The sequence below is a fragment of the Carya illinoinensis genome, chromosome 11 (assembly GCF_018687715.1).
Source record: "Carya illinoinensis cultivar Pawnee chromosome 11, C.illinoinensisPawnee_v1, whole genome shotgun sequence".
In the NCBI taxonomy this organism is placed as follows: Eukaryota; Viridiplantae; Streptophyta; class Magnoliopsida; order Fagales; family Juglandaceae; genus Carya; species Carya illinoinensis.
The window spans coordinates 514,316-586,404 of NC_056762.1; the positions used below are offsets into that span (position 1 = coordinate 514,316).

At 35.4% G+C, this 72,089-nt stretch overlaps 4 protein-coding genes across 17 annotated transcripts; 2 read left to right on the top strand and 2 right to left on the bottom strand.

Annotated features, from left to right (window-relative positions):
• Positions 1–1,282: 1,282 nt before the first annotated feature.
• Positions 1,283–7,283, top strand: LOC122280713 (sialyltransferase-like protein 2). 4 transcript variants are annotated; one of them, XM_043091710.1, is made up of 14 exons: positions 1,329–1,506; positions 1,873–2,297; positions 2,392–2,465; positions 2,805–2,894; positions 3,238–3,315; positions 3,633–3,733; positions 4,374–4,566; positions 4,655–4,745; positions 4,826–4,890; positions 5,330–5,484; positions 5,583–5,664; positions 6,122–6,231; positions 6,299–6,335; positions 6,651–6,813. In XM_043091710.1, the coding sequence occupies exons 2-13, from the start codon at positions 2,210–2,212 to the stop codon at positions 6,306–6,308; spliced, it is 1,137 nt and encodes a 378-aa protein (XP_042947644.1). In that variant the 5' UTR covers positions 1,329–1,506; positions 1,873–2,209; the 3' UTR covers positions 6,309–6,335; positions 6,651–6,813. The 4 variants fall into 4 exon arrangements, with proteins under 4 accessions (XP_042947642.1, XP_042947644.1, XP_042947641.1 ...); XM_043091708.1 differs by lacking the exon at positions 6,299–6,335 and having other exon boundaries at positions 1,283–1,439; positions 6,651–7,283; XM_043091707.1 differs by lacking the exon at positions 6,299–6,335 and having other exon boundaries at positions 6,651–7,283.
• A 205-nt stretch (positions 7,284–7,488) lies between these two features.
• Positions 7,489–9,190, top strand: LOC122280714. The gene has a single exon (XM_043091711.1). It carries the CDS (start codon positions 8,019–8,021, stop codon positions 8,976–8,978), a length of 960 nt encoding a protein of 319 aa, XP_042947645.1. The 5' UTR covers positions 7,489–8,018; the 3' UTR covers positions 8,979–9,190.
• Positions 9,191–10,937: 1,747 nt separating this feature from the next.
• Positions 10,938–20,275, bottom strand: LOC122280712 (long chain base biosynthesis protein 2a). Of its 9 annotated transcripts, XM_043091700.1 has the most exons (16): positions 19,883–20,099; positions 19,282–19,352; positions 18,482–18,555; positions 17,164–17,271; positions 16,898–17,070; positions 16,725–16,790; positions 15,921–16,009; positions 15,514–15,659; positions 15,315–15,439; positions 15,140–15,233; positions 14,869–15,032; positions 13,984–14,145; positions 13,028–13,154; positions 12,746–12,912; positions 12,478–12,585; positions 10,938–11,264 (listed from the first exon to the last, which is right to left on the bottom strand). In XM_043091700.1, exons 5-16 carry the CDS (start codon positions 17,021–17,023, stop codon positions 11,169–11,171), a joined length of 1,470 nt encoding a protein of 489 aa, XP_042947634.1. In that variant the 5' UTR covers positions 17,024–17,070; positions 17,164–17,271; positions 18,482–18,555; positions 19,282–19,352; positions 19,883–20,099; the 3' UTR covers positions 10,938–11,168. The 9 variants fall into 9 exon arrangements, with proteins under 9 accessions (XP_042947634.1, XP_042947637.1, XP_042947630.1 ...); XM_043091703.1 differs by lacking the exon at positions 19,282–19,352; XM_043091696.1 differs by lacking the exon at positions 17,164–17,271 and having other exon boundaries at positions 19,883–20,098.
• Positions 20,276–24,201: 3,926 nt separating this feature from the next.
• On the bottom strand, positions 24,202–30,794 carry LOC122280711 (long chain base biosynthesis protein 2a-like). Of its 3 annotated transcripts, none has more exons than XM_043091694.1 (12): positions 30,396–30,794; positions 30,225–30,290; positions 29,420–29,508; positions 29,013–29,158; positions 28,814–28,938; positions 28,641–28,734; positions 28,357–28,520; positions 27,236–27,397; positions 26,330–26,456; positions 26,048–26,214; positions 25,782–25,889; positions 24,202–24,573 (listed from the first exon to the last, which is right to left on the bottom strand). In XM_043091694.1, the coding sequence occupies exons 1-12, from the start codon at positions 30,519–30,521 to the stop codon at positions 24,478–24,480; spliced, it is 1,470 nt and encodes a 489-aa protein (XP_042947628.1). In that variant the 5' UTR covers positions 30,522–30,794; the 3' UTR covers positions 24,202–24,477. The 3 variants fall into 3 exon arrangements, with proteins under 3 accessions (XP_042947628.1, XP_042947627.1, XP_042947626.1); XM_043091693.1 differs by having other exon boundaries at positions 26,330–26,435; positions 29,420–29,541; XM_043091692.1 differs by having other exon boundaries at positions 29,420–29,541.
• Positions 30,795–72,089: the final 41,295 nt, after the last annotated feature.

Genomic DNA, 72,089 nt, shown 5'->3' on the forward strand with positions numbered 1-72,089 from the left:
CATCTTACATTAGTTATTTTGGTTACTTTGAAGATCAATCCATTCAAAAAATCTATATTATGTTTTTTTTATAGTTTGGACAATTGTAAAATCTTCTACCAAGACTATTGGCTTTTCTAGAAATTCGTAATTTTGCTTGAATTCTAAAATAGCAAAATTGTCTCTCCATTAGTACTTTATCTTCCCCTCTTGTAGTCCAAGAACTTGAACCGGAATGCGAACCCAAACTTCTCATTTTCTGTCATAATGTGAAAAAAAGTAAGAACTAACATTAAATGTAATTGTTGCAAGATTTCATATAATTTCAAGTTTCATACAAACTAGCCATACAAATAGAGATGACTTAGCACTAGTGGCTATCTAAATTATTATCTTCTACCTCTAAAATTTTTATGTGAAAATCTCTGTAAAGTTGAATAGAAAGAATTATGTGTTTTGAGACATATCTGCTTAAGTCTTTTTGAAGAGTAAGGTACTCATTGAACCTAATATCAGTTTTAGTTTTATTCTAGCAAGTATACCCTATGAGGTAACTGTCTGGTGTAACCTAACATTTTTATACTCTCATCTCTATATTGAATAAAAGTATTGTAGCATTTACTAAAGAATTTGCAAATGACATGGTTTTGTCATTAATATTCAATAAGTTAGAAAGCCATTTATACATTCATGCACAAGAAACTAGTTACATATTTGAAAAACAAAATGAAGAGACAGGAATAGTTATGGTCATAGCATAGCATCGTAGGAGAGACCAATACCAAACCAACAACTAATAATCAACAAATATGCAAAGTACAGACGAAAAGAGAAGAAAAAGATGAGAGAAATAAAAGAGATTACTTACTATAGCTAGGGTTTATGAATTTGAAATTGTAGCCAATCGAGATCTAAATAGAAGAAAAAACTAACAGCTGATAATCAACAGATATGTAAAGTGTAAACGAAAATGGAAGAAGAAGATGAAAGAAATTACTTAATGTGGCTAGTTCCTTTCTATTATGTTACGAGACTGAAATCTCTAAAGGGTGTTGGGGGTCACAGCGCCCAAAGGGGGGCAAGAGAGAGTCAATTTTGTTCGTGGGTTAAGTTACACAAAAAGTGGGTTGAGAGGGTGTCGAGAGCTCACAGGCTTTCATCATATGCATCGCGGTCACACAACTAAGAATGGGTGTAAAGCGTACACGGCATTACACTATTAGTGGACTGTTTTTAAGTGGTTATAAGGCCTACCGGCTCTAAGGTATTCACAAACAAAAAAGTTGCTACCCATTTGCCCAAATCTCAGCCCAGCCCAATGTACCCAACCAAACCCAAGTTGTGACCAGTGATCAGAATCACACTTCCAGTCCCCTATCCTCGGTCAGTCAGATCTCCCTCTTTCGATCTGAGTTGAACTCTCTGTGAATAGCAACAATAGTCTTTGGACTTGACCTCCGGTGGAGTTTCTGGATTCCTTTTTCTTTTTATATGGCCTTTTGAGTTGCTTAGATCACGTCCTGTGTGGTAAATTTTGGTTTTTTCCTGCCTTGCGCGGATTCCTGATTGCTTGTTTCGTCTTTGAGCTCGCTTTTAAGTTCTTTTTGTTTATATACACCTTTCGTCTGAGTTTTAAGTCTGATTAGTAATATATAACTGAGTTAATGTCCTGTTCTTTCGAAACTCTGTTCGAAGTCCTGAATCTTTTTCTGTTTCTGATACTTTCAGTTTTGATTGATTTGTGTTTTTAAATCTGAAATTGAAAACAAATTTCTAAGTTCAACTCGAAGTTTGTATGGTAATTTATTGTTTGTGACTTCGGCTGAAGCTTACATATTTTGATTCTGATTCGTATGTTTGATTCGATTGTTTTTTTCCTTTATTGATTTGTAGCTTGTATGAAAATGTGAGTTTGCGGAATAATAAGCTCGCCAGGCCCGGCCCAAATCCGATACACCGACCCGACATCCACTCTGTCTTGGTGGAGTTGGAGCGGAACGGATTTACAGACTCGGAGGCGAAGAAGGATTTGGTTTCGTGCCCTCCTGATTAAGTTGGAGTCGCTGCACACCCTACAAAGTGTAAACCATTGTTATTTTAAACCTGCGAAGTGCTGGATTTCTTCCTTCTTCGTCTTCAATTCAGAAAACTGTAATTAGGGTTTCTACGTCTTCGTCGAATAGATTCATTTTCATTGATTTTTAAAACTAGCCAGTGAATTCATCATTTGATGAGGCTCTTGCAGTTTGGCTTGTTGGTATCTTTAGCTTCTGGACTCGCTGCAATTCTCGTCTACATCACCGGCGTCACTCATCTCTGTATGCTGTATATTATGTCTATTTATACGCAATCGATCCTTACACACCTGCATGCTAGTTTCGTGTGCTTAGTTAATGAATGTGCTATCTACAGATGATAATTATCAGCCCTCGAATGAAGACTTGAAAGCCTTGCATTCTTTGCAGCGCAACTTCCAGAAGTGTGTGGTGAGAAATTGTCTTTTGGCAATTTTTTATACATATTGCACATTTTTTTTTAATTATGATGCTCTGTGGCATAGCTTTCTATTATGGTTACCTTGTCTTTAAATTGTGCTTGGATTAATTAGCGTATTTAATTATGGAAGCTCATACATATGTGAGTAATTATGGTAGCTTGAAGCATATAATCTATCAGATATTGTATGAAATTTGAGTTAAGTGGCTATACTCTTCATTGACTTGTGTTCGTGGATGTGATAACCACGTGAGATACATGATTTGAGTGTAGGAAAGTTATTTGTGTGATTTTTGTCACGTAGTTGCTGAATAATTTTTTTGGTGCAGAGAGCAAATGGATTAGGTTTACAAGCCGTGAGTGGTAAAGATTATTGCCAAGTATCGATTTACTTCCCTAGTGACACTGTCCCCAAATGGGTAAGTCTTCTCTAAGATTTGCACATATTTTCTACTTTATGTTCAGGCGATGCTTGCGAGTATATAAATTATGATAGGATAATATGTATAATTCAATAATGAGAATATAGATTATGATATAACATACTTTGTTTTCTTCTTTGGTTTGGATTTCAACAGCCACATACTTTGACATGCTTTTGAGTTATAAAAAAGTAATTGAATTATGGTATGCACAAGCGAGTAATGTTTGCAATCTTTATTTTGTAGATGATTTCCATGGTATTTGGTGTTTCTTTACATTTATTAACTATAAGATGTTCTTTTCTGACTTAGTTCCTTGGAAATCTTTGAATGTCAACAGAAGGATCCTAAAACTGGTGAACTAGAGGGTTTGTCATTTGATTTTAATCTGTGTGAAGCAGTGGCTACATGGGAACAGGTGAGCTTATTATTCTGATTTCCAAAATAGGTGATCCTATCGTTCAGACGTAAAAAATAAGAAGAGCCTATAAAAGAAAAATTGTATGCACCATTTTTGAGTGAAACGAGATGTGCCTAATATACTTGGTGAAATATTTTTGTAATTTCTATTTCACATGTTAACTGACACCTTTCTGTAATAAAGTTAAAAGATGTTCCCATTTTTCTTGCCCTTGATTATGGGCAAGTTTGTTGTGATTTTTTATATTTATGTGTTTGTTTAGATTTCCATCTATGCTTTTCATTTGATTTGCATATAGTGAGTTGATTGCTCAGGTGCGCAATAGTACCACAATACTCACCAGGGAGTTCATCGATGCTTTGCGAAATGGATGGGAGGAATATGCCTGGCGCAGGATCAATAAGGGAATACTTCTGTAAGTAGTTGTACAACTGACTGGGACTAGAATTAGTTATTTTATTTAATTTAGTGAATAATAAATGAGAAGGAATTGAAAGGAATTATCTATTCCTTTTTGACAAGTAAAAGGATTTTTTTTAATTGGTATATAATAATTTTATTGATGATAAAAAAGTAGGCATAGCCCAAGTACATAGGACATCTACAAGAGAAACACCTATTCGTAATTGACTGGGAGTAAAGGAAACTATCTACTCATTTTGTGAAGCACGTAACAATGACAGTTCATCTATTTTTGTTTAAGCTAGCCACAAGTATTTGAACGATGATGAAAGCATTACCATTCCCATGGGCCACACATTTGGCATGGATTTTTTATTTCTAGTAAAGCTATGATGTGACATAATTTTGGACTTGTTTTTTTGATTCGCATGAGACTTTTAGATGCATTATGAGAATATCTCATTCTTCATTTGTACATAAAAGAATCTTAGTTTGCCTGTAAATTCTAAGTTAAAAAAACTATATGAATGCAGAACTTTGCTGTAACTTTGTTTCAATGTCCTGTTTTTAGTCTAATGTAAATCTGGTTCTTAAAGTTGCCGAGAAATTTCATATCCACATGCAAGCTGATCTAGTTCATCTCTCTATTGCAGTAATCGCTGCAAGAATAAGACTCTATGTGTGGAGAAACTTTCACTGGTACTTCCTGATACTCCACCATATCTTCCTCGGCAATTTGGCCGATGTGCTGTTATTGGTAACTCGGGGGATCTTCTTAAAACAAGGTTTGGGAATGAGATAGATGCTTATGATGCTGTCATTAGAGAAAATGGTGCTCCAATTCAGGTTAAGCTGCTTCTTTATTGATGTTAGAATTCTGGTGCTTACTTCACTTAATAAATGTTCTGCCTGTTCTGTTATTTGTTTTATTCAGAACTACTCAGACTATGTCGGCAAGAAGAGTACATTTCGTCTACTTAATAGGGGATCTGCCAAAGCTCTTGATAAAGTTGTGGAGTTAGATGGTATGAACACCATACTTTCTTGTAACATGTTAAGCCTATCACATTTTACTAGAAGCACACTAAAGATGGGGTTTCTGCAGAAACAAGGAAAGAGGTCCTGATCATTAAGACAACAATTCATGACATTATGAGAAAAATGATACAGGTTAGTATGTTTTTCCTTAAGAGTCTTGCTTGCTCCACTAGAAAACAAAAGCTGGTCTCCTTCATTTTCTGTGTAGCTGTGATCTTATTCTCTAACATTTCTTGCTGTAAATCATCTGCTCAAATATTATTAATCAATTTTTTTGTGACGTAAAAACAATACTTATTTGTTCTTCATTCCCTGAAAGTCATACATGGATTCTAAATAAAAGGAGCCTGCTCTTGCTAAATTTGGCCCAACGAGGAAAATGAAGAAAGAAAATTTGATTGCTGAAAGGAAACCGATTCTTGAAAAAACTGCCTTGTCTACTTGTGGAAACTTTTTTTGTTATCCTCTCTTGAATATCACTTCAGATTCTGCTTGATAACTTTTCTTCCTTGCTTTTGGGGACAATCATATTACTGAAAGCTTATATTTCCTTTTTTGGGCCTTTATACAGGATGTTCCGATAAAAAATCCTGTATATCTCATGCTAGGTGCTTCCTTTGGTTCGGCAGCTAAAGGAACTGGGCTCAAGGCTCTTGAATTTGCTCTCTCTATTTGTGAATCAGTGGATATGTATGGATTCACTGTGGATCCCGGTTATAAAGAATGGTATAAAATTTCTTTAAGCAGTCAGTGTTTATAAATAAAATACTTTTATATACTTGATTGGGTTTATCTGATCAGGAAGCATTGTAATACTCTTTCAGGACTAGATATTTCTCCGAATCTCGACAAGGTCATACTCCTTTGCATGGTAGGGCTTACTATCAAATGATGGAGTGTTTGGGAGTAAGTCAACAGTTTTTGTTTCTATATTTGCTGATGTGTGTAATAGTTGTGTTGATCTTAACCTTATGAAGTTGTATCCAAATATGTTTTTCTTCTTTTGGAAAAAACAAAAACTACCAGTGCTCAATTCATTTTATGGGTCTTGAAGTTGCAAGCTCTACTGACTAGGTCGTGTAGTGCTGGTTAAGGTTTGTTTGTTCCAGTTATGTGGTGCAAAGAGACTGTGACCTACAATAATGGAGCAAAAAGATTGATGTTGATTATTGTGTGGTAATGTTGATGATTGCAAAATATTGAGATTTGAATTATAATGCCATTTTTGCAAATAGAAAATTTCCCCATTTCAACTTGTATAAGTGCTTAATCACTCTTCCCTCTTGATTTGTGTGAAATCTTCTCATTGTGTATGTATTTTATCATTAACTTCAGTTTTTTTCTTTTTCTTCTGCTTGTTAAGCTTATCAAAATCCACTCTCCCATGCGAGCTGATCCAAACCGTGTTGTAAAATGGGTACCAAGCCTTGACACAATTAGAGCTGCTAGAATCGCATCAGATAAATTATTGAGGTGAGTGAACTTTCTTTACGTTTCTAAATTTGAGAATATAGAATATAATAGTGGTCAAATGCGGCAGGCTGGGCTGAGCTGAGCTGTAGACTTGGAAATCTCAGGTTCGATTCTGCACTAGGAGTTCCTTTGGATTACATGATACATGGTTCTGGCATATAGGGACGTGTATTCAGGGTTTACTCCACAAGGGTGGGTGCCAAGGGCCTGCCCTTGGTGAGGTTTCACATCATAAACCAAAAAAAAATGAGAACATATAAGTTGAGAAGGCTGCTATAATGGATTGACTTGATGTTTAGTCATGAGCAAGCTGTGCAACTTCTATTTTCTCTGAAAATTTTATAAACCTTTGCAATTGGCATGTTCTTTTAAGATTGTGTAGGAGGGTAACTTATAAAAAAAAAAAAAATCATGTGTAGGAGGGTTCGACCTGGGTCTGCTGATCCATTAGCCGCATGTTCAATTATTGGAAAGCAAGCTCAGAGAAAGTCTATAGCATTGTCAAACATCAGAAAGGCTGCTGCTGACCACAAAAAATTTGTGAAGGGCGTAACCATGTACCCTTTGGAGCACAGTCTAGGAGATGGGGTACTATGCACAGTGCCAGATAACAGAATCCTGCAGAGCTGACTGATATGTAGTTTATATTTGTTTACCAATTAGCAATTGGATGAAGAAATTGCCGCAAGCAGGTGCATGAATGCAAGCAGCATTTATCTGGTAGCAGCAAGTATCTGGCAACCCATGTTAAAGAGTTTGGTTAGGGCGTGAATATTGATTTTTAAAGGCTCGGCTTTTTCCCAGAAGTGAAGTTTTGATAGCCCCCATAAGCAGATGATAATTGGAGGTGGAGAAGATATTTTGCATTTTTTCTAATTCCGGTAGCGACCATTTCCTTATTTGGAAGAGTCCTATTCATTATTATTATTTTTCAATGGTATTAGGTTATATTTGATTTGAAATTTAATTTGTCAACAATGTATAGGGGGAAACAATGCTCTGCTGTTTGCTAAATACTACAAATTTGGATGAACCCAAATGGTGTTTGTGAATATACCCTCCAATGATATATTTAAGTGGCATTGGTGGTGGGGTAGGCTGTTAACAAATCGGGGTTGATGGTTGTAGTTGAGACAAGTGTGGAAACCGAGTGGAGGTAAAATAAGCAAAATCACACATTGTTAAAACTGGTAATGTGAGTTGCACATGGGAAGCCAGCCGCAAAGCTGAGCCAGACATAAGAAATGGATAAGAAGAGTGGTAGTTGTTTTCACCTACAATGCTACAAGCATTCCGGAAGCAATCAATCGTGCGCCAGCTCCTCTCCTCTCCACTGCACAAACTGAAGGCACAACGTAATAAAAAGAAGAAAGAAATACTGAAAGAGAGCCACTCACTTAGGACGTGGGACGTGGCCCAGAGGCAGAGGGAGAGGATCAGAATCGCCCCGGCTCACTCTCTCATTTCCTGCCTGGGGGCACAAAGGACACACGCGTCAAACTCCCAACACGCACACAGTCCCAGTCACTCTCCTCCATCCTTTCCTTCCTTTATATTCATTCATTTATTGTCTTCTTTTTCTCTGAAAATTTGCTTCCTGCTTCCCCCCCCCCCCTCTCTCTCTCTCTGCATTTTCATACATAACATACCCTTTAATAACTATACAAACCCTAGAGCGGGATTAGAAATTATTCGTTTGTTAGAGAGAGAGAGAGAGAGACAAACACGAGTTTGCTTGGTGGGTGGGACCCGATCTTTCTATCCCTATCTCTGTGTATCTACAAATAATGCCCGAGATACTTTCTTCAGCAGAGAATCAGCTCAACGGCGTCGGTGGTGGACCCCTTTTGGTTGCTTCTACCGAGACCGTCGGATCCAAGCGCCAGCGCCGACCCAGCGTCCGATTGGGCGACATCGGAGGCGACCAACCCTACGATTCTCACGTGCGGAGGAGCCCCCACCCCCACCCCCTCCACCTCCACCTCCACAACAACGGTAACAAGCACTGGAAGCTCGCGATGAAGGACTCCAACAACCACTCTAGTGCCTCAGGTAAAACCTCCAAGACTCGAACTTTATTTCATCTGAGTTCTTCCGAAACCCTAGACGGCGAGGACAAGGAAGGAAACATCGATGGCCTTGCTCTTTCGAGTTGGAAGGTCAAGGATTCTAAAAAGCGAGCCTTCACGGCTAAAAGGGTCCGATCCAATTGGGTTTCTAAGGTTGTCGATGAGGGTGATGGCGGTGTTGGTGCTGGTGCTGAAGGGGATGACAAATATGGTGGCGGTGAAGGTGAAAATATCGATAACGGGTATCGAGATTTCGATGTTGAAAACTCGGAAAGTCCGTTGAAAGAGCAAAGCCCGGTTCATTCCCTTGAAAATCTTGGTTTGGACGGGCATGGAAATGAGAGAGATTTGATTTATAGGAGACCCATTAGGGCTAGGGGGGTTGTTTCGGAGGGCCCCCATGATGGAGTGGAATTATCAGGGCCGTCCGATACAGATTGGAAGTGCGGGACGAGTGGTGATAGGAATGGGAATAACGGAGGAGAAGATGGGGTGAGGATCTGGCTCAATGGGTTAGGGTTAGGTCGGTATGCGCCGGTGTTTGAAATTCACGAGGTTGACGACGAGGTTTTGCCCATGTTGACTTTAGATGATCTCAAGGATATGGGGATCAATGCGGTCGGGTCCAGAAGAAAAATGTATTGCGCAATTCAAAAGCTTGGAAAGGGGTTTTCATGAGTTTCTTTTTTTTACTTGTGTGTGTGTGTGTGGATTAATGTAGGGAAACTCACAGCCATGGCAGTGTAAGCTTGCTTCCGAACCTTTTTGATACTTTTAGTGTATTTCCTCTATGACTCTTGAGAGATATGATTAGGCTGCTTTGTTAGTTTGTTTCTTGTTGCACTATCTGCCTTTTAATTGGTAAATATTGGATCTGATTTTGTAGGGTTTCTCCTGGTTTTTACTGATTAGTGTGAGACAGAATGTGGAAATATTCTGTGCGAATTGGTTTTCAGAAAGAATGAAAGCAAGAAAATGTCTAAATTATCAAGTCAATTTTGAACGTTTTCAGTTAATAACCCTTGATTTTATGCAATTACTTATCATTTTAGAGCCCTTTTGGTTCACTGATGTTGATCATTTTGAACTTGAAAAGATAGCTTAAGAGTCTTGGATCTGAAGTCGTCCATATTCCTCAAATTTCTTGCTTCCTTATCTTTCTTTGGAAGGTCCGTCTTTCATCTTAATTTTTTACTATACACTCGAAGTACTTGTTAAAAAAGAAAAAGAAAAACTGTCCATATGTGAAATCGGTTAACTGCAACTACTATTTTTATTCCGTAATTTGCCGCTCATTCTGATTTAATTTATATTCGTTTGCATGCCAATGAACTCGGGTTTTATCTTAGTCTTGTAGGGTAATGGTCATTGAGATTATATTCTAATATTTAGAGGTAGTCTGAATCATTGGAATGGGGTAAAGTTTCAGATAGAGGTTTGTTTTGTACATCATCTTTTTTGATGTTTGGGAATGCATGAATTATTGTTTCTTTGCACCGGATAAGATTTCAAGTATGGTTAACTTTTTACGACTTATCGAGATGGAGGGGCAGTTGGTGTACTTCTAGAAATAGGGGATATGAATTAATTATTTGTTGGCAGAGGCTGTAGGTTTGCATTAACTTCATAGTTTGTTAAAATAATGTAGCTCTGCTCCACACAAAAACTCTCCCATTGGAATACAAGCCCACTGGATACTCCACCATATGAAGGGAGAGGAGCTTCCACTCACTCCTACACTAAAAATCCTACCATTTCCACTTGACTGCTCTTGAGAGATATGTATTTTTTTTCCCCTTCATATCTTTCGCAACCTTGAAGTTAGATCCATGGCTCTGTATCCATCAAAATACCACGCCCCTTACCATTCGAAATGTCCCCTTCGCTCCGAAGCCTACACTGGGCGTGGCTGCCCGCATAGCTTCTGGACCTCCTTCTGTCGAATTGTTTCGTTTTAGGCGGCCCCTGCTGGGTAGCGTATGGCTCATTTTAAAATTCTCTTTTTATTTTTCCTTCATTCTGCCCAAAGGTTAAAAATCTCGATTTACCATTGTTTTCCCGGGCAGCTGCCGCATGCCCCTCTGGTCTTTTGCCTCCCGCACAACAATCCCCTGACACCATCGGATTAGAAGACCAAAGCATAGAGTGTGGGGTTCACCTGCATCCCTTCTAGCACTAGATGGTCGATCTCACTTCCTCTCTTCCTCTTAAGGGATAGATCTATGTTCCGCCTTTACCAAGGATATGGAGATAGCATCAAAAGTTCTATTGAAGTTCTCTAAGTGACCAAGTTTAATGCATCATCATTACCTATTGCAGTTTCTATGTAAAGAATTTGTTATTATAGGATATTGGTCAGACACTTTTCATCCGCTACTTTTGTATCTCTTTTTTAGATTAATGAAATATGTGCACGTAAGAAAACTAACTTGTTAAAAGTTATTAGATTAACAAGTATAATAATCGTAAGATGAGTGACATGGATCTTGGTGGATATTTTCCCAAAGATGAAGAAGAGGATATCATCCGAATGGCATCAGCCACACAAGATAAAAGACGTGGTGAGGGCACCTTAAGGGTGTAACCTTCTAACCACAGCACTACTAATCAAATTTAATTTACAATTACGAGAAATAATTTACGAATTGTTGTCCCAATCTCCATTATAATTATAGATAATTTTTAACCCAATCGATGAAAGATGGCATAATCAAATAAAAAATAATTACAGCAGTGCCTATACATTATTAAATTACCAAAAAAATCCATTTAAGAACACGAGAAGACACCCCATTTCTCCGGCATGAACACTAGCACAACCATTAGTTTGATCCTCGTTCAAACACTAAACAAACAACTTGGAAGTATTCAATCCATCTTGATCATCTCCTTCAGCTGCTCCTGCTTCTCGGGCTCCGCGGGGAAGTACTTAATCCCCACCAAATCACCGACTTGACTTATAACCTGCCCCCTCCAAAGAAAGAGAACGCTTCAATCCAAAGAGTCATTGAACAGCTTAGCTTTGATAATAATTACAATGCTAATAACGACCAGCCTCTCAAGTAAAGAGAGGTTCACACGGTATGCTCGGGTGATCCTAAAATTTTCCCTTTCATGTGCATTGGGGTTCTGCATCATGATGCCCGTTTAATTATTATATTCTACCTTTAGATATATCTGAAGGTTTAACAACGACATTCATTACTCATGGTCAAAACACGATACTGCTGCTCAAAGAATAAAAATAAAGCCTCAATTCAGCCCTAGGTGGGCCGGGCAGGCTACGGCTACACAACTTTTTACCATATTTTACTAACTCTATTTTACCAAATTCGACCAAAAGTTAATAACACTCCGCTTTCCCTTCCCCTTTGGTTATATTAAATATATAGAGATTTAACATGCGTCTAATAACACACTAATACTTTGCGTGCTGCAAAGACTTTTAGGTATATCAATGCCAACTATCCAATTCTATAACAAGATAGAGAAATATTTTAGCCAAATAAAGATCCCACAAATATAAACCACAAATTAATATCTAGAAATTGTACGCTAAATTGTAAAACTAATTTTTTTTGTAAAGTAGATTTAAAGTATCATATAAAAAGATAAGTGAGTTTGTAGGTTTTATTTTTATAGGATCTCTTTGTGGTCGTAACATTTCTTAATTAATTATAAAGTTCATATCAATAAAATGTTAGACAATTCGGAATTGAAACACATTGTCCTTTTTCCTCTATAAGCCTCTATAACTATTTTATTGTTTTTATCCTCTTAATACAAATATCTTTGTTAGGTTAAACTTACAAATAAAAAAAAATGATTTTATATAAAAACAAACACAATAATGTTCAAAATATGGAATTTTGCTCATATAAAAACCCCCTCAACCGTCCCATATAACTAATCAAGTTAAATTTATAAAATAAAAAAGAAAAGTTTGTAAGGTTTCAAGATTGAGTTGCTCAATCAAAAGTTTATGAAATACTAACATTTTAACTTTTTTAAAGGTTCTATTTATTGTATAGTGACTCAAGGCATGCTAACCTAATTACATATGGTATTTTTCACACAGGTTTAGAACTAGTTAACTTAAAAGTTGATTTCACAGATGTAGCTAGGGAGTATTTTAAAAATGAGAAAATTCATTTCAGACAAAGAGATAGAAATTTACCTCCAAGGCTTTGACAAGGTCTTCCTTGGTATGCGCGGCTGATATGCAAATACGTGCCCTGGCCAACAATAAAGGGGTAGCTGGAAAAGCAACCGTCACAACAGCAACCTGTGATGTTTAATGTTGATTAGCCGTCGTAAGCATAATTAAATAGAAACCCACATAAGCACCAAGGGAAAAGAATAGCAATATATAGAAAATCCGCGGTTACACTATTGCAGAACAAATCTGAAAATGTAAGTCATGCAAATATTTGCGACAAACTCACCTTCTGCATGAGACATTCCCGAGAAAAGGCAGGGATTTTTGCTGGATTGTAAAGCATTATAGGCATTACGGGAGAATCATTGTCTCCAAGAACCTCAAAGCCCATCTTCTGCAGCTCTGATCTGAAAAAGTTGCTGTTTTCACGTATTTGTGCCAGTTTCTCAGCTCCTACGTCACATAAATTCAAGTCATTAGTAATTGAATGCAAAGTGTACACTTGCAGTCCAGCAATGAAAAGACAAAAACAATCAAGTGCAGAGTAAGCGTAAGAATCCTTTAAAACCTCTGCTTGTACCATCCTCTCCAAGAATAACCTTTATGGCAGATATGATTTGTTGTGCAGCTGGAGGTGATATGGATGTTGCATAAAGATGAGCTGGGCAAGAGTACTTAAGATATTGTATAAGCTCCTGAAATTGGTATCCCCCCCAATAAAAACAACCCCCCCCCCCCCCCCCCCCCAAAAAAAAAAAAACCATCATTAATATGACCGAGCAATTCCCGTAAGTCGCTTGATCCACCCGGTACAAGTCTTATAGATGTCAACACAAAATGAAAAAAAAAAAACAGAGAAGTGATACTCCAACATATTGTTATGCATGGCAAAGAGCATAATCCCGTAATTTCTTACCCTTCTGGGAGAATAACCTATCAATTCAGTCATGTCTAGCACTTCAAAGAACTATCAGCTGGTGGGGCATGCACAAGATTGTATAACTTGCAATTTATTTTGGCAGATAAAGGAAAAAGATGAGATGAGATGTTTTTGAATGAAAGATAAAACTTGAATAAAATATTTTTTAATATTATTATTGTTTTGGAATTTAAAAAAGTTGAATGGGGATTTGAAAAAGTTGAATTGTTTATTATATTTTGTGTGGAAATTACTTATCAAAAAAAATTGTGTTGGAAAATGGAAAAATTGTAATGATGAGATGAGATGAAACACTTTTGAGTCCAAACCGGGCCTTAAACAGTCACCCTTACATCTGTACTTAAATTTCTAAGTAAATTCACATGGTAAAAAAGGATTCCTACCATTAGCGGTAATAATTTCATTTTCATTTGAAATCCTGACCAAATATAATAACGAATTTGGCATAAAAAAGGGTGGCACGCCAGAGGACTCCTGACATTACCCTATCCACTTACCATGACAAATAAGAAAAATAACAAGCATGGCATTATATTTTATTAATCAAGGTTGTCAACAAAACCAAGGAAAGGTGAGTACCAAACCTTGGATCCAGCAATATAACCACCACATGACCCAAAAGATTTTGTAAATGTTCCCATCATGATATCTACATCAGCAGTGTCCACTCCCAAGAGCTCACAAACACCTCTCCCTGATTTTCCAACTGCTCCAATGCTATGAGCCTCATCCAAGTAGACATAAGCCTGTAACAAATACAACGAAAAAGTCAAACATAACTTCTACTTATGATAACAATGGCCTGGACAAAATTGCACAAAAAAGTGACTGCAAATAAAACAAGGAAAAATAATATATGTTTTGAAAAAGGAAAAACATGACATAAATATCTACTGTTTTCGCAAGTACACCTCATCATGTTATTCAAGGAGAAAATTCCCCAGTCTGATGGCCTCTAGAGATTGTTTGCACCCAAGGGAATTTGAACCTTAGACATGAGGGGAGCATACTCCCCAGCCCAAGGCCTTTGCACCTAAGAGGATTAAAACCTTAGGCCTGGAAGGAGCATACCACCAAGACTAAGGCCTTCACAACTTGAGCCAACCCCTAGGGATTAAAAAAAGTAGAACATATCTCTAAAAGAGTTTGATAAAATTCAGTAAACTGCTAATCATGGTCCTCAATTGCTAACCCACAAAGCAAATTGCATCATTAAACCATTACAAGAATAAGAAAGAAACCACACAAAAATCCAGGTAACTACTTATAGCTTAATGGTTAAGTATAGCAATTCATGATATCCTAAAAGTAATAATTAAAGTTTCATTCATCACAAATATGTCAAGCATTGAATACTAATTGGCATGTGGTTTTTAAAGGTTATAAGTATAACATTTACACTGTTGAATACTAATTGGCAAGTGGTTTTCAAAGTTTACAAGTATAACATTTACACTGTAAAATACCACCTTGTATTTTTTGCATATAGCAACAATTTCTGGAAGTTTGCAGAGCTCCCCCTCCATACTGTATATCCCTTCCACAATAACAATAATCTTCTTCCAAGGTCTATGGGTCCTGGGTTGTCCCTCAGCAATTTGCTCTCTTAAAACTTTCTCCAAGTGCAATGGAGCTACAATAAATAAATAAAAAAGAAGGAAAGACAGTCACTGAGATGAAAAAAATCGCATATTTATTTCGGAAGATGAGCTCATGGAAAAACCGGTGCCATATACTTACTATTATGTTGGAAAACTCGAACTGTAGCTCCTGAACCCCGAGCACCATTCACAATTGAGTTGTGGTTTAGGGAATCACTAATTATCAATCCTCCCTGTTGGATGAAAGCAGTTAACAAAAACGATTCCTATTTCAACCTTATATACAGGGTATCCTTAAATGTTAATTTGGAAACCTTTCCAATCAGGACTGGAAGAATGGCAGAGTTTGTCACATAGCCCATGCCAAAGACAATGGCAGAAGGCTTTTGAACGAAGTTTGCAACACGCTCCTCCAGTTCAGTATGCAATGTTGTAGTTCCTGATGGAAAAAAATGCATCAGTTCTTGCTTATCTACGTTACAGGGTACATACTGCAAAAAGGTACTTGCATACCTCCATCCACACGAGCACTACAGGTACTTGGGGAGAACCTTTTCAAAGACTTGATCACACGTGGTGTGCAATATTCATCCGATGCAGCAAAACCTAGATAATTGTATGATCCCAAATTGAGACACCGACTTATGTTCGTGGTTCGCCTGCATGTGATGCCATCAGTAGACAATTCCCAAAACACTTGAAACTTAGCAAAAAGATCTCAAAAAAATTACTGAGCGCTTCATTCATTATATGATATTGAAATGTATTAGATGCTAATGCCCAAAAAGTAAGAAAGCACACACACATGCATGTGTAACAAAGGGCTCGTGCATAACATGAGAGCATGTAAGTTTACATCTAATAAAAATATGATTTAAACAAGAACCTACAAGCTTCCAAGCACATAAAAAAGGACTCACTTTAATGTCTTATTGTTGTCATTGGAATAACGTTCAACCACATCAAACCAAGCATCAGGAGCACTTGCTATTGGTCTTCCAAAACAGTCCTGTGAACGGTAGAATAAGCTTCTTATATAAGACCTACATAACAATGAAAAATACCCCAAACAAAGACATTTTGTGGAGCTAGTACCGGAGGCCAAAGCTGAGCAGCGGTTAAGACCTTGTTTATTTTTGCAGATGAGATGAAATGAGTTGAAATAAAAGTTGAAAGTTGAATAAAATATTATTAGAATATATTTTTTTAATATTATTCTTATTTTGGAATTTGAAAAAGTGGAATTTTTATTTTATTTTGTGTGGGAATTTGGGAATGTTGTAATGATTAGATGAGATGAGAATGGTTGTGAAAACAAACAAGGCCTAAGTTGTTGAACCTTAGAACAATGCTATGGAAGATACTTAACCTTTTATGAACACTGTAACATCAGAAAGGAAAACCAAAAATCATCTAGATCTCATAACTACCACTTTAGAATAGTGCTATCAGCTGAAACACATAGTTTCCCAAACCATCGCTTCAATATTTCCCTAACTGGACATAAATTGGTTAACCTTTAGGTACTTTATTCATTTTTTATGCACACTTGCAATACAATTCCAGTAACTCGTAGAAATAACTTACAGGAAAATTTCAACATCGTCTCATGGTTAGTCCAAATATAATCAATTTTTTTCGAATGACAGAAAACTGGCATATAAAGAAGCTTAAGATTTTGATAATTTATTGAAAAACGAAAATAATTTAATCCAAATGCCTACCTGGATACGAAGATACAATCGACGAGTGTAGAAATCTTCAAGTCCTAAACAGATGGGCGCATATCCCTAGAATGGATAGAAATCAATTACATACGAATCAAAATTCAAATCTGGGCCAGACGTTCAATCTCATATGTCAAAAAAAAATAGAAATCTAAAAAATTAATGGGGACCTGAAGATTGTTAGCGCGCCACCAATCAAAGATTTTCCTAAAAAAGTCACGGAATTGTCCGAAGGCAAAAAGCAAGCCGTAGCTGAAGTAGGTGGTCAAGGCAGTCAAATACGGGATTGTTATCATTTTGGACGCCTTGCCTGCAAATCCAAAGCTCTAGCACAACGGTGGATCTGCAAAAGGACAATGTGAGGGAGAATTTTGCAAATTTAAAAAAACAAATCGGAGAAATTCAAAGATTAAATGAGAGATAGAATTGAACTGACTGGCCAATCCAATCCCCTCTTTGCGGGTTTTAATTTCCAAACTGATTTTTCTTGTGGCACCCTCCCACGTGTGATTTGGCCGGAGTCGCGAAGCCAAGGTGTTGGCCGCTTGGATCACACACCCCAAACGCATTGTGAAAACAAGTGTGTGCAAGCATGGAATATATAAGTGTACAATTATAAACGCAGCGGAAAATAAAAAGGCATTCTGATGGCTAATGGTACCAAAAATTTAAATTACAATCCCAACAAAAATAATGCATAACTTATTACAGTCATCTAACTAGATAATAAAGAAAATAAACATCACATCAACTACATAAGGGGAAGAAAGTCCCCAGGTCTTCACTCCTCTAGTGGAAACGATCCTCCAAGGTTATATTCGTCCTCTACACCAAAGTTTACGGTTCCATGGGTGGGGACACCACAGTGTTATTTTGCAATCTTAGCAAGTAAAGCCACAGATTGACAACCAAAAAATACAAACAGAGAAAAATATGAATAATCCACAGCAAAGAGTAAAACTAGAGATTTTCCAACAACACCGAGATTTTTCCAAAAACAAATTCCTTTACAAAAATTTACAAAAAATCCACACACATAAAAAATCACATTTCCATTTGAAGACATCCATTTTATTAAGGCATGCAACATGGCCTCCCCTAGGGACCCCAATACGCTTTTGCTCCCTTCCACAACGGGTAACGATAAAGCGTGTGACTTCATAACGAACAATGTCCAGCTCCACACTAGCAACATACGTGACTAGGCATTCTCTAGCTTATGCTAGCATAGAGGCCACGGAGTCAGTCCGATAGCGTTATTGTCTCGGCCGAGCTTGTGACAACCCAGGGGGCATCACTTAGTTTTATACACTCCCAAGTGACCAAAAGTGCTCCATCAAGATAATGTCTCATCTCGGCTAGAGATTGTGATACACCCCCACAAAAATTACGTTTGAACATTTTTACACAAAAACCGCAATTTTTCACTGTTTATAGCACAAGCACAATGCAAAGTACACTTAATAAATTAACAACAGATAATAAATAAAATGCAGTTACGCAACATGTAATTATGGATGGCGCGGCACAAGTGTAACACAAAGTTTCATTGTTTCACATTTTTCACAACTACACGCAATTCCCAACGTTTCCCCTAGCCCTCGAACGACAATCCATCACCAGTCACAATTTGTTATCCCAACACTCCACAAGGCCCCAGACCACTTATCCATTCACAACCATACTGCAGCAAAACACAGTTTAAGCATTTTCCAACGTCAATATTCCAAGGGTCAGTCTAGGGTTTTACTTACAACGTGGGATGGCAAATTTCTGGACAATCAAGTGCGCTGCCTAAGGTATCCCATGAGTGTGTGCGCGGACGTCACTGCCAGGTGGAAAATCAGTTAGTTAAATCTGACGATTTTATACAAACAGAGTGACACACAGTTTACTGTGGTGGGGACTCGAGGGGCGGGGTACGGCAGCGGCAGTGGCAAGGCACAGTGGTCAGCGGCGGATTTTTGGGCGTAACAAGAGACTCAACGTGGGGAAATTTGGGGGTGGCGGATCTGATGAACTCAAAGGATGGGGAAGGATGAGGGTGGTGCTCACGATGGCACAAGAACAAAAGTGAAGACAGGGTAGAGGCCGAGATGAAATATTGTGAGAGTTGTATTTTAGGACGGCGAGGAGCGGTGCTCGACACAAGGGTGCCTGGTTATGGCGTAGTGAGGTGGCGGAGAGAGAGAGATAGGGAGAGAGAGCGAGAACTACTGAAGGATGCAGGGGCGACGGATCAGGGAAAAGAGATCGACGGCAAAGTGGCGTGGGCGAGGAGGACGCCGTGCGACGACAGATCTGAGTGGCGGGCCGTGATTCATGGCAGATCTAAGTGCTCAGCTGTCGTGGGTCCAAAACCGCTACTTCTTAGGCTTGGTGGAGGAAATCGAGAGGAGAAATAACAAATCTGAGTGGCTCGGCGTGGTGTTCCTCCGAGGTGATCGACGGCGGTTATAGGAAGGGCAGCAACACAGAGAGAAGATAGTGCGAGAGGGGGAGAGAAATCGGAGGGGGGAGAGCGAGATCGATAGATGGGGGAGAGAGGGCTTACCGATGACGGGAGGTGGCGAGACGTGGACGGTGGCTAAACTATTCGAAGAACCATTCTGTCACAGCCACCACCTCATAGAATGAACAAAATTCAAATTTAGACTTCTTTCTAAACAGCCCCTGATCGGTTTAGCAGTTAGCTGAAAATTTTAAATTTTAAGATGAAATATTATTATTATTTTTAAATTTAAAGGAGTTAAAAAAAATTAAATTATTTATTATATTTTTATATAAAAATTTTATAACGATAGGATGATAATTTTGATATTGACATTCAGAATTTTTTGGTGTCAAACAGAATCTAAACCGACGAAAAGTATTTTTAATAGGCCCAAATCAATCTCATTACCCAAAACTTGAAATATACGTGAATTTTGTTTGGGTTCTATTACTGGTTTAGTCAAATGGTCAATAGCTAAAAATCGGAATAAAGAATCAACCCAAAATTCATAAATCACAAGCTAAAAATCGAAGAAGGGAGAGTTAAACGATCGGGGATGGATGTGGGCTACGGCGACGATCCAGGTATGGCGAACAATTCAACAAGGATCCTTTGGCGATACCTGATCTAGAAAGAAAGCGCAAGGTTAAATAGGACTTACCAAACTTTGGAGAGAAGGAAAAGGGAATATGGATCTTCAGTGGCAGGGGAGACAGGCAATAACAAGGACTTATCGAGGCAATCGAGTTTCAATACACTTGATCTGAACATAAGAGCCAAGAAGAACGATGAAAATGAGGACAAACAAGGGGAGCATAGCCTCGTTTTGAGCGATTTAACTCACGAAACCCTAAATAAAACTAGGAATCCCAAATACAAGCGCATGTGAAAAGAAACATGCCTCAGCAAATCGAGTTGATCTTGGAGCTACGGCCAAAGAGAGAGAGTGAGAGACCCATGGCGCCGTCTGTATAAGAGAGAGAGCGAGAGAGACAGAGGCTTAGGACTTTTTTTGGAGAAATCTTTTGGGGTTACGGTTTCGCCCATTGAAAACAACATCGGAGATTCGCACCAACCCACATAAGCGCATATCATTTCAACCCGACTTTATCGGGTGGGTGGATCGGATATTTCTAACAGATCGGTCCAACAAATACTTTTGCACAGGCCTAGTGACTTATACCTAAGCAAGCTCACAATAAAACAAAAATTAGGCTTGGTTTAGGGCTAGGCTTTACTTCACAGCATGGGCTCTTATCTGGGTTGGGCTTGCTACACTCACATACATATTAAAAAAACAATATCCACTTATAACTTCAAACTTAGCACTTCATGGGTTTTGAGTTTTGTTTGGTTAAGAATAAGAATAATTCATAAGAGAAATGAAAATGATGTTGTATTATAGGTGGCTAATTAAAGCGGGTTAGGTCTCGAGAGAGAACCCACTTGAAGAACAAAAAACCCAGAGATAGAGTGGAATAATATTCATACTTGAGTCATAGTTTGGTATTGGGGGGCCCATAGAGCCTACCATTGCCAATCCCAATCATCAGCAGCCACCTTATTCCATCAATTTATTATTCTTAAGTTTTTTTTTTCCTTGTGAGAAGAAATGATACAAGAATAGATCATTACAAGAATTGAATCCAAAGCCTACGTACGTATGCAAAATGTAATTTTGTATATCATATTTATGAGTGTAAAAAAAATCAGTGAACTAGTAAACCAACCAAACCAGTGGAATCGATCAGGTCCCGATTTTGGTTCGGTTCGATATCAATTTTATTTTTTTAAAAACCAGTCAAAATCGATTCGGTTTTGATTTTTTTTTTCTAAGACCGACCGAACCGATTCATATATATTTTTTTAATTTTTTCTATTGTATATAATTTTTATATATAATAAATAATTATATATAAAATATTTTTGTATTATATGATAAATTACTAATTAATATAATATTAAATTTTAAAATCTTATATCATTTTGTTTATTATATTAATAGTTATATTAATATTATATAGTACATATTAATAGTTATACTAATACTATACCACTATATATTATAATATACTCTATATATTATAATATATCATTATAGTCTATAATACAATTATAATATATATTATAATATAGTATCTCTATGGTATTAAACTTATAAATCAGACTAGACTGAAAATCGATAATAACAGTTTAAGAGGGTAACCGGTACATAATCGATTTCGAAAAATGTCAAACTGGTGCATATTGATTCGATCCTAAATTTTGTTCAAAATCAGACCAGACCAGACCAAACCGGTTACACCCTTAATCATAGTCTTTGAGTTTTAAGAAAACCAGTTGAATGAACAATCACATAAATACAATACCTGAAAGGATAAGAAATTTGATTAGCATAACATAAGGGAAAGAAATTTGCCTAGTATAAAATTAACTTGTAACTATACAAGCTGGCCAAAATAAGTCATGGTTTATGTATAGGTAAAGAAAGCATAAATATTACCCCAAAAATATTGTTACTTAAAATTGACAAAATTTTCAAACAAAAGGATTTTTTTTCTTTTTTTTTTTTTAAGGAATCAATATGTACAAAAAACATATAATCTATTAAGGAAAGAAATTAAAATTTAAAAACAAACAGTAGGCACCACAGGGAATAAAACAGACCTAAATCGGAATCAAATGCAAAGAACAAACCTTGGTTCTTGACGTCAATGACGAAGTGATAGAACGATGAAGATGATGGCCACGTGGCCACTGAGCTTCAATCGGCAGAGGAAAAGGAAGAGTGATAGGAGGTTAGGGTTTCGGCATGAGAGAGAGATAGAGAGAGAGAGAGTTGAGAGATCAGGGCACGGGGGAGATTTTAACCCTCAACATAAAATGACACCATTTTTAGTTAATCAAAATGGCGTTGTTTTTATTCTAAACTGATGAGTTTTTAAATAAAATCCCAACCAGACCTATTAGCACCGGTTCAACATAAAATATAATAAATAATTTTATTTTTTCATTGCTTTCAAACGCACTAAATGTACCACATGCAAGGTCAAACTTTCAAAGCTAGCTAGCCAACCTAACCTTTTACCATCCATATTATTATGACTTTGATCTCGACCAAAATTTCTTCCACCCACTTTCTTCTAAAAACTAAAATCAAGAGGTAGAATGGACGTACAAATATATAAAGATCAGGAAAAATATATTCAAAAAACCAAGTCCTGAGACTTGAGAGGTAGATCAATATATGGTATATTTAAGAACAATCAATATTAGTTGCCTCCTAGCTTTGTAGATCAAGGGTAAGTAAAATCGATCAATGACTTTGAAATATAGAATATTCCATAATTGTATGCCATCATATAAATATATATATATATATATATAATATAGCCATGATACATGTTGAAAAATCATGGGCTAACATCTAATTTTGATAAATGAATCATAGTTATATAGTAATATTTCCTTTTAAAGTACTTCAAACTATAATTAAAAGATCTTGATCGATAGCTTTGAATTCAGTGTCCAAATTATAACAAGGCGGTCGATTATTTGGTTGATCTAAGTAATCTAGATCTATAACTCTACAAAAAGTAAGATTTCAGAAGAATGCATGCATTGATCAGGCTTCCAAATAATTTATTCAATTAGTAAGTAGCAGTACATTGATTAAGTCATGTAAATTCACTAAAAAAAAAAAAGAGCATTTCTGACAAATTATTTACGATGAAAATAGATTCATTTTGACAGGAAATAATTATTTTGTAGGAAATAGTTAGCCATAAATAAGTAATTTTTTTTATAGTGAAATCACATTTCTCCTATATTGAGAAGTAGAAATTCGGGCATCAATAAGTGGAGGTTTAATTTTGTAATTTGCTGTGTTGAAAATGACAAACCCAGGGTGGGGGTTGCGGTTACAATTGTTTGTAAGTTGTCACATAATTTTTTTAAAATTTGATTAGTAATGTTGTGGTTAAAAAGTTACACCCTTAAGGTGCCCTCACCACGTCTTTGATCTTATGTAGCTGCTACCTTCGATTTCCTAACAAGATTCAGATGAGATCCTTTGTCTTGGGGAAATATCCACCACCAATTCATAAGCCATTTATTATTGCTATTGCCAGCCAACTTGATCCATAAAACATGAGAGATGTCATGCACGAATCTTACTTACGATCATTCACATATTTTATTAATCTAAAAGAGAGATACAAAAGAAGTGGATGGAAAGTGTCGAAAAATATCCCGTTACAACAAATTTAGTACATAAAAAGACAAAAGTAAATAAGGAAAAAGAGAAGCAATAATATCATCAATAATATAGCTCAAGGTCGGCTGAAAATTGTAATGGGTAATAATGCATTAAACTTGGTATTAACGTCCAAAACTCGCACAAGTCGGAAATCAAGAAAGAGTCATTCTTTGTGCACTGTAACTATTTGAGCCTTGATCAATATGATTTAAAGCCTTTGGTGACAGTTCAGTACGCACATCTATAGTAGTGAATGACACATAAATGGAGGAAAAATACAAGAGAGATGAAGACTCACAAATTTACACAGTTAAGCATAATGCCTACATTGTAAAATAAAATTCTCGAAGTAACCAAGTTTAATGCATCATCATTACCTATTGCAGTTTTTATGTACAGAATTTGTTATTATAGGATATTTGTCGACACTTTTCATCCACTACGTTGGTATTTCTCTTTTTCAGATTAATGAAATATGTGCACGTAAGAAAACTAATTTGTTAAAAGTAATTAGATTAACAAGTATAATAATCGTAAGATTAGTGACATGGATCTTAGTGGATATTCTCCCAAAGATGAAGAAGAGGATATCATCCGAATCTTGTTAGGAAATCGAAGGCAGCAGCTACACAAAATAAAAGACGTGGTGAGGGCACCTTAAGGGTGTAACCTTCTAACCACAGCATTAGTAATCAAATTTAATTGACAATTACGAGAAATAATTTACGAATTGTTGTCCGAATCTCCACTATAATTAGAGAAATAATTTATAACCCAGGCTATTACCCGAGCACTGGATGTAAATCGATGAAAGATGGCATAATGAAATAAAAAATAATTACAGCACTGCCTATACATTATTAAATTACCAAAAAAATCCATTTAAGGACAAGAGAAGAGTAGGACGCCGAGAAGACATCCCTTATCTCCGGCATGAACACTAGCATAACCATTTGTTTGATCCTCCTTCAAACGGTAAACAAACAACTTGGAAGTATTCAATCCATCTTGATCATCTCCTTCAGCTGCTCCTGCTTCTCGGGCTCCGCAGGGAAGTACTTAACCCCCACCAAATCACCGACTTGACTTATAACCTGCGCCCTCCAAAGAAAGAGAACGCTTCAATCCAAAGAGTCATTGAACAGCATAGCTTTGATAATAATTACAATGCTTATAACGACCAGCCTCTCAAGTAAACAGAGGTTCACACAGTAATGCTCGGGTGATCCTAAAATTTTCCCTTCGTGTGCATTGGGTGTCTGCATCATGATGCCTGATTAATTATTATATTTTACCTTTAGATATGTCTGAAGGTTTAACAACGACATTCATTACTCATGGTCAAAACACTATACTGCTGCTCAACGAATATCAATAAAGCCTCAATTCAGCCCTAGGTGAGCCGGGCAGGCTATGGCTAAACAACTTTTTACCATATTTTACTAACTCTATTTTACCAAATTCGACCAAAAGTTAATAACTCCGCTTCCCCTTCCCCTTTGGTCATATTAAATGTATAGAGATTTAACATGCGTCTAATAGCACTAATACTTTGCGTTCCGCAAAGACTTTTAGGTATATCAATGCTAATTATCCATTTCTATAACAAGATAGAGAAATATTTTAGCCAAATAAAGGTCCCACAAAAATAAACTCATAAACTGATATGTATTGAAATTGTACGTTAAATTGTAAAGCTAATTTTTTTTGTAAAGTAGATTTAAAGTATCATATGAAAAAAGACAAGTCAGTTTGTGGGTTTTATTTTTATAGGATTTCTTTGTGGTAGTAGCACTTTAATTAATTATAAAGATCATATCAATAAATATTAGACAATTCGGAATTGAAACACATCGCCCTTTTTCCTCTATAACCCTCTATAACTATTTTATTGCCATTATCCTCTTAATACAAATATCTTCGTTAGTTTAAACTTACAAATTAAAAAATGATTTTATATAAAACCAAACACTATAATGTTCAAAATATGGAATTTTGCTCGTATAAAACCCTGTCGACCGTCCCATATAACTAATCAAGTTAAATTTATAAAATAAAAAAGAAAAGTTTGTAAGGTCTGAAGATTGAGTTGCTCAATCAAAAGTTTATGAAATACTAACATTTAAACTTTATTAAAGGTTCTATTTATTGTATAGTGACTCAAGGCATGCTAACCTGATTACATATGGTATTTTTCAAACAGGTTCAGAACTAGTTAACTTAAAAGTTGATTTCACAGATGTAGCTAGGGAGTATTTTAAAAATGAGAAAATTCAATTCAGACAAAAAGATAGAAATTTACCTCCAAGGCTTTGACAAGATCTTCCTTGGTATGCGAGGCTGATATGCAAATACGTGTCCTGGCCAACAATAAAGGACAAGCTGGAAAAGCAACCATCACAACAGCGACCTGTGATGCTTAAGTTGATTAGCCGTCATAAGCATTGAATAGAAACACACATAGGCACCAAGGGAAAAGAATAGCAATATATAGAAAATCTGTGGTAACAGACTATTGCAGAACAAATCTGAAATTGATAGTCATGCAAATATTAGTGACAAACTCACCTTCTGCACGAGACATTCCCGAGAAAAGGCAGGGATTTTTGCGGGATTGTAAAGCATTATAGGCATTATGGGAGAATCATTGTCTCCAAGAACCTCAAAGCCCATCTTCTGCAGCTCTGATCTGAAAAAGTTGCTGTTTTCACGTATTTGTGCCAGTTTCTCAGCTCCTACATCACATAAATTCAAGTCATTAGTAATTGAATGCAAAGTGTATACTTGAAGTCCAGCAATGAAAAGATAAAAACAATCAAGTGCAGAGAAAGCGTAAGAATCCTTTAAAACCTCTGCTTGTACCATCCTCTCCAAGAATAACCTTTATGGCAGATATGATTTGTTGTGCAGCTGGAGGTGACATGGATGTTGCATAAAGATGAGCTGGGCAAGAGTACTTAAGATATTGTATAAGCTCCTGAAATTGGCCCCCCCCCCCCCCCCCCCCCCCCAAAAAAAAAAAAAAACTTCATTAATATGACTGAGCAATTACTGTAAGTCGCTTGATCCACACAGTACAAGGCTTATAGATGTCAACACGAAATGAAAAAAAACTGAGAAGTGATATTCCAACATATTGTTATGCATGGCAAAGAGCATAATCCCGTAATATCTTATCCTTCTGGGAGAATAACCTATCAATTCAGTCATGTCTAGCACTTCAAAGAACTACCAGCTGGTGGCACATGCACAAATTGTATAACTTGCAATAATTTATTTTGGCAGATAAAGGAATAGAGATGAGATGAGATGGTTTTAAATGAATGATAACAAAAAAATATTGTTAGAATATAGTTTTTTAATATTATTATTGTTTTGAGACTTGAAAAGGTTGAATTGTTTATTATATTTTGTGTGGAAATTTGAAAAAATTTAAGTACAATGAGATGAGTTGATATGAAACACTTTGCGAATCCAAACCGAGCCTAAAACAGTCACCCTTACATCTGTACTTAAATTTCTAAGTAAATTCACATAGTAAAAAAGGATTCCTACCATTAACGATAATAATTACATTTTCATTTGAAATCCTGACCAAATATAATAACAAATTTGGCATATACAAGGATGGCACGCCAGAGGACTCCTAACATTACCCTATCCACTTACCATGACAAATAAGAAAAATAAGAAGCATGGCATTATATTGTATTAATTGAGGTTGTCAACAAAACCGAGGAAAGGTAAGTATAAAACCTTGGATCCAGCAATATAACCACCACATGACCCAAAAGATTTTGTAAATGTTCCCATCATGACATCTACATCAGCAGTGTCCACTCCCAAGAGCTCACAAACACCTCTTCCTGATTTTCCAACTGCTCCAATGCTATGAGCCTCGTCCAAGTAGATATAAGCCTGTAACAAATACAACGAAAAGTCAAACAGAACTTCTTTTTTGTTGGCAAAAAAAAAAAAGTGACTGCATATAAAACAAGGAAAAATAATATATGTTTTGAAAAAGGAAAAACATGACGTAAATATCTATTGTTTTCCCATCCTAACTTGGCATGCCCTCATGCGGAAAAAAAGGAAATAAAAAAAGTAGAACATATCTCTTTTTAATTGGCACTAGCTGTCTGAGAACATCCTGACTAATCTCGGGGATGCACAGACCCTCGGCAAGGAGTTTCCTACAAGTGCATCTTGGATAATTTAAGAAGTTCCCCCAATCCAATGACCCCTAGAAATAGTTTGCATCCAAGAAGATTTTATTTTTATTTTTATTTTTATTGGCACCAGGTGTCCAAGAACAACATCCAGACTAATCCCGGGAGTGCACAAGCCCTCGGCAAGGAGTTTTTCACAGGTACACCTCGGGTAATTCAAAGAGAAAATTCTCTAGTCTGATGGTCCCTAAAGATTGTTTGCATCCAAGGGAATTTGAACCTTAGACCTGAGGAGAGCATATCCCCTAGCCCAATGCCTTTGCACCTAAGAGGATTAAAACCTTAGACCTGGAAGGAGCATACCACCAAGACTAAGGCCTTCACCACTTGAGCTAACCCTTAGGGGTTAAAAAAAGTAGAACATACTCTAAAAGAGTTTGATAAAATTCAGTAAACTGCTAATCATGGTCCTCATTTCCTAACCCACAAAGCAAATTGCATCATTAAACCATTACAAGAATAAGAAAGAAACCTCAAAAAAATCCAGGTAACTACTTATAACAGCCTAAACGTTAAGTATAGCAATTCATGATAACCTACAAGTAATAATTAAAGTTTCATTCATCACAAATATGTCAAGAGCTGAATACTAATTGGCATGTGGTTTTTAAAGGTTATAAGCATATCATTTACACTGTAAAATATCACCTTGTACTTTTTGCATATGGCAACGATTTCTGGAAGTTTGCAGAGCTCCCCCTCCATACTGTATATCCCTTCCACAATAACAATAATCTTCTTCCAAGGTCTATGGGTCCTGGGTTGTCCCTCGGCAATTTGCTCTCTTAAAACTTTCTCCAAGTGCAATGGAGCTACAACCAAAAAAAAAAAAAAAAAAAAAAAAAAGAAGGAAAGAGAATCATTGAAATGAAAAAAATCGCATATTTATCTAGGAAGATGAGCTCATGGAAAAACTGGTGCCATATACTTACTATTATATTGGAAAACTCGAATTGTAGCTCCTGAACCCCGAGCACCATTCACAATTGAGTTGTGGTTTAGGGAATCACTAATTATCAATCCTCCCTGTTGGATGAAAGCAGTTAACAAAAATGATTCCTATTTCAACCTTATACACGGTATCATTAAATGTTAATGTGGAAACCTTTCCAATCAGGACTGGAAGAATGGCAGCGTTTGTCGCATAGCCCATGCCAAAGACTATGGCAGAAGGCTTTCGAACGAAGTTTGCAACACGCTCCTCCAGTTCAGTATGCAATGTTGTAGTTCCTGATGCAAAAAAATGCATCAGTTCTTGCTTATCTATGTTACAGGGTACATATTGCAAAAAGGTAGTTGCATACCTCCATCCACACGAGCACTACAGGTACTTGGGGAGAACCTTTTCAAAGACTTGATCACACGTGGTGTGCAATATTCATCCGATGCAGCAAAGCCTAGATAATTGTACGATCCCAAATTGAAACACCGACTTATGTTCGTGGTTCGCCTGCATGTGATGCCATCAGTAGACAATTCCCAAAACACTTGCAACTTAGGAAAAAGTTCTAAAAAAAATGACAGAGTGCTTCATTCATTATATGATATGGAAATGTATTAGATGCTAATGCCCAAAAAATAGGAAAGAACACACACATGCATGTGTAACAAAGGGCTTGTGCATAACATGGGAGCATGTAAGTTTACATCTAATAAAAACATGATTTAAACAAGAACCTACAAGCTTCCAAGCACATAAAAAATGACTCACTTTAATGTCTTATTGTTGTCATTGGAATAACGTTCAACCACATCAAACCAAGCATCAGGAGCACTTGCTATCGGTCTTCCAAAACAGTCTGTGAACAGTAGAATAAGCTTCTCATGTAAGACCTACATAACAATGAAAAATACCCCAAACAAAGACATTTTGTGGAGTTAGTACTGGAGGCCAAAGCTGAGCAGCGGTTGAGACCTTGTTTGTTTTCGTAGATAAGATGAAATGAGTTGAGATAAAAATTGAAAGCAGAATAAAATATTATTAAAATATATATATTTTTAATATTATTCTTGTTTTGAAATTTGAAAAAAATTAATTTTTATTTTATTTTATGTGGGAATTTGGGAACGTTGTAATGATTAGATAAGGTGAGAATTGTTGTGAAAATAAACGAGGCCTAAGTTGTTGAACCTTAGAACAATGCTATGGAAGATACTTAACCTTTTATGAACAATGTAACATCAAAAAGGAAAACCAAAAATCATCTAGATCTCTTAAGTACTACTTTAGAATAGAGCTATCAGCTGAAACGCATAGTTTCCCGATCCACCGCTTCAATATTTCCCTAACTTGACATAAATTGGTTAACCTTTAGGTACTTTATTCACTTTTTACGCATACTTGCAATACAATTCCAGTAACTCCTAGAAATAACTTACAAGCAAATGTCAATATTGTCTAATGGTTAGTCCAAATATAATCAATTTTTTTCGCATGACAGAAAACGGGCATATAAAGAAGCTTAAGATTTTGATAATTTATTGAAAAATGAAAATAATTTAATCCAAATGCCCACCTGGATACGAAGATACAATCGACGAATGTAGAAATCTTCAAGTCCTAAACAGATGGGTGCGTATCCCTAGAACGGACAGAAGTCAATTACATACGAATCAAAATTCAAATCTGGGCCGGACGTTCAATCTCATATGTCAAAAAAGTAGAAATCTAAAAAATTAACGGGGACCTGAAGATTGTTAGCGCGCCACCAATCAAAGATTTTCCTAAAAAAGTCACGGAATTGTCCGAAGGCGAAAAGCAAGCCGTAGCTGAAGTAGGTAGTCAAGGCAGTCAAATACGGGATTGTTATCATTTTGGCCGCGAAAGCAAGGATGGACGACGGAAACGTTGAGTTTGGGCTGGCGGCCGAGACTCACAGAGGAAGAAAGAGGGAGATGGCGCGGATGAGCTATCGGGGAGGAAGGGCTATGGTTGTTGGACGGTGGCAGCGACAAGGTCAAGGGTTGCAGGAAGAAGAAAATGGGAGAGGAGGGTTTGGGGAAGGAGAGACGCCGGAGTGAAGGGAAGGAGGAGAGAGAGAGAGAAGGAAGAGAAAAAGGTTGGCGGCGGTTTTTTTTTTTTTTTTTTTTTTTTTTAAGCAATGCCATCCACACGACATATTATCACAATATATTTTTGAATAATATCACAAAATAAATTTTAAAAAAATGATTTTACTTTTATACATTGTTTTAAAAAAAATATCACTTATTTAAAATATAATTATGTAAAGTATAGTGAGAAATATTGTGTATAAATCATTTTTTCTTTTATATATATTATATATAATTGTAAAGTAGACAAGTGTTGTATAATTATTTCGAAAAAATATGATATTTATTATTAAAAAATTAATTTATTTAATATGAATTCCATATTTACTTACTTTTTCAAAAAAATTATGTAACGTTTACGCATTTCATGACTGTAAATATCAATTTTTTTTAATAACCTTCTTGACCCTCGCATGGGGTAAGGGGGTGGGTTTTTGTTCTTGTTTTAGACTTCTAACTAGGCCTGTACATTGGCCTCCCAAGCTCTTATTTCCTGCCTGCCTTTCTCATGTGAGCGTCGATATAGAATGTACAGGCAATGGAATCTTACATGAGAAATTATATTTTAAGGTCAGTCTACTCTCCAACACCACACACTAATGATGTGACAAATCGGGCTTATTTTCAAAACGGTTCAAAACTTCAATTTCACCTTTCGGTTCCAATAATTGTATTTTCTCCTTTTTTACTCTTCCCCCCTCCTTTGCTCTCCCTCCTTCCCTGCCGAAAGTTTCTTCTGCGCCTCCCTATGTGAATCCCTCTCTCCCTCACAAAAACAAATCGTGGTTCTCTTTCCCATCGACAACCCCAAAAGTGTGCCTTAAGAAGACCCAAAAATCCCCCATGAAAATCCCTCTGCTGAAGCCCTATTCCCCATCGACATCCCTCGAGAAAATCACTAACTTAGAGGTATCCTCACCAAATAATTCCTTCAAACAAATAAACAATTGTTGATTTTTTCTTTTCCTATAAGACAAAACTACTTTCAAAAGCCCAGAATACAATCCTTCAATCTCAAAGGAGGGAGGGAATAAAAAATAATATAATAGAAGAAACCTGTTCTTTTTTTTTTTTTAGTCCAATGAATGGTGTTTCAATAAACTTAACATCAAAGAAAAGTACATAGCTTTCCACCCATAAATCACTGTAGGTTTATGCTGAAAGTTCTAAATTTTTGATATACTGAAAGCTCCCCAAGACCGACTTTCATCCCCTCCCAAGTATGCCGAAGGCTTCTAACCCAGCAATAACAGAGCTTTATTTGTCCCCTCCTAGATATTCTCTGTTATTGCTATCTAACCCACCAACAATTTATTCCTTGTTATTTAGTCTCCTCCCAGATGTTCTAACTTGAAAGTTCTGTGTTTTATTACAAATTCTTAGAGGGAGAGAGATTGCCATGGAGAGAGAAGACTGAAAAGAGAGGAGAAGGAAAAATTCAAATGGAGGTAACGTGAAAAATAAGGAAATTGTGGGGATGAGTCTAACAATGCATTTTGATAAAAAATAAATAAATAAACAAAACCAGCTCAGTTGGTGTGTGGTGTTGGAAACTTTAGTGGCCTCTGAGTAGAATTTCTCATCTTGCATTACTATTCAAATCACTTGAAATTCCCACTACCTACTACCCTTTTTATTATTTTGAAAGGCTTTGTGCATAAATTACATTTTTCTTTTTGTTGCATGAAGGAGTACACATTTAACATCAACTCAGAAAAGTGACAAAGTCAGACTCAGCCTCACAAAACTTCAAAATTTAACACAAATGGGTCTCAAATGATTGAACAAACTAAACCAAGTCTAAACATATAAACGTAAAAATGGTTAATTTATAACCCTTCTGCAACAATTTTCCAACTCTACATCAAATAGAGGAAGTGCTTTGCTGGAAGAACCTCGGCAACAATGGTGGCAGCTTCGGCACTAAAGAAGCAAGCCTCCCTTACTCTAACCAATATCTCCTGCTTGAAAGCCCTTTTCTCTCTCTGCCTCATCCTCTCCCCTATTTCCAACTGCACTGCAAACCTTGCCACAACTCACAAATGGATATCTCTCCAATAATCTTTTTTTTTTCACTAGCACCATGTGTCCAGGAACAACGTTCTGACTAATCCCAAGAGTGCATAGACCCTCAGTAAGAAGTTTCCAACAAGTGCACATCGGGTAATTTAAGGAGAAAATTTCTAGATCTGATGGCCCCTAAAGATTGTTTACTCAATGAGATTTGAACCTTAGACTTGGGAGAGCATACCCCCAAGCCCAAAGCCTTTAACACTTGAGCCAACCCCTTGGAGTTTTCTCCAAGAATCTCCACTGCCTACACTCTCTCTCTCTTCCCCTCCACCACTTCAACCCTAACCCCTTCATTCTCTTTCCTATCATTATTACCATACCTCCCCATATCTATCAAAAATCATTTCCAGACCAATAACTATAAAACTCAAAAATCATATCATACAAACCAATAATTATAAAACTCGTTCATCCAAAAATAGAAGAAGGAAATAACAAAAAAGAAGTAATACAGATAGGCTCCATGCAAAGAAAACTTTCTCATTGCTAAACTGTCTGAAGAGCCACTCTGAAATCACTTTTTCATAGCCACCTCCTCAAAGAATGAACAAAACTCAAATATTATATATCTTTCTAAAACAACCCTTAAACCGACATAAGGAGAAATTCTTATTTCCTGGAGCCCAAATTAATCCCATTGTCCCAAAACTTCAAATATACATGAATTTTGTTTGATTTTTATTACTGGGTTTAGTCAAATGGTCATAAGCTAAAAATAAGAAGAAATAAATCAACCCAAAATCCACAAATCACAAGCTAAAAATCGAAGAAGGGGGAGTTAGACAATAAGGGATGGATGTGGGCTATGGCGACAATCCAGGTATGGCAAACGATTCAACAAGGATCCTTTAGCGACACCTAATCTAGATAGAAAGCACAAGGCCGAATGAGACTTGCCAAACTTTGGAAAGAAGGAAAGGGAAGATGGATCTTCGGTGGCAAGGGAGACAGGCAAAAACAAAGACTTATCGTGGCAATCGAGCTTCAATATGCTTGATCTGAACATAAGTTGTTGAACCCAAATTTTCAAGTTTCGTGTAATTATATATCTACACATAAATTTTGATGATAACAAATGAATTCAAAGAATAAATGAGTCTCAAACTCAAGTTGTCTACATAATAGAGTCAAACATATAAAAAAACCAAGCATGAGCAAGAAGGGAACAAGTTCACATTAAAACTTATAGAGTAATATTGTAAATCTCTTAAAAATTTGAAATTAGGATTGAGATTAAAAATTAATATTTTATCATAAAGCATTAAAATACATTTTTCATATGTGCATGAATATTTTGAAAATTAAATTTGAAAATTTTGAAAGATGATTGATTGTCATCTTTCACATATGTATAACATGATTAAAGGTTTAAATTTTGAAAATATTAAAGATAATTGAGTGTCATATTTCATATGTGCATGTTTTATTTAAATATTTTCAAAAGTGATTGATGCTCTTTTTGACTTATGCAAAATGTAGATGATTTTGTTTGAAAATTTTGAAAAATAAAGTATACTCCTTTGTCATATGCGAAAAGTAAAAATATTAGGTTTGAAATTTTTGAGAAGTGAATGATGTTGTTTTTGACAAATAAAAAAGAAGAAACTTTTATTTGAATTTTTGGAAAAGTGAATGATATTGTCTTTGACATGTGAATCTTTTAAAATTTGAATGTGAAGTCTCATATGCCTATAAATAGATCATTTGAGAGTTTCAAATTTACAATACTAAGAGCATACAACATTCATTCAAAACTTTCATTCTCTCTTCTCTAAACATTGAACCTTAACCCTTGTTCATTTTGATAGAGATATAGTTTGATGTATTGTTCTTATTTCACTCATTGAGGAGTGTTTTCTGATAACCTACCAACTATCATCTCTTGTATCAGTAAAAGGGTATGTATAACTCTTGTGCATATAGAAAATATTCTACACAGGAAATAGTTGAATCACTATGTGTAAGGTGATTGTAAGTTTAAAAGGTATTCTACACGGATCCTTTATAGCGGTGTTGTTTAAAGGTATAATATGTTTCTATCTTCACTTGAATGAGGTTGAATAGTGAATTTGGAGATTCTCAAGGGGTAGCTTGAGGCGAGGACATAGACAGTGGGACCAAATCTTGTTAACATACTGAGTTTGCTTCTCTCTTACCCTTACTCTTTATATTTATTGTTGCTTCGTATTTTGTTTATATTTTATATTCTGTATTTAATTTATAATTATTAATTTTTAAATACAACTCAATTCACCCCCCTTTTGTGTTAGTCATCTGGGCAACATAAGTGTTAAGGAGAACAATGAAAACGAGGACAAACAAGGGGAGCATAGCCCCTTTTTGAACGATTTAACTCGCAAAACCCAGAACAAAACTAGGAATCCCAAAACTAGGCGAATGAGAAAAGGAACATACATCAGCAAATCGAGTTGATCTTGGAGCTACGACCGGTGAGAGAGAGAGAGAGACAGAGAGAGAGAGAGAGCCACAACGGTGAGAGAGAAAGAGAAGAGAGAGAGAGAGGCTTAGGATTTTTTCTAGAGAAATCATCGGGGGTTACTGTTTTGCCTACGGAATACTGCATCGGAGATTCAGACCAACTCACATATCATTTCAACCTGACTTTATCGGGTGGGTGGATTGAATATTTCAAACGGATCACTCCAAAAAATATATTTGAACAAGCATAGTGAGTTATACCCGACCAAGCTCACGATAACATAAAAACTAGGCTTGGTTTAGGGCTGGGCTTTACTTCACAGCGTGGGCTTCTACCTAAGTTGGGCTTGCTGCACTCACATACATACTAAAAACACAATATCCACTTATAACTTTAGACTTTGGGCTTCGTGGGTTTTGGGTTTTGTTTAGTTAAGAATAAGAATAATTCGTAAGGGAAATGAAATGATGCTGTATTATAGGTGGCTAATTAAAGCGGGTTAAGTCTCGAGAGAGAACCCACTTAAAGACCAAAAGGCCCAGAGTTGGAGTGGAATAATATTCACACTTGAGTCATAGTTTGGTGTTGGGGGGCCCATAATGACTGCCACTGCCAATCCCAATCATCAGCAGCCACCTTGTTCCTTCAATTTATTCCGCTTGAGTAACTATTTTTTTTCCTTGTGAGAAGAAAGGATACAAGAATAGATCACTACAAGAATTGAGTCTGAAGCCTACGAACGTATGCAAAACGCAATTCTGTATGTCATATTCTTCAAGTTTTAAGAAAACCAGTTGAATGAACAAGCACATAAGTACAGTACCTAAAAGGATAAGAAATTTGATTAGCATAACATATGGGCAAGAAATTTGCCTAAAATAAAATTAACTTGTAACTATATAAGCTGGCCAAAATAAGTCATGTTTATATATAGGGAAAGAAAGCGTAAATATTACATCAAAAATATTGTTACTTAAAATTGGCAAAATTTTCAAACAAAAGGATTTTTTTATTTTATTTTTTTAGGAAACCGTATGTACAGAAAACATATAATCTATCAAGGAAAGAAATTGAAATTTAAGAACAAATAGTAGGTAGCATAGGGAACAAAACAGGCCTAAATCGAAATCAAATGTAGAGAACAAACCTCGTGTGACGCCCCCAAATTCCGTTTGGGATTGGACGGACATTTGAAGCGTCGAGACATGCAACACCAGGTTACCTGCCCCCGTTCATGACATATAAGATGCAATGTTCCTAACATGCATCTAACATTATGCAATATTCGCAGCGGATAATTTTTTTTTTCTTTAGCAATACTATGCACCAAATTGAAAATATCCCAAATGCTTAAAACATACTTCATACATAAAGATCCATTGAATAACTAAGATCACAGCACTAGTCCAAAATAGTTATGATCTAAAAGTACTGGAGATGCAACTCCATCGTACAAGTAGTAATTTAACTACTATATTAACATTAACGACGCACCGTCGTTTAGTCGACTGTGTCTAGTTGGTCAGCTCCTGATCCTCTTTCAGGTCCTGTAACAAGATCTACCATTCGGGGGGAATGGTAGTTGGGACTACCACAGTGAGATTTGATTACAAATCTCAACAAGTTAACAAAAAACTTCCATACAGACTAATGATGCATGTATGACAGTAAAAGCATAAATGCATAATCAAATTCATAAGTAATTAAAGCATAACTTAGCATACAACATAGCATAATTGACATAACTTAAATTGAATCATGAACTGAACTTGACTTGACATGAACTTGATCTGAAACTTGACTTAGCATGAACTTGCTCTGAAACTTGAATTAACATGAAAAATACATACTCCACAGTTGTTGTGGCCCCATGTATTCTACGTGTAAATACATACTCCACAGTTGTTGTGGCCCCATGTATTCTACACAAACTTGACTTAACATTAAAAATACATACTCCACAGTTATTGTGGCCCCATGTATTCTATGTGTAAATATATACTCCACAGTTGTTGTGGCCCCATGTATTCTACACATCACTATGCAGTTAAATACATACTCCACAGTTGTTGTGGCCCCATGTATTCTACACATCATTATGCAGTTAAATACATACTCCACAGTTGTTGTGGCCCCATGTATTCTATATGTAAATACATACTCCACAGTTGTTGTGGCCCCATGTATTCTACATAAACTGAATGTACTCAAGATGAAACGTGACTGGAATACGAAATGACTGAAGCCCTGATGTAACATAACGTGACTTGAATATAACTTGAAATACATGACCAACTTGAGATAGAAATATTTCGTAACATTGCATAACATATAATAGACAACATATTTAATATGACATACTTGCAACAGTGAATATTACATGACTTGACATATATATAATAGATGGCATATTTAGCATGACGTACTTGTAAGGTACAGTAATACATGACAAAATATATTATGTAACAGATAAAAATTGACGACAGAATAAATTCTGTATAATAGACAATTACGTGATAACTTGGCATGGCATGACATATATGATAACACACATACATACACTGTAATTCCTTTACTTAGCACACATACACAGTAGACTGCTAGTAAGTTAAAAACTAACTTACCTGGATCTCTGCGTTTTTTATAAAACTTCAAGTACGATCACGAGGAACTGAAATTAGTGATTCTAAAAGTTAGAACTAAATCACTAATAATTTGAAATATGGAAAATTCTAACTTAAAGAGTAAAATTTTCCATTTTACTCTTTACATGTGGGAAAATGACCGTTTTACCCATAACTTAAGGATTTTGCATACTAACTCCAAAAGTTTCCAAAATTTACATTTTTCATGTAAATTTTGTCCTAAACTTAAATATCAACTCAGAAAAATTTAAAACAAAACACAACCATGAAGAACACACTATGGTCGAAACATCCATAGGCCATTTCCCTTTATTTTTGTTGCAATTCCTTCCAACTTCAAAACTCATGCTTAAACCAAAATTTTGCAACAAACATCTTCCAATCCTAAGTTCAAAACCATACTTAAAACATCCATTTAGAAAAAGCTAATAATTAACACCAAACTTTTTTGTAAAAAGATCCAAGCACTTAAATCACAAGTTTTGACTCTAAATCAAAACATCTCCAAGAATTTTAAAAATCAAATCTTACTTCTAACATATTCATAATATCATCCTAACATCAACCATACTTTAAATCATCAAACTAAAGTCACCAAAATCACAAAATAACATTTGGAGTTTTTGATTTTACACTTAGTCCAAAAACAGAAACTTTTTCCTCAACTAGTTTTGATAAATCTCTTGATCTATAACTTATAAATATATGATCTTCAAACCAAACCATCACATGGTTTAAAAAGATGTCCTAAAATATATATAAGCTTCTAATTCAAGATCACATGGTTAGAAATTAACCAAAACATAAATTTAGCCAAGAATATCCACACTTTGGCTTATTTGAATATCTCTCTGCATAAAATTTCATATCTTTGAAACTAACATCAAATACCTTCAAAATAATAATATAACATGTATATAAGATACTTAGGATCCTCCAATAAAATTATTAAAGTCATTAGAATGGGTTTAGACCACCAAAGAGTTAAACTTTCTCAAAACAGAAACTGTTTTTCTTCTTCCAGTTTCTAAGTTTCTAAATCTAAGAAAATCTTTCATCAAAACATTTAATCATGCAAAAATCCTCAACCAATAGTCACATATACATGTTAACAATACTCCATAAAAATTTTGGACCAATATCTATCCATTAGCTTGGTCAAAAACTCCAAACTATAACATATTCTCCAGTTTACCTCCCAGAATAACCTTTCTATAGTTTATACAATATTTGACTGACCAAATGATTTTCAAATGGGGCAAATAAGATATCCATGTCAACTATACTAAAAAAGGAACAACTTATATGAAGGAGACTTTATGATAAAACACTTACAACAGCTTCGAAAGTGGCGTGCAAAATACCTCCTAAAAGCTGTCCGAGAGAGAGTGTTTGATATTCTTTCAATGGAAAGTGTAAATGAAGATAATTTCGTGGGGAGAGGTGGCTGGAGATAATTATGGATGAGATATGGAAGAGATGAGGCTGGAGTTGAGAGATGAGTGTAGTTTTCTCCTATCCAAAATATCTATAAAAGATTATCTCATAATATTCTATTCAATAGTATCTACAAAAATCAACTTAAGATATTTTTATCTAATAATATCTATAAAAATCAACTCAAAATATTTTTACCCAATAATATTCATGAAAATTATCTCAAGATATTTCTTTTTATCCAATAATATCTACAGTTTTGAACAGACGTTTTGTCCGAAAATATGAAAAAATGTTTGTTATTGCGCCATAAGACTTTAAATAACCCTCCGAGTCTAATGGCACAAACCATAATACATTTTGACACTTCTAACTATCTCCAATAATCAAAAACACACTTCTGATACCATTGTAAATAATAACACTAACGATATAGTTAGACAAAAACCTATACGATTAATGGATTCGTGAAAACTTATGGGGTTTTCACGAGGTTCCTAAAGTTAATAGAAATTTCACAATTGAATTTCTAGCGGGCTGTTACAATCTCCCCTCCTAAAAAAAAGATTTCGTCCTCGAAATCGAAGTAAGTAAGAAGTAACAAGTTAAGAAATATGTGTTGCTTACCAACCTGGTGTCTATCCCGTATATATTTACCTTTGAGATTATGTCATTCTTTAACTCTCTTATTTTAATCAACAATTATATTATACTTCTTTTCATAAGGTTGGCCAATTTGTATCGAGACACTCTCCAAACTTAAAATTTTAAGTAAATAATCTTCTGAAACTTTTCTTTAGAAAAACATAGGCGATATAGTTTAAGTGTTCTTGTAAATACCAAAGTTAGTAGAGAATTCATCAAAATTAAGTCGTTATCCTCTCTCTCTCTCTGTTTTTTTTTAAATCAGTGGCCTCTGTTTTAGACCAGACAACTCTGATGCGCATGATTTTTATAGGTCTTCTGTAGTTGTCAGGCGCCGCATAGCTATGACACTACTTTGTTCTTCTGTAATTGTCAGGCACCGCAGCTATGATACTACATTGCTCTTGTCTCTTGTAGAGAAATGATTCACGAGAGATGATTCGTCATAATTTTCTCTATAAAAGAATTATTCAGTTCATCTTCTTTCTCATCTCATCTTCTTCACTTTTCTGAAATTAGTCTGCATTCTTACTCTGCAATCTCTTTCTGCTTACTCACTTTGCAATGGCTCAGCAATCTTCTTATTGCCAAAACATGAGGTATTCTGCACCTCGTTCACCAGTTGTTTATGCTTCTTCCGTAGGTTCTATAATGCAATCCAATAATGATCTGACTAATAAGTCAGATAATGAACTTATCTACGAGCTTGTGAGTCTCGGTACTCGATACTCATCAGCCATTGTCGCATATTCTCAGCGACTGCAATCCAGGACTGGTGGGGTTGACAAACTCCATGAGAAAATTTCTATCCTTCAGAGGCTTCTTATGGAATCCAACATGAAGATAGAAGCAGTAAAGCGAGAGAACAGAGATTGAAAATCTTTGCTTAACTCTTCTTTTCGCGTGGCTACTCCTTTAGATAGGAGAGGCATGCAGATTTTTGAAAAGCAAAAACGTTTAAAGATTGAGGCAAAGAGCCTCAAATTTCTGTAATTTTGCTTTATGATAATAAAATAATATTTCACAAATATTCATATTTGTGTTTCTATCTTCTGGTATATGTTATATGTATTCCATTTTATTTCTTTCAGGGATTTTCATATATATGACATGATCCAATGACTCATATAAATATGCATTTAATCATGCATATCCAAACTCTCAGTAATCTTCAAGTTAATAAAAACCTCAAGGAGTTCTACTGGTTTAGGACTAACTTACTTCTTTATAATCGCAACAATCAGTCATCTCCCTAGGTGGTACTTCGATAACTGACCAGTTAATAACTTAAACTTGAGACTTTCTCTCTTATGATTGTCATAACTCTTTTATCCATCATAAGTTATCAATTATTCTAACTCTAAATGATTTGTTCCTAATGTTCACATAAATCCTCAAGACCAAGATTTTACTCTCCATATAATAATCTTCAAAACAAGATCGATTTATGTATCCATAAAGATAGTGCTTTGCTAGAAATCATTTACTGGCGGCGTGGTAATACTATTATCATAAATGAATCCTACTAAGGCTAAAGCTTCTCCTAATCAAATTACTCTTCCAAACACAATTTCTATCGTATTTTTAGAATCAAAGCAATTCTCCAAATATGTGGAATACCATTCATCAATCCTACATATCCTTTCTCATATTACTAAAATGTATTCTATATCTACATTGGTATGAACAATAATACTTCTAATGAAAATTGTTACTCTTACCACTAGCGTAACAATTCAGCTTCCAAGCTGAATTCTCAAGCACTACCACAATTAATAGAAACAATGACTCGTTTGAATCAAACAATGTACAATTTACCAACCCCAATGACTTGACTTACTCCAAAATAATAATAATGCAATACTACCATCAATTGCAATCAGATCAACGTTAACTATGTTTACCTCAACTAATTCTTTATCCATCGGAAAATTCTGATCCTTTTGATTGTTATCTCCCTTAGGATTCCGAGGTATTCTATCACGAGTCATGTGTCCCTTCTTGAAACACACGAGTATATATATTAAAACCACATACTACCCTTCATACCTTAAGAAATTCAAGCCTACTGACGACTAAAATTTCAAGCCTAATATTTGGTGCATTTCCTAAGGACATGTGGATTTACTGCCCAGAGATGTATTGCTCTGATACCACCTTGTGACGCCCCCAAATTCCGTTTGGGATTGGACGGACATTTGAAGCGTCGAGACATACAACACCAGGTTACCTTCCCCCGTTCATGACATATAAGATGCAATGTTCCTAACATGCATCTAACATTATGCAATATTCGCAGCGGATAATTTTTTTTTTCTTTAGCAATATTATGCACCAAATTGAAAATATCCCAAATGCTTAAAACATACTTCATACATAAAGATCCATTGAATAACTAAGATCACAGCACTAGTCTACAATAGTTATAATCCAAAAGTACTGGAGATGCAACTCCATCGTACAAGTAGTAATTTAACTACTATATTAACATTAACGACGCACCGTCGTTTAGTCGACTATGTCTAGTTGGTCAGCTCCTGATCCTCCTTCAGGTCCTGTAACAAGATCTACCATTCGGGGGGAATGGTAGTTGGGACTACCACAGTGAGATTTGATTACAAATCTCAGCAAGTTAACAAAAAACTTCCATACAGACTAATGATGCATGTATGACAGTAAAAGCATAAATGCATAATCAAATTCATAAGTAATTAAAGGATAATTTAGCGTACAACATAGCATAATTGACATAGCTTAAATTGAATCATGAACTTGACTTGACTTGACATGAACTTGATCTGAAACTTGACTTAGCATGAACTTGTTCTGAAACTTGAATTAACATGAAAAATACATACTCCACAGTTGTTGTGGCCCCATGTATTCTACGTGTAAATACATACTCCACAGTTGTTGTGGCCCCATGTATTCTACACAAACTTGACTTAACATTAAAAATACATACTCCACAGTTGTTATGGCCCCATGTATTCTACACATCACTATGCAGTTAAATACATACTCCACAGTTGTTGTGGCCCCATGTATTCTATATGTAAATACATACTCCACAGTTGTTGTGGCCTATGTATTCTACATAAACTGAATGTACTCAAGATGAAACGTGACTGGAATACGAAATGACTGAAGCCCTGACGTAACATAACGTGACTTGAATATAACTTGAAATACATGACCAACTTGAGATAGAAATATTTCGTAACATTGCATAACATATAATAGACAACATATTTAATATGACATACTTGCAACAGTGAATATTACATGACTTGACATACATATAATAGATGGCATATTTAGCATGACGTACTTGTAAGGTACAGTAATACATGACAGAATATATTATGTAACAGATAAAAATTGACGACAGAATAAATTCTGTATAATAGACAATTACGTGATAACTTGGCATGGCATGACATATATGATAACACACATACATACACTGTAATTCCTTTACTTAGCACACATACACAGTAGACTGCTAGTAAGTTAAAAACTAACTTACCTGGATCTCTGCGTTTTTTATAAAACTTCAAGTACGATCACGAGGAACTGAAATTAGTGATTCTAAAAGTTAGAACTAAATCACTAATAATTTGAAATATGGAAAATTCTAACTTAAAGAGTAAAATTTCCATTTTACTCTTTACATGTGGGAAAATGACCGTTTTACCCATAACTTAAGGATTTTGCATACTAACTCCAAAAGTTTCCAAAATTTACATTTTTCAAGTAAATTTTGTCCTAAACTTAAATATCAACTCAGAAAAATTTAAAACAAAACACAACCATGAAGAACACACTATGGTCGAAACATCCATAGGCCATTTCCCTTTATTTTTGTTGCAATTCCTTCCAACTTCAAAACTCATGCTTAAACCAAAATTTTGCAACAAACATCTTCCAATCCTAAGTTCAAAACCATACTTAAAACATCCATTTAGAAAAAGCTAATAATTAACACCAAAATTTTTTGTAAAAAGATCCAAGCACTTAAATCACAAGTTTTGACTCTAAATCAAAACATCTCCAAGAATTTTAAAAATCAAATCTTACTTCTAACATATTCATAATATCATCCTAACATCAACCATACTTTAAATCATCAAACTAAAGTCACCAAAATCACAAAATAACATTTGGAGTTTTTGATTTTACACTTAGTTCAAAAACAGAAACTTTTTCCTCAACTAGTTTTGATAAATCTCTTGATCTATAACTTATAAATATATGATCTTCAAACCAAACCATCACATGGTTTAAAAAGATTTCCTAAAATATATATAAGCTTCTAATTCAAGATCACATGGTTAGAAATTAACCAAAACATAAATTTAGCCAAGAATATCCACACTTTGGCTTATTTGAATATCTCTCTGCATAAAATTTCATATCTTTGAAACTAACATCAAATACCTTCAAAATAATAATATAACATGTATATAAGATACTTAGGATCCTCCAATAAAATTATTAAAGTCATTAGAATGGGTTTAGACCACCAAAGAGTTAAACTTTCTCAAAACAGAAACTGTTTTTCTTCTTCCAGTTTCTAAGTTTCTAAATCTAAGAAAATCTTTCATCAAAACATTTAATCATGCAAAAATCCTCAACCAATAGTCACATATACATGTTAACAATACTCCATAAAAATTTTGGACCAATATCTATCCATTAGCTTGGTCAAAAACTCCAAACTATAACATATTCTCCAGTTTACCTCCCAGAATAACCTTTCTATAGTTTATACAATATTTGACTGACCAAATGATTTTCAAATGGGGCAAATAAGATATCCATGTCAACTATACTAAAAAAGGAACAACTTATATGAAGGAGACTTTATGATAAAACACTTACAACAGCTTCGAAAGTGGCGTGCAAAATACCTCCTAAAAGCTGTCCGAGAGAGAGTGTTTGATATTCTTTCAATGGAAAGTGTAAATGAAGATAATTTCGTGGGGAGAGGTGGCTGGAGATAATTATGGATGAGATATGGAAGAGATGAGGCTGGAGTTGAGAGATGAGTGTAGTTTTCTCCTATCCAAAATATCTATAAAAGATTATCTCATAATATTCTATTCAATAGTATCTACAAAAATCAACTTAAGATATTTTTATCTAATAATATCTATAAAAATCAACTCAAAATATTTTTACCCAATAATATTCATGAAAATTATCTCAAGATATTTCTTTTTATCCAATAATATCTACAGTTTTGAACAGACGTTTTGTCCGAAAATATGAAAAAATGTTTGTTATTGCGCCATAAGACTTTAAATAACCCTCCGAGTCTAATGGCACAAACCATAATACATTTTGACACTTCTAACTATCTCCAATAATCAAAAACACACTTCTGATACCATTGTAAATAATAACACTAACGATATAGTTAGACAAAAACCTATACGATTAATGGATTCGTGAAAACTTATGGGGTTTTCACGAGGTTCCTAAAGTTAATAGAAATTTCACAATTGAATTTCTAGCGGGCTGTTACAATCTCCCCTCCTAAAAAAAAGATTTCGTCCTCGAAATCGAAGTAAGTAAGAAGTAACAAGTTAAGAAATATGTGTTGCTTACCAACCTGGTGTCTATCCCGTATATATTTACCTTTGAGATTATGTCATTCTTTAACTCTCTTATTTTAATCAACAATTATATTATACTTCTTTTCATAAGGTTGGCCAATTTGTATCGAGACACTCTCCAAACTTAAAATTTTAAGTAAATAATCTTCTGAAACTTTTCTTTAGAAAAACATAGGCGATATAGTTTAAGTGTTCTTGTAAATACCAAAGTTAGTAGAGAATTCATCAAAATTAAGTCGTTATCCTCTCTCTCTCTCTGTTTTTTTTTAAATCAGTGGCCTCTGTTTTAGACCAGACAACTCTGATGCGCATGATTTTTATAGGTCTTCTGTAGTTGTCAGGCGCCGCATAGCTATGACACTACTTTGTTCTTCTGTAATTGTCAGGCACCGCAGCTATGATACTACATTGCTCTTGTCTCTTGTAGAGAAATGATTCACGAGAGATGATTCGTCATAATTTTCTCTATAAAAGAATTATTCAGTTCATCTTCTTTCTCATCTCATCTTCTTCACTTTTCTGAAATTAGTCTGCATTCTTACTCTGCAATCTCTTTCTGCTTACTCACTTTGCAATGGCTCAGCAATCTTCTTATTGCCAAAACATGAGGTATTCTGCACCTCGTTCACCAGTTGTTTATGCTTCTTCCGTAGGTTCTATAATGCAATCCAATAATGATCTGACTAATAAGTCAGATAATGAACTTATCTACGAGCTTGTGAGTCTCGGTACTCGATACTCATCAGCCATTGTCGCATATTCTCAGCGACTGCAATCCAGGACTGGTGGGGTTGACAAACTCCATGAGAAAATTTCTATCCTTCAGAGGCTTCTTATGGAATCCAACATGAAGATAGAAGCAGTAAAGCGAGAGAACAGAGATTGAAAATCTTTGCTTAACTCTTCTTTTCGCGTGGCTACTCCTTTAGATAGGAGAGGCATGCAGATTTTTGAAAAGCAAAAACGTTTAAAGATTGAGGCAAAGAGCCTCAAATTTCTGTAATTTTGCTTTATGATAATAAAATAATATTTCACAAATATTCATATTTGTGTTTCTATCTTCTGGTATATGTTATATGTATTCCATTTTATTTCTTTCAGGGATTTTCATATATATGACATGATCCAATGACTCATATAAATATGCATTTAATCATGCATATCCAAACTCTCAGTAATCTTCAAGTTAATAAAAACCTCAAGGAGTTCTACTGGTTTAGGACTAACTTACTTCTTTATAATCGCAACAATCAGTCATCTCCCTAGGTGGTACTTCGATAACTGACCAGTTAATAACTTAAACTTGAGACTTTCTCTCTTATGATTGTCATAACTCTTTTATCCATCATAAGTTATCAATTATTCTAACTCTAAATGATTTGTTCCTAATGTTCACATAAATCCTCAAGACCAAGATTTTACTCTCCATATAATAATCTTCAAAACAAGATCGATTTATGTATCCATAAAGATAGTGCTTTGCTAGAAATCATTTACTGGCGGCGTGGTAATACTATTATCATAAATGAATCCTACTAAGGCTAAAGCTTCTCCTAATCAAATTACTCTTCCAAACACAATTTCTATCGTATTTTTAGAATCAAAGCAATTCTCCAAATATGTGGAATACCATTCATCAATCCTACATATCCTTTCTCATATTACTAAAATGTATTCTATATCTACATTGGTATGAACAATAATACTTCTAATGAAAATTGTTACTCTTACCACTAGCGTAACAATTCAGCTTCCAAGCTGAATTCTCAAGCACTACCACAATTAATAGAAACAATGACTCGTTTGAATCAAACAATGTACAATTTACCAACCCCAATGACTTGACTTACTCCAAAATAATAATAATGCAATACTACCATCAATTGCAATCAGATCAACGTTAACTATGTTTACCTCAACTAATTCTTTATCCATCGGAAAATTCTGATCCTTTTGATTGTTATCTCCCTTAGGATTCCGAGGTATTCTATCACGAGTCATGTGTCCCTTCTTGAAACACACGAGTATATATATTAAAACCACATACTACCCTTCATACCTTAAGAAATTCAAGCCTACTGACGACTAAAATTTCAAGCCTAATATTTGGTGCATTTCCTAAGGACATGTGGATTTACTGCCCAGAGATGTATTGCTCTGATACCACCTTGTGACGCCCCCAAATTCCGTTTGGGATTGGACGGACATTTGAAGCGTCGAGACATACAACACCAGGTTACCTTCCCCCGTTCATGACATATAAGATGCAATGTTCCTAACATGCATCTAACATTATGCAATATTCGCAGCGGATAATTTTTTTTTTCTTTAGCAATATTATGCACCAAATTGAAAATATCCCAAATGCTTAAAACATACTTCATACATAAAGATCCATTGAATAACTAAGATCACAGCACTAGTCTACAATAGTTATAATCCAAAAGTACTGGAGATGCAACTCCATCGTACAAGTAGTAATTTAACTACTATATTAACATTAACGACGCACCGTCGTTTAGTCGACTATGTCTAGTTGGTCAGCTCCTGATCCTCCTTCAGGTCCTGTAACAAGATCTACCATTCGGGGGGAATGGTAGTTGGGACTACCACAGTGAGATTTGATTACAAATCTCAGCAAGTTAACAAAAAACTTCCATACAGACTAATGATGCATGTATGACAGTAAAAGCATAAATGCATAATCAAATTCATAAGTAATTAAAGGATAATTTAGCGTACAACATAGCATAATTGACATAGCTTAAATTGAATCATGAACTTGACTTGACTTGACATGAACTTGATCTGAAACTTGACTTAGCATGAACTTGTTCTGAAACTTGAATTAACATGAAAAATACATACTCCACAGTTGTTGTGGCCCCATGTATTCTACGTGTAAATACATACTCCACAGTTGTTGTGGCCCCATGTATTCTACACAAACTTGACTTAACATTAAAAATACATACTCCACAGTTGTTGTGGCCCCATGTATTCTACACATCACTATGCAGTTAAATACATACTCCACAGTTGTTGTGGCCCCATGTATTCTATATGTAAATACATACTCCACAGTTGTTGTGGCCTATGTATTCTACATAAACTGAATGTACTCAAGATGAAACGTGACTGGAATACGAAATGACTGAAGCCCTGACGTAACATAACGTGACTTGAATATAACTTGAAATACATGACCAACTTGAGATAGAAATATTTCGTAACATTGCATAACATATAATAGACAACATATTTAATATGACATACTTGCAACAGTGAATATTACATGACTTGACATACATGTAATAGATGGCATACTTAGCATGACGTACTTGTAAGGTACAGTAATACATGACAGAATATATTATGTAACAGATAAAAATTGACGACAGAATAAATTCTGTATAATAGACAATTACGTGATAACTTGGCATGGCATGACATATATGATAACACACATACATACACTGTAATTCCTTTACTTAGCACACATACACAGTAGACTGCTAGTAAGTTAAAAACTAACTTACTTCGATCTCTGCGTTTTTTATAAAACTTCAAGTACGATCACGAGGAACTGAAATTAGTGATTCTAAAAGTTAGAACTAAATCACTAATAATTTGAAATATGGAAAATTCTAACTTAAAGAGTAAAATTTCCATTTTACTCTTTACATGTGGGAAAATGACTGTTTTACCCATAACTTAAGGATTTTGCATACTAACTCCAAAAGTTTCCAAAATTTACATTTTTCATGTAAATTTTGTCCTAAACTTAAATATCAACTCAGAAAAATTTAAAACAAAACACAACTATGAAGAACACACTATGGTCGAAACATCCATAGGTCATTTCCCTTTATTTTTGTTGCAATTCCTTCCAACTTCAAAACTCATGCTTAAACCAAAATTTTGCAACAAACATCTTCCAATCCTAAGTTCAAAACCATACTTAAAACATCCATTTAGAAAAAGCTAATAATTAACACCAAACTTTTTTGTAAAAAGATCCAAGCACTTAAATCACAAGTTTTGACCTTAAATCAAAACATCTCTAAGAATTTTAAAAATCAAATCTTACTTCTAACATATTCATAATATCATCCTAACATCAACCATACTTTAAATCATCAAACTAAAGTCACCAAAATCACAAAATAACATTTGGAGTTTTTGATTTTACACTTAGTTCAAAAACAGAAACTTTTTCCTCAACTAGTTTTGATAAATCTCTTGATCTATAACTTATAAATATATGATCTTCAAACCAAACCATCACATGGTTTAAAAAGATGTCCTAAAATATATATAAGCTTCTAATTCAAGATCACATGGTTAGAAATTAACCAAAACATAAATTTAGCCAAGAATATCCATACTTTGGCTTATTTGAATATCTCTTTGCATAAAATTTCATATCTTTGAAACTAACATCAAATACCTTCAAAATAATAATATAACATGTATATAAGATACTTAGGATCCTCCAATAAAATTATTAAAGTCATTAGAATGGGTTTAGACCACCAAAGAGTTAAACTTTCTTAAAACAGAAACTGTTTTTCTTCTTCCAGTTTCTAAGTTTCTAAATCTAAGAAAATCTTTCATCAAAACATTTAATCATGCAAAAATCCTCAACCAATAGTCACATATACATGTTAACAATACTCCATAAAAATTTCGGACCAATATCTATCCATTAGCTTGGTCAAAAACTCCAAACTATAACATATTCTCCAGTTTACCTCCCAGAATGACCTTTCTATAGTTTATACAATATTTGACTAACCAAATGATCTTCAAATGGGGAAAATAAGATATCCATGCAAACTAGACTAAAAAAGGAACAACTTATATGAAGGAGACTTTATGATAAAACACTTACAACAGCTTCGAAATTGGCGTGCAAAATACCTCCTAAAAGCTGTCCGAGAGAGAGTGTTTGATATTCTTTCAATGGAAAGTGTAAATGAAGATAATTTCGTGGGGAGAGGTGGCTGGAGATAATTATGGATGAGATATGGAAGAGATGAGGCTGGAGTTGAGAGATGAGTGTAGTTTTCTCCTACCCAAAATATCTATAAAAGATTATCTCATAATATTCTATTCAATAGTATCTACAAAAATCAACTTAAGATATTTTTATCTAATAATATCTATAAAAATCAACTCAAAATATTTTTACCCAATAATATTCATGAAAATTACCTCAGGATATTTCTTTTTATCCAATAATATCTACAGTTTTGAACAGACGTTTTGTCCGAAAATATGAAAAAATGTTATTGCGCCATAAGACTTTAAATAACCCTTCGAGTCTAATGGCACAAACCATAATACATTTTGACACTTCTAACTATCTCCAATAATCAAAAACACACTTCTGATACCATTGTAAATAATAACACTAACTATATAGTTAGACAAAAACCTATACGATTAATGGATTCGTGAAAACTTATGGGGTTTTCACGAGGTTTTCACGAGGTTCCTAAAGTTAATAGAAATTTCACAATTGAATTTCTAGCGGGCTGTTACACCTCGGTTCTTGACATCAACGATGGAGTGACAAAGTGAAGAAGACGACGACCATGTGACAAAAGAGATTCGATCATCAGAGGAGGAGGAAGAGTGATAGGAGGCTAGGGTTTCGGCGCGCGCGTGCGAGAGAGAGAGGGAGAGAGAGTTGTGAAATTGGGGCATAAGGGAGGTTTTAGCCCTTAGCATAAAACGACACCGTTTTTAGTTCATCAAAATGGTGTTGTAAAATGGTGTCGTTTTGATGCTGGGATAATAAGTTTTTAAATAAAACCCCGACCAACACTGGTCCTTTTGCTTTCGCTAATTGTACCACATGCAGGGTCGAACTTTCAGAGCTAGCTAGCCAGCCTAACCTTTTACTATCCATATTATTATGACTTTGATCTCAACAAGGATTTCTTCCACCTACTTTCTTCTAAAAATTAGACTCAAGAGGTAGAATAGACTTACAAATATATAAAGATTAGGACAAATACATTCAAAAAACCAAGTCTTGAGACTTGAGAGGTAGATCGATATAGAGTATATTTAAGAACAATCAATATTAGTTGCCTCCTAGCCTTGTAGATCAAGGGTAAGTAAAATGGATCAATGACTTTGAAATATAGCAATATTCCAAAATTGTATGCCATCATATATATATATATAGCCATGATACATGTTGAAAAATCATGAGCTAACATCTAATTTTGATAAATGAATCTTAGTTATATAGTAATATTTCCTTTTAAAGTATCTCAAAAAATAATTAAAAGATCTCAATCGACAGCATTGAATCTGGTGTCCAAATTATAACAAGGCGGTTGATTATTTGGTTGATCAAATAATCTAGATCTATAACTCTACAAAAAGTAAGATTTAAAAAGAAGGCATGCATTGATAAGGCTTCCAAGTAATTTATTCATTTAGTAAGTAGTAGTACATTGATTAAGTCATGCAAATTCACTACAAGAAAAACAAGCATTTTTGACAGATTATTTGCGATGAAAATGACTATTTGCGATGAAAATAGACTCATTTTGACAAAAAAAAAAAAAAAATCATTTTTACAGAAAATAATTGGTTATAAATAAGCAATATTCTTATAGTGAAATCACATTTTTCCTATATTGAGATGTAGAAATTCAGCCATCGATCTGTGGAGGCTCAATTTTGTAATTTGGTGTGTTGAAAACGACAAACCCAGAGTGAGGGTTGCGGTTACAATTGTTTGTAAGTTGTCACATAATTTTTTTAAATTTGATTAGTAATGTTGTGGTTAAAAAGTTACACCCTTAAGGTGCCCTCACCACGTCTTTGATCTTATGTAGCTGCTACCTTCGATTTCCTAATAAGATTTAGATGAGATCCTCTTCGTCTTTGGAGAAATATCCACCACCAAGTCATAGGCCATTTATTATTGTTATTACCAGCCAACTTAATCCATAAAACATGAGAGATGTCATGCACGAATCTTACGATCATTCACATATTTCATTAATCTAAAAGAGAGAGATACAAAAAAAGTGGGTTGAAAGTGTCAATTACAACAAATTCGGTACATAAAAAAACAAAAACAAAAAAAGAAGGAAAAAGAAGAGCAATAATATCATCAAAAATATAGCTCGAGGTCAGTTGAAAACTGCAATAGGTGATTATGCATTTAAACTTGGTGTTTATGCCCAAAAATTGCACAAGTCGAAAAGTGAGAAAGAGTCATTTTGTGTCCACTAGACGATTTGGGCCTCAATTAATATGGTTTGGAGCCTTTGGTGGCAGTCTAGTACATACATCTATAGCAATTAATAAAAAATAAATATAGAAAAAATAAAGAGAGGGAGACTCATAGATTTACGCAGTTTGACATAATGCCTATAGAGTGGAATAATATTTTCTAGGGTGGTAAAAACAAATAGGAAAATCGATCGGACTGGTTCAGCTCATAACCATTTCAGTCCATTTTTTATTTCTAAAAACAAAAACCAATTGAGAAGCCGTTTGGTACTAATTTTTACATTTTGAAAACGGATTTAAATCGAATCAGACTCATTTATATATGTATATAAAAATTATTTTCTATATTATATATAGAATAACTTTTATATAATATTTTATATTATATATAAGTTTTTGTATTATATTATATTATAGCCATTATATACTAAATTTCTAAATTTCTTCTTTACATTATCAGGCCGGTTATACCGCCCTTTATTATATATAAAAAATATAAATAATAAATATATAACTATTATATATTACCTGGGATACGTACATGGTATCAGAGTCATTGACTATTATATATTAATATTGTTATTGCTATTTTATTTGTTGCTATTTAATTTTTGCTATCTGATAACCTTATTGTTATTTTGAGAAATCATAATGAACTATTATCTTGTTCAAGTTGGTTTTTGTGACCGTAATGAATTAATTTGTGCAGAGTATAATACTAGACTTGAATTAAAATATTATATGGAAAGAGTAAAGGATCTTAAAGAAAAAAAATTAAAAATGAGACTAGATTATTGCTCAATAATGAAAAGATATCACATATATCAAAGTAGACAAGCTACAATAGAAGAATTAGAAGATCATTGTAGGTTCTTAAAATCAGAAATTAAAAGTATAAAAAACCACCTAAGTATTCTTGCTTTATAAAAAAAAATAGTGATACGGATTTCTTAACAAAGATAGCCCATATAAAAGAAAATGAAGTATATTGGAAATTTTGTATAGGTAAGGTATAAAAATCCGTTGGTCAGCCAATTTATGCCAATGAGGCTCTAAGGGTAGTCCCAGTAGTGTTCCCTCAAGATCTTGATCCATTCATTTATCTTTGAATATAGGAAATTTTTATTTTTAAAACCTATCACAATGAATTCTTTATTTAAATCAGAACAATCCACTACTAATATAAGTATAGAATCTGAACTTGATAATATCAACTAAGAAGACTATAGTATAATAGACATATAAAAAAATTTACAAGACTGGACTATTCCTAATGTTCCTAATAATCAAATATACAAATAGTCTACTTTTTCTTCAAAATTATCATTTCTTACTAATTATACCATTAAAATAGTAGAAAAAACTATTTGTCTAAATAATGATTACGATTCATTACAATTATTAACAAAAGAAGCTATTAAACACCATAAAAGAATAAAAATATTCTTTTATACATATTGGATTAATACAAGTGGCTATAAAACCACTCACTATAAGTGGATTAAATGTCTCAGTATTACTCTGTCTTAAAGACGGAAGATATTATAATTTTCATTATTCGTTACTTGGAACAGTAGAGTCTAGTCTTTTTTAAAGTCCAGTATATTTTAATTGTTATCCTAATTATTCACTTTTATTATTGGATACTAATATTTTACATGCCTTAACATTAAATATTAAAACAAAGTATTATCATATGATGAAAGGATCACACCCTTTAACTATAGTGTATAGAATTCATTATAAACTGATAAAAATAACATTAGAACCACAAGCTCTTATTACTAGCCCAAAATGCTGCACATTATTATTACAATCCTACACACCAAATTCTAGTATACAAATTCATAAACAAATAAATTGGAATTAGATTACTATTCATAATGAATGGCAGTTAGAAAATATTGTTTCATTACTCAAAATAGAAAATAATTCTAAAAATAATTTAGATTACATAGATCAAAGAATAGACAGAATAGTCCAAATTGTCTTCCAACCTTTTAAGAGATCATTATCACAATCACATTATTCTTTACACACCTTCTAGTTATCATACACCCAGATATGTTCTTACTTCAGTTTCTAGAAATAAATTTCAAAATTTCAAAATCTCAACACTTAGATACCTAGATCTGGGGAATTATTCCTGAAAATATTATTGATACACCAATATATACTATTAATCATCTTGATATAGCATCCACCTCTCAAAATCTCCAGCAAAATAAATAGTCTTCTTCTTTGACATATTCACAATTAGTTGAAGATGATGCTCAGATATTCACCCTGAGTAAAGAAGAATTTAAAATTAATAAAGATTACCTAAAACAAGATTATATGAAAGAAGAAAATAAACAGAAAAGATTAACATTTTTTCCTACTTTCACAAAATTAGAAAGAGATTATATCCAAACAAAATATTATGAGTATTTAGAAAGCGTACAAATTAATATACTTTTCTTTCTCTGGTTTGAAATATATAAATCAAACAAATTATCAACCATAAATATAACTACTAATCAATGGACTAAAGAAGATAATAATCAAACTATTCATGAAGAATATCCTCCTTTTGAAGCTATCAAATACAACCAAAGAAATATTCAAGTATTAGCCTTACCAATAAAGAAATATAATTCTGTATCAGAAAATAAAAACACTGATAATATAATCTAACAAAATAATTATACCAATTTATTTCTAAAAACTATGAATAAACAATTAGAAAAAATTGAAAACCAAATATCTCATATCAATACTTCCGTCTAAGAAATAAAAGAAATTCTTTTATTTATTCCACATAAGATTGCTTCACATTTAAAAGTAAATTTTTCTAAAACTAAGGATGATTTATTAGAACAAATCTCTAATAAATTAGAAAAATTAAGTATTAATACTGCATCTACTTCTAGACATTTTTATATTAATGTATTAAATAAAACAGATTCACATGACTTATCTGATTTTGAAATTAGTAATATTGAAGATCAATTCAAAGATTTACAATTAAAAAAAGTTAGAGGTGATCACTTTAATGTCTTATTTGCTAGAGACTTTAAACATAATGTTTATATTTCCCGTAATTGGTATCTAAGGCCTACCCCATCGAATATGCAATTCGAAAAAATGGAACATATAGTAAGATCTGCTTTTTCAGCAGATGTATTATATGAATGAAACATAGATAGATTATCTGAATATGAAATATTAAACCATTTCCAAGAAATAATTATCGTAGCTAATGTTTATAAAACTAGCAGAAAAACAAATTATCAAGTAGCACATATTTTGGTTACATGTTTCACTGGCCAATTAAATGGCTGGTGTGATCATTATCTTTTACAATAATAAAGAATAAGAATATTAAATCAATATAAATATGATGAAAATATGTAAGAAATTAAAACAGAAGATGATCAACCTATAGATGATGCTGTTAATACTTTAATATTTATACTAACCAAACACTTTGTTGGTGATCCTATTCAATTTAAAGAAAGGACTAGTGATTTATTAATCAATTTGAGATGATTATCTGATTTAGATGGTATAAAGATGTATTTCTAACTAAAATTATGATCAGAAATGATTGTCAATAACTATACTGGAAGGAAAAGTTCATAGTCAAACTTTCATATTACTTCGTCCAAAAGGTACGTGAATCATTAGTAAAACTAGGTGATACTATTGATTTTATTAATCTCACATATGGTGATATATTAACTACTACTAATAGAACTGGTCTAATTATGTGTAATGATCTAAGATTAAAAAAGTAAATGGATAAAAAAAGAAATTTGTTAAGAAAGAGTTATGTACCTTTTGTGAAAAATTTGATTATACTTTATTATTAGCACCATCTAGAAGACAAAAAAAATATGTAAAAAGAAATTATAAGAATTACCCTAATAAAAAACAAAAATATAAAAGACCTTATAAAAATACGAAACATAAGCAAACATATAATAACCAATATATAATAAACCTATAAAAAATCCAAAAAAGACTAATAAAAAAAAAAACAAATTGTTTGTTATAAATGTGGAAAAATTAGACATTATTAATCAAATTGTAAGGTTAAAAAACAAATTAATGAATTAGATTTACATGAAACAGTAAAAAACAAACTATTAAATATTTTTATAATACATTCAAGTGAAGAAGAAAAAAATTCTTCAGAAGAAGAAGAAATTTATCAATTAAAAGAATCAAGCCCCTTGGATCAATCTTCTGATAGTGAATCAGAAGAAAATAATGTACATGTTTGTGATTGTTTAGATAAAAATAATTGTATTTGTAAAACTATTAATGTATTGTCAACACATGAAAATATTATATTAGAATTAATAAATAAAATTAGTAATTCACAAGAAAGAAAATAATATTTAGAAAAATTAAAAGAAACTTTTACTAATCAAATGACTTTAACACCTACTCCAACACCTTCATCATATAAACTCTTAGAAATAGTAAATAGATTTAAAACATAAACATAAAAAAGTACTTTAAAAGACTTACAACAAGAAATTAATGAAATAAAGAAAGAAATTAGAAATATTAAAGTCTCTAATATTAGATTAGAAGTTTCAAATGAACAACTAATACATGAAATTATTCTATTAAAAATTGATAATAAAACTAATTCTACTAAAAAAGAACAAGGAGAAAGCTCAGCAACAGTCATTAAAGAAGGGCCAGATAATTTTATTAATATTCTTAATAAAATAAATTTTCAAAAATGGTATGTTGAAGTAACCATCTCCATTAACAAGGAATTTTATTTTACAACAATCACTTTATTAGATACAGGAGCAGATTTAAACTGTATACAAAAAGGGATAATACCTTCTAAATATTTTGAAAAAACAAAGGAAATATTATCTCAAGCTAATGGAGCAAAATTAAACATAAATTATAAATTATCAAATACACATATTTGTAATAATGAAATTTACTTTAAAACAATATTTATTCTAGTAAAAAATATCAACACTAGAGTAATATTAGGAAATCATTTGCTTGCCTTACTCTATCTTTTCTCTGTAACAAAAGAATGAATTTCTACGAAAATATTAGGTAAAGAAGTTCAATTTAAATTTAAATTTCTCCTACTTTCAAAAGAAATTAACACTTTAAAAGAAATTTCATTAATTAAAGAAATTAGTCTTTTAATTAAGAATAAGATTAAAAGAAAAGAAAGACATAAATTTTTTAAAACAAGAACTAAAATACAAAAGAATTGAAGAATAATTAAAAAATCCATTATTAATTCAAAAAATTAATAATTTTAAAGTTATAATTGAAAAGGAAGTATGCTCTAATTTACCTAATGCTTTTTGGAATAGAAAACAACACATAGTTGAATTACCCTATGAAAAAGTTTTATCTGAAAAGAATATTCTTATTAAAACTATGTCAATTTAAATGAATAATGAATTATTAGAATTTTATAAAAAAGAAATTAATGACTTGTTATTAAAATGATTAATTAGAAAAAGTAGATCATCATAGAGTTGTGCTGCTTTCTATGTTCAGAAACAAGCATAATTAGAAAGAGATGTTCCTAGATTAGTCATAAATTATAAGCCATTAAATACAGTATTACAATGGATACAATACCTTATTCTCAATAAAAAAGATTTATTATCTCGACTTTATAATACTACTATATTTTCAAAATTTGACATGAAAAGTAGATTTTGGAAAATCTAAATTACTGAAAAAGATAGATATAAAACTGCATTTACATTTCCATTTGGATATTATGAATGAAATGTTATGTCATTTGAATTAAAAAATGCTCATAGTGAATTTCAAAATATTATGAATGAAATATTTACCCCATTTACTCATTTTTCAGTAGTTTATATAGATGATGTATTAATATTTTATTCATCCATTGAATAAAATTGAAAACATTTAAATACTTTTATTCAAATTATTAAATAAAATGGATTAGTTGTCTCGACAACAAAAATAAAATTATTCCAGAACAAAATTAGATTTCTTGGACATAATATCTACCAATGAACAATTACTCCAATTAGTAGAGTAATAGAATTTGCTAATAAATTTCTTGATAAAATAAAAGATAAGTGACAATTACAAAGATTTTTAGGAAGTCTTAATTATGTTGCAAATTTTTATCAATCTCTCAGACCATTATGCAAGCTATTATTTAAAAGATTAAAAAAGAATCCACTACCATAGATAGAAAATCATACAGATATTATAAAACAAATAAAAGTTCATGTTAAAAAAACCACCATGCTTAAGATTACCATCTCCTCATACTTTTAAAATTATTGAAACAGATGCTTCTGATCTCGGTTACGGAGGAATTATGAAACAAAAATTATCAAATAACTTAGAACAAATTATTAGATTTCATTCATAAATCCTGCTCAAAAGAATTATAGTACAATTAAAAAAGATATTTTAATTATTGTATTATGTATTTCTAAATTTTAAGACTATTTATTGAATCAAAAATTTTTACTTAGAATAGATTGTAAATCAGCCAAGGAAGTTTTAATTAAAGATATAAAAAATCTAACTACTAAACAAATATTTACTAGATGACAAGCTATTTTAAGTATTTTTTATTTTGATATTGAAAATATTAAAAGAGAATCTGTGATGACCCGCTTTTAAGTGTATTTTCGCTGAAATAATTGTTTTTATTTTAATTAATATATCAGATATTTTATTTTATTTTAACTGCGGTTTTAAAGTCGGTTTTTAATTTATTTTAATTTATTTGAGGTTGTGTTTTATTTCTTTTAGTTGTTTTTGTGGTTTTAATCTTTTTGGCGGTTTGGTTCTTTTCTCGGAGTGAGGACTGGACCTCATTTCTTTTCACATCTTTTTTTTTCTTTTTCTCTTTTTCCTTTTTTTTCTTTTTCCCTTCTTTTCTTTTTTCTTCTTTTTCTTTTTTCTCTTTCTTTTCTCTCTCCTCTCTCCCCCGACTCGGACCCCCCCCGTGCACTCTCTCTCTTCTCTCTCTCTCCCTCACGCCGGCGTCAGCCTTCCCCAGCCCCTACCGCCGCCGTCCGGCCACCGTTCGGCCTCCCACTGGTCCCATTCTCTTCCTCTCCTTCCGGTCTACCTTCCCTCCAAAACCCACCCCCAACCGGCCGGCCATTTGGCCGGAAAAAGCCCAACAAGCACCCACGGTTTTCACTCCGATCCGCCGCCGTCGCTCCACCTCCGGCCACCATTTCTTCACCACTTCATCACCGGTCCCTTGCCGTCCTAACCCACCCATTTCCGGCCTCCATCGACCACCGGAGCAGCTCCCACGAGCTTGTTTTCCGATTTGCCATTTTCGGCCATTTCCGGCCATTCCGCCGCCACCCACGGCCGTCCGTCACTTCCAATAGCTTCACAACCACCTCTAGACCATTCCCTATCAATCCCGTGTCCTAGTTTGTCCCCGTTCAAAAGTGGGTTTTTCGGACCCACGGCCACAGTGAATTTTCACTGTGACGTTGCTGTTTTTCTGCCGCTTGCAACGCCGCTTGTTTTCTAAAATTGCCGTATAGCGCTGTAAGTATTTTCCAAACCCTATTTTCAGATTTTAATATATATTGCTCATTCAATTATTTACTGTTGTTGGTTGTTGATTCCGGACTGAGTCCGAGGAGTTTCGGGGGTCGGATGGATGGAGGACGGAGTTACTTGTTTTATTGATTTATGATTGTTGGTTTATTTTAATATGCATTGTTGTGGCATTACATGGTGCATGCACGTGTGTTGTGGAGTTATGTGAAAAGCCTGTGTATTGGCGTGAGTGGTTTTACGGGTGCGTGTGTATCACGAGCCCAAGCCGGGATGGGTTATTATCTCGGTGGAGCTCCTCTGGTCACTCGGGAGCGGAATAAACTGAGTGATGTCCCCTGAGTTGTCGAGAGAGACGACGGGAGCGGGGCTAGGGGATGCTTGGCTACGAACGCGCCGGGCGCGGAACCGGGCATCGCCCTACTCACCGACTCCGTGGCCCTTCGCTGGCGAGGGCTAGAGGATGCTTGGCTACGCACGCGCGGGGCGCGGAACTGGGCATCGCTTGTTAGGTGTCACATGCGTGGTGGTACTCTGCGGTGTGACACTGGAGCCAGGGTGTGCGGATGACTCCTAGGGGAGGTCATGGTGCATACGGTTAAAATTGGATAATGGTTTATGAGGCCAAATGTGACTTTTGGCGTGGGCCAGATGGACTTCTGGTGAGATATTGGGCCGGATGGACTTCCGGCGAGATATTGGGCCAAATGTGACTTTTGGCATGTTTTTCGGAAAGGATATGTTTTTGGGTCAAATGGGTTTTTGGCGTGTGTGGAAAACTGGTGATTTTGGGCTTTGTGCATTGGGCATGTTTCATGCATCTTGTTTGAGTTATATGTGTTTTTATCTGGTAGTGTTTGGGGTTTTACTTACCTGCGGAACCATTTGTGGTTCCGTAGCTTTTGGTGCAGGAGTTGAGGAGGAGGAGGAAGAGGCTGAGCCCGAGGATGCGGCTCCGCCGGGTTGCTGATGTTATCTTTTTATTTGTTTAAAACTGCATTTGTGTATTGTAATATTTTATCTATGTATGTTTTAAACAGCTTGTATTACGTTAGGAAAAATTCTGGTACTTAGTTATGACTTTCTTATCCGCTGCGTGTCTCTCTGTACACAATTGCTGCCTTGCACACACTCGGCACCCGTCGATGGGATGGTGACCCGGGGTGTCACCATCCGGACGTCTCAATTTTCCCGTGTTCGGGCGTGGGGATTTTGGGGGCGTCACAGGTGGTATCAGAGCGGTTTGGCTCTGGGTAAAACCACAAGTCCCGTAGGTAGTACCAGAATGTTTTTAAAGTTGTGTTTTAAAATTATGTTAAGTATAGTTGTTTTATTTGTTTTATTTGTTTATGTTTGGTTGCTTGTTTTATTTAGTTATGTTTTGGCAGGCGGGTTTCTTTTGTTTCTTGCTGCGTGGTGCTGTTTTGTTTTGTTGGTTTTATGATGGTTTTATTTGTTTTCTTAAAGGAGGGTCAAGAGTGGTGTTGGGACAGGAATATGGGGAGACCAGGTAGACCAAGGAAAAATACTCAGGAACCGCAAGACAATACATCCAGGGAGGACTCCATAGCCGAAGCAATTCGGCAGATGACGGAGTTCATGCAACAGAATATTAGGCCACAACAGGCAGGGCCTTGGCCACCACAAGGACCTTGGCCACCACAAGGGGGTCCTTGGCCACCATCAGGAGGGCCCTATCCACCGTCAGGAGAGCCTTGTCCGCCACAGGGAGTGTATTGGCCACAACCAGGAGGTCCCTGGCCATATCAGGGAGGGCCTTGGATGTATCAAGGAGGGTCCAGTAGCATGGTGCAAGCCGGATGCACCTATGAGCGCTTCTTGGCGCATAGGACTCCACACTTCAATGGGAATGAGGATCCACTTCAGGCTGGGAAATGGATCAAAGATCTGGAGAAGACTTTTGAGGTGTGTGGGTGTACTGAAGCACAACAAGTACTCTATGCCAGCTACCTCTTACAAGGTATCGCTTCTGATTGGTGGGATACCAGGAGGGTGATGTTGGAAGCTGAACTGGGATCTTTCGCTGCGGTGACCTGGCAGCGTTTCAAGAAGGAATTCAATGACCGCTTCTTTCCCGCATCGGTAAGGAAGCAAAAGGCAAGAGAATTCTCTAATCTGGTCCAAGGGGGCGCAACAGTGGAACAATACGCCCGGAGGTTCATAGAACTTGAGCGGTTTGCTCCTCATCTTGTTGCCACAGAGGAGCTGCGAGCTGAGCGTTTTCAGGAGGGACTACGCCCTGATATACGCCGTTTGGTGGTCAGCCATCGGATATCCACTTTTCAGGAGTTAGTGGATGTGGCCACCCTTATAGAGAGGGAAAATAATCTGAGTTTGGGCTCCCCTTCAGGGCAAAAGAGGCGAAGTTTTTCTGGTGAAGGAAGCAGCTCGGGTTCGCCTCAGAAGTTTGTTCAGCGAACTGGAACCCGATCTCAAGCATCCTCCAGTGTTCGCATGGGAGGACGTATGCCTGTTTGTGGAGTTTGTAATAGAGCTCATGAGGGCGAGTGTCGGACGAGTAGCAGACCCCAGTGTTATCGGTGCGGCCAAGTGGGGCATATTGCTCGGGATTGCCCCGTTAGAGCTCAAGGAAGCCGTGGAGGTAGACACGGTGGAAGAACCAACCCGAGACAAGCAGTGCAAGCCCGGGTTTATGCTGTCACGCCCGGAGAGGTGGACGATGAGGCACCAGCGACCCATGATGCTGGAGTAATCACAGGTATGGATTAATTTAATCTTTTAAGTTGGATTTATTTTTGGTGTATTTGGTTTCTTCGTTGTTTTTTTTGGATTTCATGGGTTGTGTGTTTGGTTCAGGAAGAGTCCGGTTGTATGAGTTTTATGCTTGTACTTTGTTTGATTCTGGTGCTTCACGATCGTTTGTGTCTTCCACATTTGCTCGGGTGTGTAACTTGGTCACGGAACCGTTGCCGAAGGCTATGGTAGTGGCGCTACCCGACGGCGAGATGGTGTGGTGTTCCAAGGTTGCTTTGGGATGCCCGTTAAATTTTGAGGGAAGGTTTTTGGACGCTGATCTGGTGGTATTCAAGCTGTTGGGTTTCGATATCATCCTCGGGATGGATTGGCTATACCGATATTCTGCGACTATTAATTGCAGAAGTCGGACAATTAGCTTTCAGCTTCCGGATGGTGATTGTCTGGAATTTGCGGGGAGTAGATTAAAAGAAAAGCCGATGATTATATCGGCGATACAGGCAAGAAGAGAGATTGCATGGGGAGCGGATGCATTCTTGGTCCAGATGGTGTCCACGCCGTCTGAGAAGAAGTCCTTGGCAGACATTCCAGTTGTGGAGGAGTTCCCCGATGTGTTTGTGGATGACTTGCCCGGACTACCCCCCGTGCGAGAGATGGAGTTTGTTATAGACTTGGAACCTGGAGCGGCTCCTGTGCATAAGGCTCCTTACCGCATGGCACCGGCTGAATTGAAAGAGTTGAAGACTCAGTTGCAAGAATTAGTAGAGAAGGGGTTTATTCAGCCTAGTACGTCGCCGTGGGGTGCTCCAGTTTTATTTGTTAAAAAGAAAGATGGAACCCTTCGTATGTGCATTGACTATAGGGAGTTGAACAAGGTGACCATCAAAAATAAATATCCTCTCCCGCGGATAGATGATTTATTTGACCAACTTCAGGGGGCAGCGGTGTTCTCTAAAATTGATCTGAGGTCGGGATACTACCAGCTGAGAATCAGAGAGCAGGATGTGCCGAAAACTGCCTTCAGGTCGAGGTATGGACACTATGAATTTAAGGTGATGCCGTTTGGGCTAGCTAATGCTCCTGCCGCTTTCATGGATTTGATGAATCGGGTGTTCCAACCTTATCTGGATTCCTTCGTGGTAGTATTTATTGATGATATACTGATTTATTCCCGAGATATTGAAGAGCATGTGTATCATCTTAGTCTGGTACTTGAGAAATTGAGAGAGCACCAGTTGTACGCCAAGCTCAGCAAGTGTGAGTTCTGGTTGGAAGAAGTTAAATTTCTTGGGCATGTAATTTCCCAGGGTGGGGTGGCAGTTGATCCCAGTAAGGTAGAAGCCATTTTGTCATGGCCACGCCCAACTACAGTACGCGAGATCAGGAGTTTCTTGGGGCTCGCCGGTTACTACCGAAGGTTTGTAGAGGGTTTTGCTCGCTTATCCGGACCTCTCACAGCTTTGACTCGGAAGAATACAGAATTTGTTTGGTCAGAGAAATGTGAGAGAAGCTTCCAGGAATTGAAGAACAGGTTGACGACGGCACCAGTGTTAGCACTCCCAGAACCGCATAAGCCGTTTGTAGTCTTCAGTGATGCGTCTAAGTTCGGTTTGGGTTGTGTCCTTATGCAGGAAGGACGGGTTGTAGCCTATGCATCTCGTCAGCTTAAGGACCATGAGAAGAATTATCCGACGCATGATCTAGAGTTGGCTGCGATTGTTTTTGCACTCAAGATCTGGCGGCATTTCTTGTATGGGGAAGCTTGTGAGGTATTTACTGATCATAAGAGCTTGAAGCATTTGTTTTCCCAGAAAAATTTGAATATGAGGCAGAGGCGTTGACTAGAGCTAATCAGTGACTATCAGTGTGAGATCAAGTACCACCCGGGGAAGGCTAACATAGTTGCTGATGCTTTGAGCCGGAAGTCTCATTTGGAGGATGAAGCCGAACCGTCAGAAATGGATTCGTTACTTTATGGGATGAGAAGGCTCCTTATAGAGAGTTCGCAGCAAGTAGAGATTTTGTCTTCGGTTCTGGACATTCGGGTAATAGATTTTGAAGAATTGAAAGCTCTCCAAAGAAAGGATCAGAAGCTGCTGAACATCAGGAAAAGAGTCCGAAAATCTCGAGGGCCGTTGCACTATAGCATGGATAGTGATGGAATACTTCGGTTCCGAGATCGCAGAGTGATCCCAAAGGACTCAGATTTCAAGGAACGGATCATGGCGGAAGCTCATGCGGCCCCGTATTCAGTTCATCCCGGCAGTACAAAGATGTATCGAGACTTGAAGAAAATTTACTGGTGGGATGGAATGAAGAAGGACGTTGCCTTATATGTGGAGAAATGCCACACGTGTCGTCAGGTAAAGGCCGAGCATCAGAGACCTGCAGGTATGCTCCAACCCCTCCCTATTCCTGAGTGGAAGTGGGATGACATCACGATGGATTTCGTAGTGGGTTTGCCGAGAACACCTAGTGGGAAGAACTCTGTTTGGGTGATCGTGGACCGGTTAACGAAGAGTGCTCATTTTCTGCCTGTTAACAACACCGACTCTTTGGGTAAGTTGACCCGTTTGTATGTTAAGGAGATAGTGAGGCTACACGGCATACCAAAGAGTATAGTGTCGGATCGGGACCCGAGGTTCACATCGCAGTTCTGGAAGAGTCTGCAGGCAGCTTTGGGTACTAAGTTGAAGTTCAGCACTGCTTATCACCCGCAGACAGACGGCCAGTCAGAGCGCACCATACAGACCCTGGAAGACATGTTGCGAGCATGTGCCCTGGAATTCCAAGGGAGTTGGGAAAATCATTTGCCGCTCATTGAGTTTGCCTACAATAACAGCTACCATGCGACCATTCAGATGGCTCCCTATGAAGCTCTTTATGGAAGAAAGTGTAGGTCGCCCTTGTGTTGGGATGAAGTTGGGGAGAGTAGAATTATTGGACCCGAAATAATTCAAGAAATGCAAAGCCAAGTCCGGATCATTAGAGATATAATGGCGGCAGCTCAGAGTCGCCAGAAAAGCTACGCTGATACCAGGAGGAGAGAATTGTCATTTGAAGTTGGTGATTGGGTTTATCTTAAAGTCTCTCCCATGAGAGGTGTTAAGCGTTTTGGTAAGAAAATGAAACTAGATCCGAGGTACGTCGGCCCTTTTCAGATTCTGGAGAGAGTAGGGTCCGTTGCCTATAGGGTTGCTTTGCCGGATTACTTTGGGGATGTTCATGATGTCTTCCACGTATCATCCCTGAAGAAGAGCTTTGGACAGCAAGAGCCACGCTTCGTCGACCCAACGAGTATTCAGTTGCAACCGGATCTCACTTACGAGGTTGTTCCGTCGCAGATTTTGGATTGGAAGGAGCAACAATTGAGGTCCAAAACGATACCGTTGGTTAAAGTGGCTTGGGGAGATCCGTTAGCTCAAGACTTCTCTTGGGAGCGAGCAGCGGACATGAGGGAGCAGTACCCGTATCTGTTCGAATGATGAAGGTATGCTTTTTAATCTTGATCTCTGTTAGTTTGTGAGCGTTTATGTGGCTTGCTTTAAGTTGGTAGTTGATTTGCAATTTCGAGGACGAAATTGTTTTTAAGGAGGGGAGGATGTGATGACCTGCTTTTAAGTGTATTTTCGCTGAAATAATTGTTTTTATTTTAATTAATATATCAGATATTTTATTTTATTTTAACTGCGGTTTTAAAGTCGGTTTTTAATTTATTTTAATTTATTTGAGGTTGTGTTTTATTTCTTTTAGTTGTTTTTGTGGTTTTAATCTTTTTGGCGGTTTGGTTCTTTTCTCGGAGTGAGGACTGGACCTCATTTCTTTTCACATCTTTTTTTTTCTTTTTCTCTTTTTCCTTTTTTTTCTTTTTCCCTTCTTTTCTTTTTTCTTCTTTTTCTTTTTTCTCTTTCTTTTCTCTCTCCTCTCTCCCCCGACTCGGACCCCCCCCGTGCACTCTCTCTCTTCTCTCTCTCTCCCTCACGCCGGCGTCAGCCTTCCCCAGCCCCTACCGCCGCCGTCCGGCCACCGTTCGGCCTCCCACCGGTCCCATTCTCTTCCTCTCCTTCCGGTCTACCTTCCCTCCAAAACCCACCCCCAACCGGCCGGCCATTTGGCCGGAAAAAGCCCAACAAGCACCCACGGTTTTCACTCCGATCCGCCGCCGTCGCTCCACCTCCGGCCACCATTTCTTCACCACTTCATCACCGGTCCCTTGCCGTCCTAACCCACCCATTTCCGGCCTCCATCGACCACCGGAGCAGCTCCCACGAGCTTGTTTTCCGATTTGCCATTTTCGGCCATTTCCGGCCATTCCGCCGCCACCCACGGCCGTCCGTCACTTCCAATAGCTTCACAACCACCTCTAGACCATTCCCTATCAATCCCGTGTCCTAGTTTGTCCCCGTTCAAAAGTGGGTTTTTCGGACCCACGGCCACAGTGAATTTTCACTGTGACGTTGCTGTTTTTCCGCCGCTTGCAACGCCGCTTGTTTTCTAAAATTGCCGTATAGCGCTGTAAGTATTTTCCAAACCCTATTTTCAGATTTTAATATATATTGCTCATTCAATTATTTACTGTTGTTGGTTGTTGATTCCGGACTGAGTCCGAGGAGTTTCGGGGGTCGGATGGATGGAGGACGGAGTTACTTGTTTTATTGATTTATGATTGTTGGTTTATTTTAATATGCATTGTTGTGGCATTACATGGTGCATGCACGTGTGTTGTGGAGTTATTTGAAAAGCCTGTGTATTGGCGTGAGTGGTTTTACGGGTGCGTGTGTATCACGAGCCCAAGCCGGGATGGGTTATTATCTCGGTGGAGCTCCTCTGGTCACTCGGGAGCGGAATAAACTGAGTGATGTCCCCTGAGTTGTCGAGAGAGACGACGGGAGCGGGGCTAGGGGATGCTTGGCTACGAACGCGCCGGGCGCGGAACCGGGCATCGCCCTACTCACCGACTCCGTGGCCCTTCGCTGGCGAGGGCTAGAGGATGCTTGGCTACGCACGCGCGGGGCGCGGAACTGGGCATCGCTTGTTAGGTGTCACATGCGTGGTGGTACTCTGCGGTGTGACACTGGAGCCAGGGTGTGCGGATGACTCCTAGGGGAGGTCATGGTGCATACGGTTAAAATTGGATAATGGTTTATGAGGCCAAATGTGACTTTTGGCGTGGGCCAGATGGACTTCTGGTGAGATATTGGGCCGGATGGACTTCCGGCGAGATATTGGGCCAAATGTGACTTTTGGCATGTTTTTCGGAAAGGATATGTTTTTGGGTCAAATGGGTTTTTGGCGTGTGTGGAAAACTGGTGATTTTGGGCTTTGTGCATTGGGCATGTTTCATGCATCTTGTTTGAGTTATATGTGTTTTTATCTGGTAGTGTTTGGGGTTTTACTTACCTGCGGAACCATTTGTGGTTCCGTAGCTTTTGGTGCAGGAGTTGAGGAGGAGGAGGAAGAGGCTGAGCCCGAGGATGCGGCTCCGCCGGGTTGCTGATGTTATCTTTTTATTTGTTTAAAACTGCATTTGTGTATTGTAATATTTTATCTATGTATGTTTTAAACAGCTTGTATTACGTTAAGAAAAATTCTGGTACTTAGTTATGACTTTCTTATCCGCTGCGTGTCTCTCTGTACACAATTGCTGCCTTGCACACACTCGGCACCCGTCGATGGGATGGTGACCCGGGGTGTCACCATCCGGACGTCTCAATTTCCCCGTGTTCGGGCGTGGGGATTTTGGGGGCGTCACAGAATCTAATTCTCTTCATGATTTTCTATCTCAAGAATTTTTATAAAAAAAAGTATGTAATCCTCAAAGTTCAAAGTAAAGTTCAGATCTTCCTATGCCAGGCCATCATCTCCTTCTTATCATTCTACCACTTCAAAATCTCACATAGTATTATGAACATTACCACAAAATTTCAGGCCATCTTATAATCCATTATCACCATATCTTCTCCAGAATTAACCACATATTCAAAAGTTGTTTCTACTTCTTCCCAGATTATCAATCCTTCACTATTATTTCAGCCTTCTACAACTCCTATTATCCTTAAAATTCATTGGCACCTAGTTTTTCCCATTGAATCTAAATTACAGCACCTTACTGATCTTAAAAAATTGCTTGATGCCTTTCTACTACCAGACTGACATTATATTCTACAAAATATTACAAAAATCTAAAATTTTTATGAATTTATTTTAGTAGATACAAATTCTATTATTTCTGAAATTTCTTGTTCTCTTCAATCTCAACCTTCCCCACTTGCATATCCGATTATTGCTTTTCATAAAGTTACTATTAAATAAGTTTTTACCTTAGCACAGTGAGAAAAAAACCCTTATTTGACCAAAATATTTTCTCAACCATATGATTTACCATATTTTGATTATTATGATTACCAGCAGGCATGGACAAAAATATTTTTAAGACAAAATAAAAATTTGCATCATTCTTGGTTTATTCATTTTGACAAATTACAGAAAATTAAAACTCTTCCAAGATGGTTCTTACTATAGTGTGATCAGTTTGGACCTGAATCTCTCATTCTTTCCATTCCTCTCTAAGAAAGTATCCAAAATTTTACACTACAAAATGATTATCCACCTTCCCTATCACATTGTCTACCACTTCTTCTTTTCTTCCTTAAAACAAAATTAAATTGGATCATGAAATGAGAATATGTTATTAAAACTCATCCCTCTCTAAAAAATATTATGTTCTGGACCTGCCAAGTTTCTATCAAATTGTGAGAACAATACAATTACAATCATGTTATAAAAATGTTTTAAAAAATTACCATAGCTCCTGAAGTTCTAGTCCAGAAAAGTAGATTTCAGGCTCAATTAACATCAATTACTAGCAAAAAAAGATTTGAAAAAACTGGCTGAAACAATGTCACAGGTTTTAGACAATGACGATAAAGAAAATCCTAAAAAACAAGCTAGATTATCTCTATTATAACAAGTAGCATCATCACCAATTAATCAAGCCTCTACTTTCCAATAGGCCTTTCATTTTCAAAATTATCAACAGGCCCTATCATTCCCAAGAGGCTTCCCTATCTCAAAATTATCCACTCGATTGGATGAATTTTCAATATCCATTTGATTTGGAACTCTCTAATTATGATTATCAAATCATGTAAAAACATGATAAGATTGTCAGAACCATTACCTTTTCGGTCGACAGAAGTATTATCTCTTTGGAGAACAAGACAAACGATTGAGTCCATTATTGTCCATTATCAAGATATTGCTCAACTGCTACTCAACTGTTACCAGAGTATTTGTTCAACAATATTCATTATTGTCAAATTATTATTTAAGGTCAGACGAAAGATTACCCACAAGTCAACAATAGCAACTAACTAGAAGACAAATGACTTTATCTGAAACCATTATCATTTCCTCTCTAGCTATTCCAACTCTCCAAATATCCTCTCTTGTAATCTAAGATTATTTTTAGGACGGTGCTACAGGCACCGCTGGTGGCTCCCGCTGGGAGTCACCGTTAGGCAAAAACAATTTTTTGCCTTTTTGATTTTTTTTTAAATTATTTTTTAATACTTTTAAACATTTTAAAAAAATATAAAAAAATTATAATAATATTATAAAAAAATTACTTAATCATTAAGAAAAAGAAAAAATTAAAAAAAAAAAAAATAGGGCCAGCGGTGGCCCCCAGCGGGAGCCACCAGCGGTGACCCTATCATTTTCCTTATTTTTATGTCAACTGCTCTCAACTTTTTTAAGAATTAATCTCATTATAAATATTATATTTTCAATGAAATCCATATTATCATTTTCTATCTTTTATTTATGCAATTGACTAATTTTACTGTCTATTATTATTTGTTTTTCTTCTTTACATTAGCAGGTCGGTTATACTGCCTTTTATTATATATAAAAAGTATAAATAATAGATATATAACTATTATATATTATTTCATATAGATAATTTAATTTTATAATTATTAATATAATATATAAAGAATAAATATATTTTTTTCATAATTAATTATTGCCAGTCATACAATCTTGTACATGTCCCACCAGATGGTGGTTCTTGAATTGTTAGACATGACTGACGGGATAGATCGTTCTCCAAAATGATCCAAAATTACGGCATTTATCAAATTACATGCACATCAATCATCATTTTGTACGATATGTTGGAATATCAATCTCAGTTTTTCATTTCGTGTTGACATCTATGAGCCTTGTACCGCGTGGATCAAGCAACTAATGAAAATTGCTCGGGATTATTAATTAATTAATTTTTTTTATTTTTTAAGAGTTGAAGATTAGAAGCAGAGGTTTTAAAGAAGAAAATTCTATTTATAAATTTCATCTACTGTACATTATTTTTTTAATTTTTTTCTCTTATTAAATACATAATATATAAATGATTAGTTGAAGAATTCAATTATTTTAATAAGAATAAAATTAAATAAAAATAAAAAAATAAAAAATTTTATGATATGTAGTGAATAGTAAAACTCTTTAAAAAATTCTTATTTATTTATTTAGTCTTTTCATATCGTTGAAGTTGAAGTTTACGTACACTTGGCATGCACATTCAATTACTAGTGGCTTGAATTTAATTATATATGGAATGTAGGAGCTCAGAAACAGAAACAGGGCGGCTTTGAGGTTATTGCAATATTCTATCTTTCTGCCTGAAATACTAATTTCCTCATTTTTAAAATATTCCCTGGCTGTCTACATCTGCGGAATCAAAGTAAGTTTTATTGTATATTGTAATTTACAAGCTTACAAGTTTATTGTAAGTTTATGAAATACTAAAATTGTAAATTCATGTAATTAAGTTTGTAACATGAAATATATACACTATAACATTGTAATTAGTTACAATACAATTAATTCCAAAAAGTAATCCTA

What these genes read in the sequence shown, in the direction of transcription:
- LOC122280713 (XM_043091708.1), top strand. Translation starts at nt 2,210, where the DNA reads ATGAGGCTCTTGCAGTTTGGCTTGTTGGTATCTTTAGCTTCTGGACTC. An exon ending in GCAACTTCCAGAAGTGTGTG is followed by an intron (nt 2,466 to 2,804) that starts GTGAGAAATTGT and finishes TTTTTGGTGCAG; the next exon opens with AGAGCAAATGGATTAGGTTT. An exon ending in TTATGAGAAAAATGATACAG is followed by an intron (nt 4,891 to 5,329) that starts GTTAGTATGTTT and finishes GCCTTTATACAG; the next exon opens with GATGTTCCGATAAAAAATCC.
- LOC122280714 (XM_043091711.1), top strand. Translation starts at nt 8,019, where the DNA reads ATGCCCGAGATACTTTCTTCAGCAGAGAATCAGCTCAACGGCGTCGGT.
- LOC122280712 (XM_043091701.1), bottom strand. Translation starts at nt 17,023, where the DNA reads ATGATAACAATCCCGTATTTGACTGCCTTGACCACCTACTTCAGCTAC. An exon ending in GATTGTATCTTCGTATCCAG is followed by an intron (nt 16,010 to 16,724) that starts GTAGGCATTTGG and finishes TACCGTTCACAG; the next exon opens with GACTGTTTTGGAAGACCAAT. An exon ending in CTATATGCAAAAAATACAAG is followed by an intron (nt 14,146 to 14,868) that starts GTGGTATTTTAC and finishes TATTTGTTACAG; the next exon opens with GCTTATGTCTACTTGGATGA.
- LOC122280711 (XM_043091692.1), bottom strand. Translation starts at nt 30,521, where the DNA reads ATGATAACAATCCCGTATTTGACTGCCTTGACTACCTACTTCAGCTAC. An exon ending in TCGAGTTTTCCAATATAATA is followed by an intron (nt 28,521 to 28,640) that starts GTAAGTATATGG and finishes TTTTGGTTGTAG; the next exon opens with CTCCATTGCACTTGGAGAAA. An exon ending in ATCTTGTCAAAGCCTTGGAG is followed by an intron (nt 24,574 to 25,781) that starts GTAAATTTCTAT and finishes TGGAGGGCGCAG; the next exon opens with GTTATAAGTCAAGTCGGTGA.